The sequence below is a fragment of the Pelmatolapia mariae genome, linkage group LG1 (assembly GCF_036321145.2).
Source record: "Pelmatolapia mariae isolate MD_Pm_ZW linkage group LG1, Pm_UMD_F_2, whole genome shotgun sequence".
Lineage (NCBI taxonomy): Eukaryota > Metazoa > Chordata > Actinopteri > Cichliformes > Cichlidae > Pelmatolapia > Pelmatolapia mariae.
Window position 1 is genome coordinate 9496393 of NC_086227.1, and position 60948 is coordinate 9557340.

Genomic DNA, 60948 nt, shown 5'->3' on the forward strand with positions numbered 1-60948 from the left:
CAATACTCTTTTTCATTTTCAGAGACTCATTCCAAGAACTGTTTAAAAAGGTAAAATGATTCATCTGCCAGATTGATTTAGATCTGAACAAGAAATTTGACTCTAATTTGAGAATTGAAGAAGTTAATTCTGCTATAAGGAAAATTAGCTCTGGGAAATGCTTTTTGAAGCATTTGGTTTTTATTTAAATTTAAAAAAATGTGTGATTCTAACGATCCACGATAACAAGCTAAGCTTTATTCATAATGTTCTGCTTAAATACATGCTAAAATATTTAGGGGTAACTGTTTGTAAAATCATAGTGATATGGAAAGTAATAATGTTCATTCTGTTTTACAAAAGAATTTAAAAAATAAATAAATGGCTGGTTTCAGAAATGTATCTTAATTTCTGGAAGAATTTTGATAAAGATGGAAGGAATCCAAGGACTTGTTTACCTAGCATGCATTTTAGCTGTATCAAACAGAAACTTTAAAAAGATAAACCAAATTCTTTATAATTTAATTTGAAACGATAAGCAATATCTCATTGGCAAACGATATATGGTAAAATCTATAGAAAAAGGAGTTATGGATGCAATTAATTTTAAAATAATCAATGGTCTTACTAAGATTTAAAAAAAAAGGTTGCAGACATTTATCAAAAATGAACACCAGTTATATATTAGTATTCTGGCATGTCCTTTGGTGGAATCCAATTTCTGGTAAAGTAATTCCTGCACTTTTGTTTAAAAAAAAAATATTGAAACTGTCCAAAAATGGTTGGCTTTGAAGAATGTAATTCCTGTGTAAGAATATATAATGACCTGAAATGTGTTGGGTTTTTTAATGCAAAAAAACAAAAACACAGAATTTTTGTGTAATAACATTTTGATTATTAGAAAGTACTAGTGTATATATATGGAATAAGCCCCAGTTTAATAGAAAAAACAAACAAAAAAACAAACAAAAACAAAACAGGGACAAACTGGGCATATGTCTTTAAATTAAATAGAGGTCGTTCAAACGAGGAAGTCGTGGCGCTTAATGAGTCTTCCGGTTGGAGCTAAAGCCTTTCAAAGTAAAAGTAAAGCTTATAGAAATTTTTCACTTAATGAAAGAATACAATAATAACAATTTACAGTATTCACTTTTTAACAACAGAAGCCAAAGATTAGCAATTAGCCTGTTAAAGCAGAGTAAAAAAAAATCTGTTTGCAAAGTCTTTTTTAATGGGAATATGTCATGGGAATATTTTGATCTGAAAACATGGGTTAAAAAAGCAAGTATTTATTCAGTTATCTTAAGGTTTTACGTCTTGATATTAAATCTGACGCTCCTCACTCATCAGGACCTTTAATTGGTGAAAAATAACTACCGTAGTTGAGAACAATGCTTGATCAGAATGTCATTAACAATTCAGATTTGCAGTGGTTTGCCATATGAAGCTATTGAGATGGCTGTCAAATAGGTTTTTGAAGTGCTTCAACACTGAAATGCTATTAGAAGCGTTTGCTCAAATTGTGACCTTTAGCTTGTGTTAATTGTTCTTTACGAAGAAGAACAAAAGACCTTACACGGGTATTTAAATTAATTTTAGTCGCAGTAAACTCCGCTTACTGTATAGTTCGGAAAACGATTTCTGTCAGGCTTGAATTGGGCTTTTATGTTGAAAAAGTCAGATCGGAAATCTCTTTGTTGACGGCACTGACCAAACGGCAGTCATGTTTGGCTTTTTAATACAGTCAGTTTGCTGGTCTTGAGCGGCGTATTAGCTCATGTAAATGTCCCAGCTTTTACTCAGGTTCGTTTTCTTCATCTGCACTCATGAACAGGACACAGCTGAAGCGCTCCAGTATCTTGAGGATGGCTTTAAGCGGTTCTGAAACGATGGACCGGGACGAACCTGAAGAGACTTTCGTATTTCGAGCAGTGAGAATAGCAGCTGTGGTTGCGCTATACTGGTTTGTCTCGATAACGATGGTATTCCTCAATAATCACCTGCTGGACAACAAAGACTTGGACGCGCCGTTGTTCGTCACTTTTTATCAGTGTGTGGTCACTGTTGCACTTTGCTGGCTCATGCAGCTGCTATCAAAAATGTGCCCCCGACTCATCGACTTCCCCTCGGTCAGGTTTGACGTGAAGCTGTCCCGGGAGGTCCTTCCGCTGTCCATCGTGTTCATCGGCATGATCACCTTCAACAATTTGTGCCTGAAACATCTCGGGGTGGCTTTCTACACGGTCGGCCGCTCTCTGAGCACAGTTTTCAATGTGCTGTTATCGTACGTTATCCTGAAACAAACCACGTCTTTCAGGGCTCTGGCGTGCTGTGGGATCATATTAGGTGCGTTTACTCTGACATGTTCCTTATAACGATTTGCATGTGATAATTGGTCACTGGCTGTAAATAAGTCTGCACTCAGTTCCTCCTTTCAGAAAGCTAAATGACACCAACAGTGGTGCAAACGATCACAGTTGTAACACTCGGTTCTGCCTAATAATAATAATGACAATATATATATATTTTTAAACTAAAGCATTTTATCAGCTATAATTCGTTTACTCTGGTTTGAATCAGTTCATGAGTTTGTAAACTCCAAGCGAACCAAAATGCTTCCCTACAAATCACGTGACAATTTTCAGTCTGCAAATTGGTCAAACGTTTATGAGGCGGGAGCAACAAAAGTAAAAACAGGAAGACGGTGCTGTGAGTGGAGAACTTGAAAAGTTTACGTTCATTTCATGGATAACTGCTGGCCTGGACATACCTTTGTACGTCTATCGTACCTCGCCACATCTCAAAAGACAAAGCATTTGTTACTACTCACTAGCTGCTGACAGGGAGCTTTTTTTCGTTCCTCTCTAAAACTCACTGCCACACTATGATTAGACAGTGCAGGCCTGCCATGGTGACTCATGTGCAAATCTTTGCAGATTTTCTGCACCTACTTACATTTCGCTTGCAAAATGTGAACAAATGAAGGGTTGTTTGAGACTTTTGCACAGAACTGTATGAAACGAAGAAAATATGAAATATAACACTCAGAAGGTTTGCTGGCCAATAGAAAATTTTAGTTTGCTGTGCTGTAAATACAGCCTGGATAATACTCAATTTTAGAGAACTGCATCAAATTTTAGGGAGGGAAAAGTTATAGTGTTAATAATGTACTATTCAAAATGTTTCCATACTGGGATAGCCTAGAAATGGGCATTGTCATGGAGTTTTCACCTTGTCAGATTACACTTTTTTTTTTTTTCCTCTCTCTCTTTTTTCTTTTTTTTTTTTCATGCACCTAAGAAGTAGGCCAGGTTGTCACAGAAACTCAGTTTTTACAATAACCTGGAAGTGGGAAATAAACTCCCTGGTGTGTCCCTGTTTCCTGACACAATCTGCGTGCGTGTGCAGAGCTGTACCACATGTGACAGCCACAGGGCTCACTTTCCATGTTGGCTTTCTCTTTCTAATCACTTCCAGGAAACTGGTGGGTGGAGTTGACCTAGTTTATGTAGCACACCTGAGCAGGCTGGACTTAAGGCACCATGAAACAGCCTTACCAGAACCTCTCATTGGCTCTTCTCTGCTCTGCTCACCCTCCCAATTCACGCTGACCACATGCATAAACTCGTACCTCGTGTATGTTAACATTCATAAACATTGCAACACTTCATATCACCCTAAGACTGTGCAGTTTCCATCCTTTGTCACATTGTTTTGAGCTGGGGTTTTTTTGCCACATGCAGTGTTACAGTGACTGGATAGCATTACACTGAATGGGTGTAGATTAAAAATGAAATACTAGATATTTAAGTGTTTAAAATATTTGATTGTATATTGTGCTTTCCAGGTGGTTTCTGGCTTGGTGTGGACCAGGAAGGCATCACAGGGTCCCTCTCCTGGACAGGCGTATTTTTTGGGGTGCTGGCTAGCGCCTGCGTCTCCCTCAATGCCATCTATACTAAGAAGGTAATGCCTGCCCTGGATGGAAACATCTGGAAACTGTCCTACTATAACAACATTAACGCCTGCGTCCTCTTCCTCCCTCTCATCCTTGTGTTCGGAGAGTTGGGCCAGCTCGTCAAGTTCAGCCGTCTCACTGACATCAGCTTTTGGGGAATGATGACTCTGGGAGGAGTGTTTGGTTTCGCCATAGGCTATGTTACAGGGCTCCAGATCAAATATACAAGCCCGCTCACACATAATGTCTCAGGGACTGCAAAGGCCTGTGCACAGACCGTCATTGCAGTAGTGTACAACTCTTCCACTAAAACCCTGCTGTGGTGGACCAGTAACATGATGGTTCTTGGTGGTTCGTCTGCTTATACTTGGGTAAAAAGTCTAGAAATGAAGAAGAGTCCCAACACAGTCCCTCAGGACTCAGCAAAGGAAAAATTGCTTTCAGGGGATAAAGAAAACCAAGGGGTGTAAGTTAATAAACTTTGGCGTTTTATCTATGTGGGCTGAGAATGTTGTGACAGTACAAATGGAGTAACTTTTATTCCAGAGGAAAAAGGAAAGTAAGTTAATTATAATATTCGTGGAACCTGTCTTTTTGTTTTGGGGTTTTTTTTGTTTTTGGTTTTTTTTTTTTATGTGACAAATGTCGAGAGGTGAGGGGAATTGGTAATTTGTTGAAGTTTATTGAAGATGTGAGGGACAAAGTAATCAGAAACCTTGTGTAACTGTGATTGATCTACTATAGGCCTTTTTTATCCTTAAGGAAAGCAGTCCATGAATGTTTTAGTCTGTTACAGTTTTGAACTGTACTCCATTTACTACTTGCTTTTGAACTAAATAATACTGGAAATTAAAAGTAAATATTGTCATGAGATATATTCATTTCATAATCACATTTCCAAACAAATGTGAAGCAGATCAGGAAAAGGACCTGTTTGAATATGTGCATATGTATTTTCATATGCCACAGTTTACTTCTATAACTGAACCTGGTTTATTCAAAAGAAGCTACTTGAAAAGGTTTTTAGTGAGGTATAATTTGTAATCTCGCTTTTTAAGGCGTCATGAAATCATCGCAGCATTTAAGTTTAACAGAATGAGCCATTTTTCTTATGAAAAATTGTAATTTATGGTGTCTTTGCTAATGAAATGATAGTTTTCACATGTACTCTTTTGATTTACAGTTGACAAATAAAATGTATAGTTTTTATACAGACATTTTCCATCACTCCACATTATACAGCTTAACGGACGCAATGTGCACAGTCTGTGTTTCAGTTAGAAACACATCATAGATCAAAAGTCCAGAGCGAATGTAGTAAAGTTTGAGTTTTGACATCATTTCCTGTGTGACACTTGTTAAGAAAATGTTAAAGGCCAGCCTCATTTTCCTCATTTCCCTTTCACTTCCCTGTGGGGATAAATGAACCTGGTTGTCATGTCAGTAGCTCATTTGGGACATGGGAAAGAAGATCAGTCATTGTGACAATTGTTAATGTGGCTGATTCTTGGCACATGGAGAAGTTTCCCTGAAACATAAAGCTATTTGATATGAATGAATAAAAGCTAAGAAATGACTCTTGTAAAACAATGTTTCTTTATTAAATGTATATGATGAACTTTAGTCATTTTCAGTATATTTATTTATCTACATAGTTCTCTAGTATCTCTCAATAACCTTTTTTCAGTACTTTACTCATTTTAAAATAACAAATTTATGTTTTTTTTCTTACAAAATTAGTCAATATTTTCTGATTGAAAATTCTTTAAACACAACACCAAAGATGTGTGCTATAAAGCTATGTAGAGCTTAAAGTCAGTTTTCTTCTACCTTCTATCAAAGTGGCTCTTTTCACCAGGAAAAATCACCATGGTAACTTATGCTGAATACATAAACTAGATGGGAGCAAGTCATGTTTAGAGTTTTGAGCTTTCACTGATTCTTTTATTTACAGCATGTTGCGTTATACAGACTCTCTGCTGGGCCAGTATGCTTTATATGTGAAAGTTGTTACCAACATCGTGGATGAAGTCCAGCTGTAACGCTGTAGCCGCTAAGACTGCATCACATTAGCACTGAAACTTACATGCATTCAGCTGATGATGCAAAAAATGCTGATTTTGTTTTTGTACTTGGCCCTAACCCTCTACTGCGTAGTGTTGCCCTGAGGCAACAAACCACATTTTCATGCCTCACAGATAAAGATCACTGGCCCTTCAAAAAAAAAAAAAAGTTTGTTTTTTTTCTCAAATAATGCTACCAGGTACATCTCTTTCCAATAAAATGATGAGTTGAAGGTGGTGTGACTTTCATTTGGGCGGGGTGGGGGGGGGGGGGGGGGGTGGGGGGTGTCCCTTTCTGCAAGCTGCATTACATGACAGACATCTCCATTAGGAGGTAAGATAAAGATCACTATTTTACATGTTTATAGTGAAATAAATGTATATAAAAAATACTTGTATGTGCATGAATATGTTAAGAAGCATATTTGATTGTTTGTTCTACTTTTTAAAATTGTTATGAAAAAAACTGAAAATGAAAATTAACAGTAAAACTTAATTTTCATTTGTTGCCTCAAGGCAACACTGTGCAGTTAGCCTAGTTTTTTTCAGGCAATATAATGCATTAGCATATGTGTGTAGAGATGTGTTTGTGTGCATTTATATGATCATAGTCAATGTTTTTTACTTTACAATCTACTGATAATTACAGGACACGGACGTAAAAACCTTTTATGGAAGGAAACCAAGGGAATGTGCACTTTCTGTCCTCAGAAAGTGAGGACAGTGAGCTTTCAGGGAGTGACAGTGAAGTAGTGGATCCCTGAATCAGGTTTCAGGGACACTTAGGAGCTCAGGGGTCAGTTGGTAAAGTAATTATGTGTGTGTGTGTGTGTGTGTGGACGTGTATTATTTATTGTTGTGGGGACACAAATCTGTTTACAAACATTGTGAGGTCTCGCCTACTTTATGGGGACAAATTGCAAGGTAAATCATTAAATTTTAGGGTGAAGGCTTGAGTCAGGGTAAGGTTAGGTTTAGGATAAGGTTAGGGTTAGGTTCAGGCAGGGACTTGTGATGGGTTAGGGTTAGGTTCAGGCAGGGACTTGTGATGGGTAGGGTCAGGATAAGTCTCCAGGAAATGAATGTAAGTTAATGTAATGTCCCCAAAAGTGATGGAAACACAACGTTTGTGTGTGTGTGTGTGTGTGTGTGTGTGTGTGTGTGTGCATGCGCATGGGGTTAGGGTCAAATGTTGGATGTATTTTGGTGTTTTATTGTTCTGTGAAATGTTTACAATGTTTATTTGTTGTTTATTTATTTGTTCATCCTTGTTGTACTAATAAAGCTTATTATAGAATAACTTGGTGTTTGACTACCCTTGTCGCACAGTGTTGCCTTGAAGCAACAAACCAATATCTGTTTGGGGGGGGCAGGGTGCCAAATTTTATGATTGATATATTAATAGGGACCCTAAAGCTCCCCCAAAATTAAAAAGTCATGCAGTAGAATATCTGTTCACCTAAAACACATTTTCCTTTGATCTGCTGAGAAACTAAAGCGATTTTCACAGCGCCTTTGTTAGACTATGGGACAGTCAGAGCTGAACACAATGAGTAGTCATTAATGTTTAAATGTACCCACTTTAAAGATTCAGAACTCTAAAGTGCAGCTATCATGTTAAAAATAAACAGCATCACCAACAGTGCACTCAGCATTAAAATAAATATATTAGCTTGAATTAAAATGTTAATTTCATCACTCTGCGTGGCAAATCTCAAGATTAACAATTTTATGCAGCATTAATCTCTTAGTTACAGCAGAGTTGGATTTACTTTTTTATTTGTTCTATTCTTTATAAATTTTTATCACAATTTTATCATCATCAAAACATCTGATAGTAAAAGGAGTCACTGGCGGGTGCAGGGTTATTTTGACAAAGAGTAATGTGACACATGAAACACCCCTTTTTATGTGGGCACACACAGATCCTAAAGCAGAAGGCCCAGTTTAATGGAGAAAGTTGATAATCACCATCACAATATCGCCGGCTGTGGATTTAGGTTTTGTCGAGCCAAAGAAAGCCTGGCTGTGTTGAACCTTCCATGTAGCATACCCCTCAGCTGCCTTGGTCACTCTCTGACAATACCTGTCATGTTGAAATCACAGTCATAGTGTTTGCATAGTGCAGTATTAAAAAGTAATGTACTATCATTGGTTACTTTTTGTCAGGCCTGCATTGCTTGTTTGCTTTGCTAAGGTATTAAAACACAGACATGTGAGTTAGTCTACAATGTTATTCTTTTTATCACTACTACATATTACTGTGTTTAGTCAGATGGAAAAATGTTTGTTCACAAACACCCAAAAATGAATAATAAAAATATTTATTCTTCTTTTTAAACTGCAATTCCCTAAAGATATATAGATGCTGATAATCATGGTACCCCAGGCAGTTTATATAGTAATTTCATCCAGATTGATTAATGCGTTTAAGAGGAGTGACACATGAATTATACTTTGCGTCAAATATACGTTATAACTTACGGCATAACTGGAACCCAAATTTAATCCTATGCCTCAACGTTCTATGTAACCACGTCGGATCAACAAATGCCACAATGACTTCAACGCCGTGGAAGATTGCGGTGTAGGGATAAAAAGAGTTTCCATTTACTATGTACGTAGGTCTAAGTCAAGCTTTAGGGTAAAGACATTCATTCGTACACTACAATCATTATAGTAAGATGGTTACACACTAACAGACTATCCTAACTAATGTGTTTGTTTATTTTGAATGGCGTGCTTATAATAAATTTGGTGAAATGGTAAATGGACTGGTTCTTAATTAGCGCTTTTCTACTTGTAGGACTTAAAGAAACTTTATACAGCTTGCCTCATTCACCCATTCATGCAAACACTTTTTTCCTGTGCTTTCCCTATGTAAGTGCTTTCATCAACTAGCAAAGTGGAAAAAGTTCAGTTTCTTTTAGCTTAGCTTAGTTTAGCTAAGCTCAATTAGCTGAAAGAGATTTCTCAGTAAACTTTTGTTATCGTTCCATCTGTTCAACTTGCTTTACGTCTGACAGACATGCTGAAGTTAGCTGGAAGTCACTGAATTTGATTTTCAGGCTATCGAATACGTTAAACTCCTCAGCTTTCAGATGCATTTTGTCTGACCAGGTGTTTCCTTAGATTAGATGCGTTGTGGCCAGCTTTGCATTTTGCATTACAAATGTTGCAGAGATTTTTGTCTGTGCTGAATTTTAAAAAGCATTACCACAGATGAGACTGCTTTTGGCCCACAGCTGCCGCCATTGCCATGTGTGTTTGTAGTTCTTAGCCTAGATGTCCTTATACTGAAATTTGGCACTGAATGACTTCATATGAATTAGTACTCCGTAGGACCCATCTCATTCAGTCCCCAACCCTAGCATTCAATGCTCCAAATGAATAACTCTTTAAATATGTGAGGCGTACTGATCAATATGTCTCATGTATTTAAGGAATTTTCTTCAAAAAACATTTTTTAAATGTATTATTGCCATTTTAATTTTGTTGTAACTTTAAGTCTTGTGGTAAAGACATTAACAGCAAGGTTCATGTAACTGGTGTATCGCTATCATATGTCTTCCACAATCCTTTTTAGAATAGAATAGAATAGAATAGAATAGAATAGAATAGAATAGCCTTTATTGTCATTGTACAGGGTACAACGAAATTGGAGTGCCACTCCCTTGGTGCAAAATGCAATAATAAATATAATAAAAAAATAGTAAGATATAAAAGGTACAATAAAACAAACATAAGTACTCAAACAAAAGTAAGTATGATATTTACAGGATAGCAGCATTAATATAATGACAGTATGAATAGCAGCATAATAATAATAGCATAATATAATGGCAGTGACAATATGGTATGGCTGAGCAGGTTCAATTGTTTTTGTGCTTATTTGCAATGGTGATAGCTCTGGGAAAGAAGCTATCCCTGAATCTGTTTGTTCTGGTTTTATGTGACCTGTACCGTCTGCCTGACGGTAAAAGTTCAAACAGTTGATTGCTGGGGTGAGAGTAGTCCTTGATGATATTGCCAGCTCTGCTGAGGTATCGAGAGTTTGCAATGACCTCCAGGCTGGGCAGAGAGCAGCCAGTGATCTTCTGGGCTGTGTTGATGACCCTCTGCAGTGCTTTCCTGTCTGCAGCTGAGCACCCTGCATACCATGTTGTTATGCTGTACGTTAGGATGCTCTCTATGGTGGCTCTGTAGAATGTCACCAGCAGCCTCTCCTCCAGGTTGTTCCTCCTGAGCACTCTCAGAAAGTGGAGACGCTGCTGGGCCTTTTTTACCACCGCCGTGGTATTTGCAGTCCAGGAGAGATCATCAGAGATCTGCACGCCCAGAAACCTCATGGAGTGTACCCTCTCCACACAGTTCCCGTGAATGTAAAGTGGGGCCGGGTCTGCTCTTCCCTGCCTAAAGTCCAAGATGAGTTCTTTAGTTTTTGTGGTGTTCAGTTGGAGGTTGTTAACTGAACACCACTCAGTCAGTCTGTTGACCTCATCTCTGTAGTCTGACTCATCCCCCCTTGAGATGAGTCCAACCACAGTGGTGTCATCCGCAAACTTTATGATGGTGTTTGAGAGATGGGTAGGGGAGCAGTCGGATGTGTAGAGCGTAAACAGGAGGGGACTCAGAACACATCCTTGTGGAGACCCGGTGCTGAGTGTGATGGTGCTGGACAGGTGGGGGCCGAGTCTGACAGACTGAGGTCTGTTTGTCAGGAAGTCCTTGATCCAGAGGCAGATGGGGGTGGAGAGTCCCAGGTGAGACAGTTTCTGGACCAGGATCTCCGGGATGATATGATTGAATGCTGAGCTGAAGTCCAGAAAGAGCATTCTTACATAGCTTCCTCTGTGCTCCAGGTGACTCAGCGCAGTGTGGAGCGCTATGGTGATAGCGTCCTCGGTGGATCGATTAGTCCTGTAGGCAAATTGGTGGGGGTCCAAAGTGGGAGGCAGACTGGCCCTGATGTGCTGACAGATCAGTCTCTCAAAGCACTTCATCACTACAGGCGTAAGTGCAACAGGCCTGTAGTCATTTGGGCTGTCCACAGCTGTCTTCTTGGCGATGGGGATGATGGTGGAGGTTTTGAGGTTTTACTGTGTATGGTGAGAGGTCCCTGTGTTTCACTGGGTAGTTTGGTTATTGTCACAAGATGGAGGCCAGTGGATGTCGGAGCGGGGTTGGATGAGACAGTCTTTGACGTCCAAATGAAATGTTTCTCTGAGCAACAGAGGGCTAAAAATAGCTGAAAGAGCACTGTGCGTAATTACATGAGCTAAAAAACACTGGTCTCTGATGTCAAGAACTCATTTCAACAGTGAGTTTGGCCTTGTGGCACTGATGAAAGTTTTATAACTGTGCCATAATGCGGAATACATAATCCCCTACTCCTCATCTCTTTCTCTCTAGGTCAGATTTGACATGACAGAATGAGGAAAAAATCTTCAGCCATGACTGCCACTTCAAAGGCTGCACGTATCATAAGAAATCACTCAGGCCTCTTCATGTCTGTCTGCTCAAAGTGGTGGTCAAATAGTGGTTGTCACTTCACTGATGGCAGAGTTAATTGCTACTTTGATGTTTTCAGTCAAAAATCATGACGTGTAGAAACAGGTTCTCATCATGCAATAAAAGCTAACACAGCTCCTTCACTTTTAATTCCGTAAGGAGTCGGAGTATTATGTAAGTGAGGTCCCATTTGTTTTCCTAAAATGAGATGGGTCATTAGAACCATTGAGATTTTCGTACTTGTTGCCTACAAAAAGCTGTAAAGACAGAGTGACGGATAGCCAAGGATTTAGCAAGCTAATGACCAGGCTCAGTTGAAACTGTAGCAGAGGGTGGGGTAGGGGATCATTTTTCAGGTTCAGTTAAATTAGGTTCAATTCAGTTTTTAAAAAAAATATATTTGGTATATATCAAATACCAAATCACGCCAACAGTCGCCTCAAGGCTCTCTTTGGTGACACACGACTGCACTGCCAAATTCTTGGCACAAATCAGCTCATCTAGTTTGATGCAGCAGTATAAAACCCATCATCAGCCAGGATGAAACGTCTGACAGAGCAGTGGTGGGAGCTGGTGTGGAGACAACAATCTGTCTCTTAGTGTCAACAAAACCCAAGAGCTGATTGTGGACTTCACAACAAAAGCTGAGCATGCTCCACTTCAAATCAAGAGCTTGACTGTGGAAAGGGTCAGCAGCACAAAATTCATGGTTGTCTACATCAGAGAGGCTCTCTTGTGGAACTCAACACCACACGCCTGGCCAAGGAGACTTGGTAGAGGATGCACGTACTTAAGATGCTGAAGTCACACACACACGCAGCCACACACACATATATATACACAATCCTCACCATCTTTTACTGACGTACTATTGAGAGCATCCTGATGAGTTGCATGGTGACTGACACGAAGATTTTGCAGTGTGTGGTGAGGATGGTTGAAGGGGTCATCAGGATCTCACTCCCCTACTTGGAAACCAGTTTCAAGGATCAATGCAAGAAGAAAGCTCTCTGCATCATGAGAGACTCCTCAAAGTCCGCTCAAGGACCATTTAATCTCCTGCCATCCGGTAGGACATATTCCTCCATTAAATCACAAACAGCCAACATGTGCAATAGCTTCTTTCCGCTCCCTATAACATACACAGTAAAATCTACATCTTAACATTTAATCATAGTGTTTAATCTTTTGATTGTTTTAATATCCCTACATGGCATATATTTTATTCTAGCCATAGCATTTTTTTTTTTTTTATGTCATTTTCTGTTTTAATCATTTTTAAAATTTGGGTATTGACTGCACTTTATGACCTCAACACTGTCTCTGTATTATATTGTTCACTTTGTCCTGTGTGGTTTTTCAATTTTTGCACCGACTGTAAGAAGCATAAATTTATCCCAGTGTATTTTAAGATGGCTGGAATGAGAATTAAAATTACCTTGAACTTAAAGGTGCTGTATACTGCACAGTAAAGACCCTACACCAGGAGTGTACAACATTAGAAGCAGGGGACAAAGCAGAGACTCCAGTTTGGCTCACAGGACGACTTTGGATAATTGGAAGGAGTTTTAATGGTGTTTTAAATTTTTAGATATTTAGATTCAAGTTATCTAAAAAAAAAAAGTCAAAACAAAGACCTACTTGAGCTTGACCAGTCAACTTTAGATTCTTCATCAGTGTTTTTTTTCTGCACAGTTTTAGCTGTTGTCCTCACAGTAACACGTGCCTAATTAAAAAGACAGGCACCTAGCAAACACAGAATGAATTTTGTGGTGTCATTTTAAAATTTGAGTCAATGTACCAGTCAAGATGTTGAGTCACGGACAGAGAACAGAAGCTTCAGAAAGTCAAATGGCATGTAACCACAGGATAATATAATATAAGAGACGGAGCTGTAAAGGCCAGTTTCACTGCCAGAAAACCTGGGATGTACTTTACAGGTGCACTACTGATTCAATTCTTTCTTTTAAATGAAACTGCCTACACGGCTGTTGAGATGTCAGGCTCAGTAACAGGCTAGGTAAGACTGGAAATATGTTCAAGAATAAAAATAAAGATTCATTACATTGCTTTTGCAACAAGATGAACTGGATTTTATCGAATGACTCCTACTGTCAGGAAATTTAAGCTTGTCAAACTTGTTGTGAGTTGGCTGTGTGGCAGTCTTCTCGTAGAACTAAAATAAGAATCAGCATGAGTTTAATTCACTAAATGTTAATGTTGAAAAACTTTTTGCTGACTGGACCAAACTGTGCTCAAGTGCATCAAGTCATGCAAATGTATCTATAAGAGAAAGTCCTGATTCATTAAGCTAAATATAATCACATTTATAGAGACAATAGCCCTGTGTAGCTTATTTGGATATACGTGTATTTCCAGCTCATTCTCTTTTTAAACTCTTCTATGAAAATTAATATAATACATTAACGATATATACAACCTGCAACTTTAAATATTGGATGTGTCATCCATGATAACCTTGACACCACAGAGTCTCAGACATTTCAAATCTCAGTTTAACCCTTTTTATTCAACATATACTGTATGTGAAGCCAACCCAGTTGTTAAAGCCTTAGATCTTCAAAAATAACTGATATACATGGAGCTGCTTGAAATGGACTTTGACACATTTCAGCCAATTTAAAGTTATTTATTCACCAGCCTGCCAGCATCCCTGACTGGCTGCAAGTTTGAGGTTAGACATAATGTGTGGGAAACAGAAATGCTTATATTTTTGAGTAAGTTATCTAACTTTAGTTGATATATTGCAGTTGAAAGGCAAATCATCACAGCTCCAAGTATTTAAGCTGATATTTACAGTTTAAAGCTTCCCATGTCTGCCTTATACACAGATATGCTGATGAACGATAGAAAACAGTGACAACAGGGAGCAGCAGCCTTTCAAACTTTCAAATTAAAAGCCACCAGTTTATTTTAAAATGAGTGGGGTTTTAAAAACAAAAGCCTTCAGTTTAATGCAGGAAGTTTTCCTTTGGAGCTCAGGAAGCAGAGCTGGTCGGCTACCAATTGAAAGTTTGGTGTTTGGATCTCCGGCTCCTCTGTTCTGCATGTCTTGGTCAAGATGTTCCTGTTTGATTTTCTGTCTCTGTACCAGTAATTTCTTCTGTCAATCTCACTTTGTATTTAGTTCTACTTCCTTGCCTCATCCTCTGTGATTAGTGTTAGCTCTTCTCTCACCTGTTTCCTGTACTCGGTATCTGGTGTGTATTTATTGTCTGAATCGTGCATTTCCCTTTGTTGTGTCCTCCCTCATGGTTATGTGACATGGTTTCAGGTTTTCAGTTTGTTCTGCTAATTTCCTGCTCTGTGTATGTTTTGGGTTGTTTCCTGTGATTTTCCAGGACTATAGCTGAGTTTGAAGTTAATTCCTTGTCTCAGGGGTCCTGAGTCTGGGTCCAAATCTGCCTGCCGCGCAGCCATTTTACGACTTACGACTGTGTATTTGTGTATCTGTGTGTGAATGTTAGATAAAATTGCTTGGGCATAGAAAAGAAAATTATGAATGTAAGCGATTCGGTGAATCATGTTTGAAGTACAACGCACTTTGAACACTGATTTAGAGCAGAAAAGTCCTGTGTAAGTACGTGTCAATTTACCACATTTCTAATTTTAAGACTAAAAGCTGATTTTCAAAATAAAACCCCTCAGTGAGTTAGATTTTCAAAAATAAAAGCGTAGTTTACTTAATTTTAATTTTAAAAGTTTCAAATGCTATCTCTCCTGAGCTTTTTTTAGGCCAGTCTATTTAACGTTTTAACAAAAAATAATAGAAAAGTCCCACAGACAACTATACAAAAACCATTACAGCGACTAAAAGGAACATAAAACATTCAAACATGACATGTAAAATCTATGCAAAGTACTGTAGATCAACTTAATATCAACATATGTGATGAAACCATTTTTTTGTTATTTATAAAATAAAAGAAGTGAAAGGCAACGTCATCCACATCTTCAAGATGAATAATTTGAATGCTCTAACTCATTTAGAAAAAAAAGAAAGAAGAACAAAAATATTTTAATAGCAATGTTAAATTTGTTGTAATATCTAGAATATTAGGTATCACAACAAGTTTACCTCATGTCTTTTAAAGTCTCAAATTGTCTGTTCATGCCCTGCTTGTAAGGGAAAGCATGAAAACAGATACTTAAATATGGAAATACTAAAAACTTAGGCGATGGAAAAGAAACCTTGGACATAAAGTAGGCGGTGATGAGCTGTCAGCCTCATAGCTCCAGGCACATATCTATCGAAACCGACATAAACATTTCATAACAACTTTAGAGAGTACATCTGTTATTCGTTTTCCAAGATGTTGTGAAACTGTCACGTCTAGTATGACAGCTGGTGCATGATGAACTATCAGTAAACGCATTTGGCTCGATGCACATGAAAATCTGCAATTGTACCATGAAGTGTTTCTGTGCAAAAACAACTGGTTCTGAGTGTCTAACTTGCAGCTTCAGAAAGATTCCCTTAAAAACCTTCCTCGCTGGACTTGATGGATATTTTTTGCCTGCACTTTCTTCATCACTTTCCGCTGTTCTTCTCATTATCGTCTTTTTATTCCTACTAAATGCACTTTCCACTACCTTTGCCAATATTTTTCCATTGTTACTCAGCACACATACCGGACTCATAACAAGAGGAGAGGAACAGGAACTGCTTGCAGACCCAGTACAGTTGTGCACAACTTCAGACCAAATGCAATCTTTCACAAGATGAGAGCACAACGGAAGGAATGGGTTAAAGATTTCCGTCCACCGTGCTGACACAGGAAAATGAATCGTCTATAGCCAGTTACACTTCAGGCAGACCAGGATACTGTGGATATCATCAAGCTTTTGCTCCTTTCTTGGAGTTTCTCGGGAGGTTTCTTGCTGTTTGGCAGCCACCATGCTTCCTTTCCTCACAAAGAGCGTCCCCCTAATCTTCCACCTCTTCCTAAATGTCAGTTTGTGTCTAATGGGCTGGACACACGGTAAGTAAAATACATTATATTCTGATTCTGAAATTCCAATGAGACCGTCTTTGTGAATTTTTGTGTCTTTATGGGAAAAAAAAAGTTTTAACAAGAAATAAGCCAGCTGACTGAGTTGCTGACTAATTGTGGAGTTATTTTATAACTATGAGTCACTTCTTCTGCTCATCTGAGACTTCAGTCACTTCATGCTATGCACTCAGTGTGGCTTACTGAAACAAGAGTAAAACGTACACAGATACAGATATCAGGCAAGTGACTAAAGCTGGGATACTTTTACAGTTGAATTCATTTGCCTTTGTGAGTAGAATTAAACCTGGGAAAGCTGTAATTGTTTGTAGCCCTTTGGGAGCTATAACCTGAGAAACATGTTCACTGATTGACTGCAGTTTTCTGTTTGAGAGAAAACTACCATTATACAGCAGGTATATTCATTAGTGTTCCAAATGAAGCATCGTAAGTTGGATTTTGGGATGTATTTGGATCGTTCTCAAGCTGCTCAATATGATCAGCATCAATGTGACACTAGGTTTAACCTCCTAAGATCCAGACTCTTCCACGGCATGCATTTTTAATTTCTCTTTGATCTTTGGGCATATTGGGACCCGATGAATGTAAAAACAAAGAATTACCAGATTTTTTTTTTACCTAATTTTTGTTTCTAAGAAAAATGAGAGCCACATATGAGGATATTCGTTTAAAATTTCGATAGAACAGTAGCAGTATAGTGTCCTTGTAAGTGGATATCAGGCCCTTGTAGAGCAAAATTTAGTATTTTGGTCTAAATAACCCAAAATGTGATGGCTACATATGTGGACGCCAGGTCCTAGGAGGTTAAACAAGGGCAAACTGAGATTTGGTGTACACACACTGTATACTCGTATAGCCCTGTTTGATTCTGATGTTTTTTACCTGCTGTGAAAGATCAATATGGTGCCATTCCGTCATGTGATATGTTCTTGGAAGTTTGATCTGCCTCATCAGACAATATTTGAAAGGGACTTGTTGGTACTGTTGACTATTTTTCTACAATCACAAACACATAATTTACGATTAGTTATTTTACTTATGCTGAGGTTTCCACTGGCAGCTCTTAGATTTAAAATCTGAATATTTTACTTTTCCTTCACAGCCCTGAGGGGAGACAACTGCCCGAGCTCTCAGTGGAACGTGATGTGTCGCCCGTGTTGTGAGTACCACCTGATCCAGTGTCGGTGTCCATCAAAAGGCACAAGGGTAGGCTACACTGTTCCCTGCTGCCGCAATGTCCTGGATGAATGTGACCCCTGTATTGTTCATCCAGGTAAATTCTTGTCCTTTTCTGTTTTTTCTAAACAAAACGTATTACATGATATATTGTTGTGAAAAAATATCAGAGCTGTTGTGGTACTGCAAATGACTAGGAGTTCCAATTTATCTTAAAAATGTTTTCGATTATTACTTTTTGCTCTGCCGTTGTCTCTCTCCAGGCTGCAGTCTATTTGAGAATTGTAAAACCTGCAACAATGGAACATGGAGAGCTAATGATGACTTCTTCGTGAATGGGAAGTATTGTACTGAGTGCCGTCAAGGCTGGAGTGGAGGGGATTGTAAAAGTGAGTAAGTGCTTTAATGAAGTATTCCTGTGAGGCCTGACCAAGCTACAGAAATGTCTAATATTATGAATCATATTCTTAAATGCGATTGCTGATAGGAAAACAGAGATCATACAAAGCTTACATTATGAAGTGAAAATGAACAGATAAGTCCAGTGCTGATCTTTTTTTTAATAGCATCTTTACAATCCCAGGTTGTTTTTCTCTAAGGGATTTTCATTTTATGTCACATTTGCCAGTGTAGTGTCTTATATTTAGTCAAAAATATTGGGATGCTATGTAAAATGTAAATCAAAACAGAATGCAATAATGTGTCCTCTCATGAATCCACACTTTATTCACGATAGAAGACATCAAATATTTAAACTTTGATGAGTTATTATTTCACAAAAGTGATTAGCACATTTTGAAATGTTGGGATGGGGCCACAAAAGGCTGGAAAAGTAACTGGTTCTAAAAAGAAATACTTGGAGACATGCTGTATAATTAGTTAGTTTAATTGTCTACAGGTCAGTAACATGACTCTGTATGAAGACAGCATCCCTGACAGAGTCTGTACTCTCACGTTTTATACTTATCTGTATAAAAAGGGCATCTTAAAGAGGCAGAGTTTCTCAGAAGTTGAAATGGGCAGAGGTTCACCAGTCTGCAAAAACTTTAATCTGCAAATTTTGGAACAATTTCAAAATAATGTTGCTCAATGTAAAATTGTAAAGAGTCAGAAGATCCCATTCAAAGATTCAGGGAATCTGGAAAAATCTTTGTGCATAAGATACAAGGTTAAGAAGTTAATATTGCATGCCTGTGATCTTCTGGCCCCAGCAGTAGTGTATTAAAAACACACAACAGGAACACTTCCAGAAATCAAAGTTCACTGTGCCATCTGCAAATACAGGTTAAAGACATGTGTGAAGATGATCCCAGCTTCTCTGAATCAAAGCACATTTAAAATAGACCATGGAAAACTGTTCTGTGGTCAGATGAATCTAAATTTGAGATTCTTTTAGGAAAACATGGACACTGTTATCCTCTGGGTTAAAGAAGAGTGGGACCATCCGGCTTGTTAGCAGTGCTCAGTAGAATACACTGCATACAAACTGTATACATACCTGAAGACTTTACATAAATTCATTCAAATAACTCTAAAAATACTAAAAAGAACTATCACAACCAATAAAGAAATAACTAAGACACAAACTGACTTAATTATTTTCTTTATTGGCCAAAGGGCTCTATTCTCTGTGACTGTGATAAGATGTGCACCAGGATACCAGTTATGAGCACTAACCCAGTAAATCATATTCATGATCTGACATTTACATGGAACAGTGAGGCAGAGAAGTCTTATTATTCATCCCCCTACATACATGATAAGTAGCTAACACTATTTACTACAACAGAAGTACAAATACATGCAATCATATTAAGAGACAGACAGCTGCTCGCGAATAATGTCAAGCAGAAACATGTGCATAATGATATTTCATCTCACTGCTTCTATTTCTTCTTTGGACTAAGATGAAAACAATCCTCAATTCTCCTTTTTTGTTACTCAGAGCCCAGTTTTTGTGGAAGAAGCTGTGTACAGGATGCTGAATAGCACTGTGCAGCACACACACACACACACACACACGCACACACACACACACAGACCCTGGCCTTAGTTACAATTCATTAGAGTTGATGCTGACAGTGCTCGTTGCCACAAATGCAACAATTCTGCTGAAAGGAAGGTAGAACAAAAATTGTCTGAATTCATTTATGTAAAAGTGACTTATGACTGAATAACAGGCGTCCATCCATCCATCCATGCATCCATTCTTATCCGCTTATCCTTATCAGGGTTGTGGTGAGGGGGCGTTAGGGTGCTGCAGTCTATCCCAGTTGTCATAGGACGAGAGGCGGGGTACACCCTGGACAGGTCGCCAGTCTGTCGCAGGGCTAATAACCTTGAGACCTTGTCCTTTTAGTAAACTACTTTATTAAATTAATTAAATTACTTAATACATGTCTCCAAGGAACATAAGAACCTTTGTTTTTGTCTGAGATGCTGGTACCCTATGACATCCTGTGGCTCAGAGTGTTGTGTAAAGGGAAGAAAACATCAAGAGGAAAAATCACCACCATTTAATGTAAAATAAATATCTTTAGCATCTCCAAAGTATGTACAGTTCATGTATGCAGCAAAGGATATACGGGCAAAGCTGTTTAATAATCAGATCTATGGTTAAGAATTTTCAAAATGACACAACCTTCGTTGCAATACACGTTATGGACATTTGGTGGCGACAGTGCTTTTTGTTGGTTTGCCTACAACTGTATGCAGCCGAGTGTCTACTTAGAGCTCAAGTTCACAAAAAGAAAAAAAAGATGGATGAATACTACTTTAAAAAAAAAAAAAGAATATACACAACTACAGATACAGATACAACAACCACTACGTAATAATTTAGACCAACTATAGTGTCAGGCTCAGTGTAACATGAAGCTGATATTAGTGCAAAGTAAAAAGGCTTACTTAGTTGCTACTCCTTCTATTCACTCACATGGTACTTTTCCATTCTCTACATTTAATGGCGTTGGGGAAATTGCCACTTAGGTGTTATTCTATCATGTTCTAACACTAAGAGTTACACAAAAGAAGGCATTTGGACATTGGGCGATCTCTCTCTTACACAGGCTTTTTACAGAATGTTCTACACAGTCTGACCAACTCCTTGAATAGACTGAATGATCTTATTCTGGGATATTTTTTTAAAATTCTAAACATTTCAACACCATTCCCTTAGCGAAGACTGGTCAACATCAATTCAAAAAGGCTTTAGTATCTCGTCTTGCTTTTTCTTAACAGCATTAATAGCAGCATGATGATGATAATCAGAACCATCAGAATTTCCCCCACCCCCCACCCCCCGCACGCACATATATGTATATTTCTTTTTTTTCTTTTTTTCTTTTTTAGATATTATCTGCCCTCTTACACAGCATGTCAAATTACGGGGCTTAGCTTGCAACAGTCAAAATGCTCAGTGCCACTGAGATAAGTACACATTTAATGGGTATAAGTATAAGTAATTATAGTTCTCTTGTTGGTAGCATGTGGAGGCATCATTCAGCGAGCTCAGGGTCACATAGCCCTGGAGAGTTACCCAACAAATGCTCGATGTGAATGGATAGTGCAAATGGAGAGGGGGAGCAGTATCCAGCTCAGGTAGGTAACTTTTCCAAAGATCTGATATGAAAATCATTCAACACTGAAGGCACATGATTTGATCAAAGAGAAAAGATTTAGTTAAGTCTCTATTTGAAAGGCTCAGAAGGGATCAATGTGACCTCAGGTAATAAAGAACTGCTGAGCTGCAGATGATACAGGAGAGAGTCAAGCAATCTGGCGGTTGCAATTGACTGTGTTGGAATAATAAAAGAGCTGGAGATGAGCGTACTTTAGAGTGAGGACATTCTTAGGTTCAAAGCAGGGTAACAGTTACAAAACAAATGGTATCATTTTGTTTGTTTGGAAAAATAATGTACTTTTCAGTAAAAATACATAGTAGAACATTAACATAAGATATAGAAATTTCTTTCAAATCTATACTTTGGATTGCAGTAACTAGTATAACTCATCCATCCCGCTTTATATCTGTCCTGTTAACGTGCTATACATCAGACTTGGCATGGGGATTAACTCACATCAGGTGACAAACATCATTTCTGTATTGTTTTGCTGCAGATTTTCACTGATGAGTTTGGAGTCTGACCACAGCTGTCGTTACGATTACGTCGAGGTCCGTGATGGTGACAGTCTGACTTTTCCTGTGATTGGTCGGTTTTGTGGGGATCAGCTACCTCCTCCAATAAAAAGCTCCGGGAACTTCCTACACATTCTCTTCACCTCTGATGGCTATAATAACTTTGATGGTTTTGTTCTTACATTTCAGGAAATTTCAGGTAGGTATTAATTATAAGCAATGTGAATGCATACACACTGCCGCAGGACAGACAATATAACACAAACACTTAACATTATAATGCAGCGTAATACAATTGGTCACAATAATGTTTTAAAGCCTGTCCTGTTTTTGAGACCATGGAGGCAGACTGGATTTATATTGGATTACATTACATTACGATACGTGGCATTCCTTTTATTTTGTTATCACGGTATATGAGTCAGCGTATGCTCTGTGTAAAGGGTTTTTTTCCTCTATGTAATCCACATACAAAACAAACAATACAAACAATACAAATGTGTTAGGCTCAGTGTGCACACAGGCAGTTAACAAATTAGAGAAAAAGCATTTTTTATTATAATTAGAGGGAAGAGTTACTGCAGACCTGTACAAAGCTGTTAGGACTGATAGCGTTTATTTTATGATATACATATAACAAATACATGGCACTATTCCTCCTTGCAAAGTGCATGTATTTTGTTTCTATGCAGCACATTTAGTCCACGTACCTTTACTTTCACTCTTCATCTGTGTCTGTGCAGCCTCCTTCATAGGGCAGTGATGTGAGACGGACAGTCAATGACACAGATTTATCATACCTGCTCCTCTCTGCCCCATTTACTGCCTTTAAAGTAAATCATGCATCTAACTTCAGTCCCATTTATACAGTCTTTTCCCTCATTGGGCATCAACTGTGGTTTCCTAATCCCAACATATCAAAGCACCATGGCATGAATGAGAGTTATGGCAGTCTTCAGTAATATTTCTGTTGGAAAAAAATAGAGGGAAGTATCCAGAGAATGATTTAAGATTTTTTTTCATGTATGCAGAAGATGCCCTATTATTAGTAATAATCTCTAGTGCAACATTGAGCTTCATAGTCCTACAAGATCTATCTATCTATCTATCTATCTATCTATCTATCTATCTATCTATCCTAGAGATTTACACAGATAGATACAATCTATCGATAGATATAAGTTACTTTAGGTGTTTATATTATGTCAATTTAATAATGTACACCCTTATAAATGTTATGTTTATTGGTTATTCAGTGTTATCTTTCATTTATCACAGTCAGAAAATTTCTTCACAGTGTCAGCCATCAAGAATGTAGCATGCGCAGCACCAGACAAACCAGTGAATGGATACCTGCTGCCTGTATATGGTCCAGAAGAGGAGCTCATATTGGTAAACTACCGGTGCCATCCACCTTTCAGGCTGACTGGCATGCAGCAGAGGACCTGTCTACCTAATGGCACATGGAGTGGCACTGCTCCCTCGTGTGTAAAAGGTTTTTTTTTGTGTATTTTAACTCCTCCCATGGTGCTTGTTGTGTTCTATTATGGTGTTTGCACACTATTATTGACAGTTAAGAAAGGCATTTTTCTCTCTTTTGTCTCAACTGCATACAGGTCAAACAAGCCTGGTCCGGTGTGCTCCTCCACCCAAACTGCTCCACGGATATCACAGACCTGCTCTTGACTCAGCTGGAGGTGCTGAGACAATTGAGTTTTTCTGTAAAACCTCCTACATTTTAAGTGGAAACCACCAGAGTACCTGTCTCTCTAATGGATCCTGGAGTAGCAGGTCACCAAAATGTGTTAGAGGTAACAGTTTTCAAAAAAAAAAAAAAAAGGAAGAAACATTTAGGTTATAGCTGCTTTTCCTCCTTGTTGTTACATGAGGAAAACAAAAATATATAGAGTATAGAGTATTACGTTGTAGTACATTGTAAACTGGGAAGTTTATAAAGACAGATTAGACATTCTTATGTGTTTGTCGCTACAGTATTTAAGTCCCTGATATTTTTAAGCAGAATCATTTACATACACATCTACTTATCGTTGTCACCTGCTTGATTTGCCTTCACAGTCTGTCGAGAACCCAGAGTGTCTGAACTTGTACGGCAAAGTGTTGTGAAGCCACACCTATTGCTAAGGTAAATTTTGCGATACTGCGTTATGTTATATGTGTGTATGTATGAGTTTTGCACACTTAAAGTCATTATTTTGGATTTTTCTTATGTTACTTTGTCATTATACAAATTGCTGTGATGGTTTTACTTTGTGAGGAAAAAAACTGAACAATCCGACAGACTTTCCTCTTCCGTGTTCTTTGATTTGATAGCAGTAACAGCAGTTTACGTAGCTATCTGGTGTATTGCCCTGACACATCTTTGAATTTTGCTCATATTCATGCCATGGGTGCTTCAAAGACCAGAGATTGCAGGTTTTCAGTTGTACCAAACTAGTTATACCCTTTTGTAAAACAAGTCGCCCACTTAAGTGCAGCATATTCAAAAAAAGCAATGTAGCATGCATGTGAGAGAAGAAGTCATTTATGCCCCTTATTGTGTCCCAGATGCTAAGCACTAGTAGAACTTGAAGCAAACATAGGTTATTCTCTTCTTAGTTTTATGATTGAGGAAATCCACACATTGAAAATGAAATGTTATTTAGCTCTAAAACAAAATAAGAAAGGACATGAGTGGGAGCACATTGGTAGAATTTGGAGGCTCAAAAAATATTGGAAATATCAGTTTGAAACAATGAATAAGCAAATCTGTATATGGGTAAATAAGAGATAAACAAGATGTATGTATATGTATAAAAACACACAAGGCTTATCACACTGAAAAGATGAGCTTTAAAGGCAAACTATCTCTTTCTTTTAGAGAGCGTTCAGACCAGACTCACCTCTCATCCAGATACAGCGTGGATGATTTGTTGTCCGCTGGCTTTATTCCACTAACATCCGGTGGATTGTCCAGAGAGAAAAATGATGACACCTCTTTGGCCGAGATACCTCGAGGTTTTCACCCAGTCTACACTAGCATCGACTACAAGTGTGCTTCACCTCTCTATCGAAACAAAGGAAGCTCTCGACGCACCTGTCTGAAGACTGGAAGGTGGAGTGGGCACTATGTTTCCTGCTCACCAGGTGAGATCAGCAAAAGTTTACGCCTGGCTTGTTAAGTGAAATCTCTCTTAAAAAACAGAGAAATATAAACAACCATATTGGTACATTGCACAGACACAAATACCAGCTAACTCGTGCTTATGGAGATGATACTTTTAGCTGCAAAGGGTCACCAAGCAGGTGGAGCCACATGTTTGATTTTGCACATGCTTTTATGCTGAGTGCCCTTCCTGAAGCAACAATCTGTTTTATCCTGGCTTTACGCTGGTACAGTACTAGGAGTATGCTAGCCTGTGACCCTGTGTCTCCTCCTGGTCTTGAACCAGGGATCTTTTGCATGCAAGACAAATGTGTACTTAACAACATACAGAAAAAGTATTAGTTTCACTGACTACAAGTGAGGAATAGACTCATCTGACAGGCTGTTAGTTACATACAGTTAACCAGTTTTAACCACACATTACCCGTTAGCCTTTCCTCATAATATCAAGTTTTTTTGCAACAAAGATGGTGATGGTGGAAACGCTCATCTTGAGGCTTCATAACATGATTCCAGAAACAAATGGTAGGAATTTGTTTGTTTTTTTTTAAAGCCAACCTAAAGTGGTCATTTGAGGAACTGCACTTTTTGGCTTTATTTTTCTTCTTGACCAATACATTCCAGCGTTGTTAGCAAATTTCAGAAGTATATTCTTAAGTAAGCTAAATTGATGTGTGAACTTAGCTCTTACATCTGAAAGATTGTAGTTTGACTAAAATGAAATAATGATGATCTGTTTGAGTTCAGAAGCAACCTACCGCAGGTATTAGATTCATTCTGTAACATTTATATTGCAATTTTGTGACTCTTCTGCAGTTACACGACACTTTTAAATGAATCATCTTGGTCACAGTGACATCTTATTGAGAAAAAAAGTTACGCAGACTCATTTTGAAGTAATTCTTTGACATTTCTGGAAGTCAACTGATCATCTTTCTTACCTGTCTGTCTGTTTTTTAAGGGCTAGATTCTAATTTTAAAGCCACTTTCACATCTGCACTGTAAAATTTAATACGTTTCTTTTCTTTGTTCTCTCTGATGTCACAGTTTGTGGCAAATTTGACGCTTTCAGCAGACACAACCTCTCCGACACTCAGTGGCCGTGGCACGCAGCCATTTATATCCGCTCACCACCTGATCACACTGTGAGCACCTACACGTCCCCTGGAAGGATCATAACAGACCAGCAGGGGGCCTCAGAGGAGTCCACATTCTGGTTCCTGGCCTGCAGTGGAGCTCTTGTCGCCCAGCATAGAGTCCTGGTGGTGGCTCAGTGTGTGGTAGACAAGAACAAGCAGCAGCCCATTCAGCCTGAACATGTGAAGGTTGTCATAGGCAAGCAATACCATACACCCAGGGATGTGTTGAAAAGCCAGCACCACCTGAGGGTAAAGTCCCATATGCATGACAACTTTTTACTGTTTAAACTTGCCTAAACAATGCAGTCTAAATGGATGAGCATGTAATATGCAAATAAAAAATATTCATTAATGCCTTTTTATATCAGTAAATCCTTTGCAGGTCAGGTTATATGGCAAATTTAAAATAAGACCAAAGTTGTTTAAGCCGAGCGAATTTAAATGCTTTTTTTAAATCATCCAAACTACCAGCTGAAATGGTCATCTCACTTTCACCCCACATTAAACCTAGAAGCCACCATTTGGCCTGAAAATGACCAAACAGTGCTCATAAATATGTGGTCTTACATTAGTTTTTTCTTTTTTTGTAAGTCATAAAGTCCAGAAATGCTTATAAATTCTGCAGCACAACAGTTGATTAAAAAAAAAGAAAAATCAGTCTTAATTAAATTGAAGTTATTTTCTGGATATGTTTTTGTTTGTAAATGTATAAGCTGGATAAGGTGCATATTTGATATGCACTTAAAGCTTACATGGAATGCAGCTATATTTTCTTTGGTTCTGCACATCTTGCATGCATATAATCTAATCTTGATGTGTATTCCAAAAACAACAAAACTTGGCATGCAACTCAGTAGTCTAACTTCCAATTCTCCCTCATCTTCTCTTTCTGCCCCAGCAGGTTTCAGAGATAGTAGTCCATCCAAATTTTTTCTCCTCACCAGACTCTGATGTGGCTGTGCTTAAGCTAAAAGACAAGGCCAAGATCAGAGAACGCGTGTTGCCTGTGTGTCTACCCAAAACGCAAGGAGGGGAGGTGACTGCGCAGGAGGCTTACACCGCGAGGTGGATTTTACCAAACAATCCGAGGCACCTGGGCCACTCTGCAACCTTGAGCCTGACAAAACTTGTTGAGCTGACTGATGTTACTCATTGTGAAAGAGAATTTGCTCAAGGAGGGGCACATACCACAGCGATCAGTGACAATTCATTGTGTGTCATTAGCAAACCGTCCAGTCCTCAGAGCGCCTGCCCAATTGTTATTCCAGGCATCACAACCATGCCAGCTGTGTTTTCATCCACAAGGGCTGTCTTGTCAGGTCATGAGGATACTCACCGAGCCTCTAGTGCAGGCTGGCAGCTGCTTGGTTTAGAGAGAGCAACATCTTTTGAGAAAAACAACTGCAACCAACCGAGTTACACAGTTCACACACAAATTGCAAACTTTCAAGCCTGGATAGAGCAACATGTGAAATAGGTGCTTTTGGTACAATCTTATAAAAGGCAGAATTTCAGCCATGTTAATAATTAAATCTGAGTTCTGTATATTTTAGTGCTGCTGATTATGCAAAACAAACTAATCTGGTTTTAAGCACCTAATGCATACCTACTTCCTATACTACCATGTGATCGTTAGAACTCTATTATGTGTTTGCACCTGCAGCGATCCCTCCCATATAAAACACATCCTCATGCTTCCAAGAATAAATTGCTGTAAAAAAAAAGACAGACAACTGTTGACCTATTTATTCTCAAAACATGGGTGGTTATGTAATTATTGACATCTAAAACATTAGTTCCAAGCAGTTATTGTTTTGTTTTTTTGGAAAGCTAGTTGATTTATAAAGTATATTGTGTGAAACATGTAACATATGCTTTTCTACAATATAAATTGCACAATATGCATTAAAAATGTGTATTTCTGCATCATTTAACTTTTTGCCATTTCAAGTAAACTTTAATTGTGTTATATTTACAATCTATTATCAACTTGGAAATGAATTGTGTTTAAATAAATTGTGAGCACCACAAACCAAAGGTAATTGTATCACACAATTTGACACAGAAATCATCTGCAAAGAACCTTGTGAGTATTTTTGACCAGCATTTAAATTTTGAATCTCACATCTCAAAGCTCATCCAGTGCTTTCTTGACTACTTTCACTTACTTTTCACATGCATCGTGCATTTGGCAGTCCTCCCATCTTCATCTGGTCCAGAACATACCAAGTAGGCTGCTAACAAAAACTAACATCACTGTCTTCCAGTGAAATTCAAAATTCATTTTATTTTTCATTAATTACAAACAAATATACAGTAAACCTGCTGAGACCCAATTCCACCTATCAGCCTCTCTGAATATGGGTCTTTTAACTGTTCCATGCTCTTATTTTATAACCACTGGCCACCACATTTTTAAGGTTGTAGCTGCATCTGCACACAGATTCAGCCTTCCTACCCTATCACGTTGGCTGAATCTGTGTTTTGTTTGCTGATAACTCTTTTTTTCTAGGTTTTTCTTAATCTTTCTAATGTGTGGAAGTGTGTGACAGGAAGGAGTGTATGATATATGCTCGTGTTTTTGTACGTTTGGACACTTATGAGCACTTTTTCAAACACACTGCTCCACAAATAAAGTTATTATCATTATTATTATTATTATTATTATTATTTTATTATTATTATTATCATTATTATTATTATTATTGCACATTGTTTCAGTCATTATAAAGTACTTTAGAATTATTTCAATTGCAAATGAAATAGTTAGCCTATATTAACTTATCAGGAACAAACTGACTGGCAGGTAGGGCTGGGTCATATACCGTTCACGGTAATACCAGTATAATGTTGGGCGACGATAAGAAAATGAAATATCGCGATAGAATATGGGTAAAGCGCGCATGCGCAGTGCCTTTGTTTTCATACGCACATGGCGGAAAAAGCATGTAGACTGAGGCTACGTCCACACGTACCCGGGTATTTTTGAAAACGCAGATTTTTCTATGCGTTTGCACCTCTCGTCCACACGTAAACGGCGTTTTCGGTCACTGAAAACGGAGATTTCTAAAAACGCCTGCCAGGGTGGATATTTTCGAAAACTCCATTTTTGCGTTTACGTGTGGACGAGAAAAACGGAGAAAACGCAGTGTCAAAGGTGTGCGCCTTTTTTGACGTCACACTGTGCGCCACGTTATTGTTTCGGTGAAATGAATTTCTACAATACTGTTACTGTTAATTGTACTCTCTGCAGTGTTTAAATGCTTACATATACACACACAGTTACTGTCCCTCCACACATACGACTGGATTCTGCTTCTAAGCCCCAGCTTTGTTTACTATTTCCCGCCGAGGCTTCTAGACTTCTGATTGGCCAACATTTCTACAGGTTAGGATTATATCGCCACCTATTGCTTTGGCATGTTCCTAGCAGCGTTTTCCTTCATTTCTGCGTTTACGTGTGGACGGGATTATTTTTTAAAACGAAAACGGAAAATCTCCGTTTTCAAAAATACCCGTGTACGTGTGGACGTAGCCGGAGAATGAGAAGGGCGAAAGCGGATCGTTGAATGAAACTAATGAACCAGAATTGGTTTGTAAAAATGCTGCAACTTCAGTGGTGTGGAACTGGTTTAGCTTTCGTCCGTCAGATACACAACAAAGCACTATTTTTTGTAGAGCATGCTAGTGGGCATCATTATTACCGTGTTTTTTGGAAAATACGACACACTTAAAATCAATCCTTCGATTTTTCTGAAAATCGACAGTGCCCCTTATAATCCCGTGTGCCTTATGTATGAATTCTGGTTGTGTTTACTGACCTCGAAATGATTTTATGTGGTACACGGCGCTCGAAAATCTGTCAAATGTTTTAGTACAACTTTGCTAAGCTACGAACCCGCACCGCTTGATTGATTGTCGGAGCATTACGACTATCGTAGTCAGGAGCCTCGCGGAGTGATACGTACTGTGCTTCAACATAATATTACCGTATTGTGTGTGTATAACCTCTTTTTAAGTTTTGTGGATATTATACATGGTTATGCTGAGGATATGTCGGCCAATTTCCACTGGAAATGCCTTTTGGTTAAACTGTCAGCAAGGAATTTGCATTTGCACTGTCAAATTTTTATATAACTTTAATGCACATAAAAACAGCTGCTTGTTTAAGTGAAAATACATTGATTTTTTTTTTTTGCACTAATAAAGTTGTGGAGTTATATTGTGATAAATATTTTTGGTCATATCACCCTGCTCCACTGGCAGGCATAAAAAATTGAATAATAGAATGATGTACTTGGGAGAAATGACAAAAGGCATACCTTCAGGCTGTGTTGATACCAGAGGCAGAGAGGGTTAAGATACTTTCTGATGTTTAAATAGTATTATTTGACTGTCACAGGTAAGAATATTGGCACCTTTGGTTATAGTGTAGCGTATAATCATGCTAATGGCATTATCACAGACAAAAAAGAAATTGCTATTATTGTTATTTTTTTGTAATTCACAGATCATCTTAAGGAAATGTTTCTCTCTATCAAACTCTAGAGTCTGTCTCAAAACTCAAATGGACTTGACCGTCACAAATCAGGAGTTTGAAATAAGAGCTACTTCAATATGTCTCTCAAAGCAAAAGAGCCCAGTTACAATCTCCACCCTGTTGTTCGCTCTCTTCACCCAAGTAAAGTTTGACAAGTTACTGAATCTCTGCCACCTTAAGGCTCGATACCTCTGACCATCTTAAAGATGAGTGTAGCTGTGCAAATAGGCGTTTGTTTGCTTTTTCTCGTAGCTGAAATTTAGTAACGTCATCATTATCAGTACTTGAAAATGCACTGAGAAACAATTCCCTGTATTTGCACTTATTTACAATCTGTGCATGTGTCCAGATGCATGGAAGCACACTGTGTGCGCATGTATCTGTCACAGCACATACACTATGAGCAGTGCCTGTGTGTCTGCAGCATGTTGGCATGTAAGGTTATGCATTCGTGAGTTTCTCTGCAAGACCGTCCAACATGTGCTGTCATTGAGAAACACACTGAGAGGATTTGCTAAACTTAGCTCTTACTCCTGAGACACAGACACCCGCTGTGCTCTCTACGGCTTTGTGCAGGACGCCTTTCAGGCCGGCCAATTAAACAGTGAGCAGCACAGTAGTTGGTCTCTGCAACTTACAGGGAGAACTGCAAGAATTAAAGCAACTGCTGGCTATCTTTTTTATGGTTGCAGTTCTGATCTTGAGATACCAGAGAAAATGCAACATTCATATTTATAATGCATTAGACTGTAACGCATAAAAGAATCTACTGCTCATTCAGAAATTGTCGAGAAACCCACCCTACTCAACAACAAATATTGCAAATGCACTCATAGCCCCTTCTCTTAATATTTACATTTGACTGGAAACCTTGAAGTTTTGCAATGTCACAGGTCTCCCAAGGTTTCCATTTTACTGTATGATGTCATGAGGCTAAAAATGGGTGGAAAGTCTGCTCATCTGTTACTCTTTAGCAGAGAGAACACCACAACCACACCTGAGAGGAGGTACTGACCTCTAATCTCAAATCCACAGCCCTCTGTGCGTGCATCAGTGCGCTCACTGTGCATGTGCAGGGTGTTTGTTTAGCTTGCTTGGATTTCCATACCTTAGAGTAGGTGGATCCCGCTGAAGCAGCTACTTTTTCTCCAAAGAATCTTGATGCTGCTTCAGTTTTAAAGAAATTTACAAGGAAGCTGAGCAGGAAAGGTGATAAATGTATCAAGGAGAAGACTTCCACAGGTGAGCACTTTACATCTAAGGAAGAGGAGCGGTGAATAATAACACCCTCCTTTGTTTTACAGGAAATTTTCATAGGCCTATAACTGGAAAGCAGGTTTGTGTACAAGTCACTACATATGGAGTCCACTCAAGGTCAGGAAAAGTTCTTTTTGGTCACAGTGAGGTAAGCTGTCTGTAACTATTTGGCAAGAAAAATCTGCAAACAGTGGTTTTTTTAGTGCTGTGACAGAGTCCTAGGTATACTTTAAATGTAATGTTTGGTGCTTGGTTGTATTCCCACATCTGCTCTTAGGGCAATTGTTTGTTGTAGGTCAGCAGTGGATACTGACAAGGTGCCTAGCCAGTGAAAATAATCCATCCACAAAGACTTGAATTAAGCCACAAACAAATATCCCTTTAAAAGACAAAATGAATCACTTGCATCTCACATCTCAAGAGAGGGACAAATCATAATGCATTTTATGTAGCTGACAGTTTCGTAGAGGAATGCAAAACTGCTTGCTTTTGGCCACATGTGCATTATTAAAGATTTGTTGCTCTGTGCGATTGACTCCCACCACATTCTTCAACTCAAGACAGGGCTGCAAGGGGATGACGTTCAGAAGGATATCCCAAAGGGCTACACTGCAAATCCCACTTCTGTTTTTAGTTTAATTTTAAAAAAAAAAATTTTTTTACTCTTCTGTCAGGGAGTGTAAGCTAATAAGGGTGACGAAGCAGTAGTGGGCCCTGGTCAAAAGTGCTGTAGAATAGTCTGGTTTAAAATATTTATCAACTTTTTTTTTTTAGTATATTACCATTGGAGGGAGGGAAATGTGGCTGCTGTTACACCTTTAACTAAACTCTTCTTCATTCAGGTTAAGTTTAAGAAAATTCTAGTGGTTTAGGTTTAAATGTGCCCTTTTTCTTCTGCACTTAAGGCCACAAAGTGTGTTTAAACATGATGCCAGGGGTTGCTCAACAAGCATCCAAATGTGATGAGTTTGGAGTCAGACCCATCTCACTATTGCCAAGACCTGGTTTACTGCACCAACGCCTACGCAGAATATGCTGAAATATCTTGGGCACATCTCTGAGATGCCAGTGCCTTTAAAGTGGCAGTATTTGATTAAATATGAAAATAGGCTGAAATACATAAAAATCCTCCAACTGGTACAACAGAAGAGTTGGACGCAGTCATGCAAATACATTAAATTCTGCACACAGTGCCCATTTATGTTGGCTCCTGGCAGACTGGAGCCTTCATATATGCAGCTTAAAATGTCCCCCTGTCCTGGGTTTGGTTTATCCAGTTTCTTCTAGTTTTCTGCCATAGTTAAAAGACATGGAAGTCTGGCTGGCAGCTTTAAATTGCAAAGGTAGGTCTAAATGTGAGCATGAATGGTTGTCTGTCTCTATAAATCAGCCCTGTGACTGACTGCCAAACCTGTCCAGGGTGGCTTCAGTAGTTTTGAATGCTGTTATACATTAGTTTCTATTAGTTTTTAATATTCATTTGTTTTATTATTATTAAAGGACTCTCTATTGGCTGGCAGCCCTTGCAAATGCCATGACATTTACAGGTAAAAGATCAAGCCGAAGATACAACTGTCAGGATTTCCTGTCTGGGACTACATGTCCAAGCACATTCGAGCTGAAGCAGATTGCAAAATACTCTACATTATTAAAACCATTCAGAGTAGCGACTTCCTTTTTCTTAACGCTGTGTGTGAAATTTTCAAGAAAGATTTAAGTAGCCTTTGATTAAAAGTAGTATTATCATAATCACTGAGAACTTCATCATCTTTTTCCTATAGGTGACGCTCAGCTACTGTATATTTAAACCTAACTAAAATTCCATAGATGCAAAAGGATCAGAGCTTCATCTCTCATCTCTTTGCTACGATATGGGCACGCTTCAGATGAGCGTCTGCAGAAGTTACTGACTTACTAAAAAACAATAGCAAAGAAAAGCGAGCTGGTTATGAAACAATAATCTGTTTTAATCATTTCATAAATGGGTAGAATTACCTTCTCTACTGTACAATTAAATCAATACCTCCTCTAAGTCTTTCGCCTAGTTAAAATCTTTTTGGTGGTTTAAAATTCCACCTCTTCCATTTGTCTATTCAGGGCCCCAGGCATAAGGGAAACTGTTAACCTTTAAAAGTGCAATTACTCTCAGTAGGCACAGAGAGTACAGGAAGGCTGAAAAGCACCAAGAGGAACTTTGACATGTGCCATACTATAATTTACAGATGCAAACACTCGTGTTAGATTTTTTTCCCAGTTTTCTTTAAGTGAACTTCAGTTGTGCACTTGGTAACAGATGTTGAAATGATTTTAAAAGACCAGATGCGATACTGAAAATGTCATCACTGTCTATAAAACACGTCACACCGGTCCAGCGTGGGAAGAGGTGTAAGTCATTTTCATCAGCTCCTAAATTCATGATGCCTCCTTATTAAAAAAAAAGCACAAAACAAAACCTGACACATGGTATGCTTATGATTTTGGAGCTAATGAATGGGTTGTTTATTATCAGTGCCAGTTGCAGCTAGTGCCAGACTACACACTTTCAGCATCTGAATGCAAAGTGACAAAAAAAAAAATAATATCAGTCTTCTTGTCCAACGCCTGGTAGAACAGGAAAGAAGCGCATGTGCAAAATTTAGCTTTATTTTGCCTGAGTTTGTGCGATGAGGGAAAAGAGGACTTTGTGAAATGAGTCTGAGTAGAAACAGCATTTCCTCCTCTGCTTCTCATTCTGAAGTGGAGGGCATGATGGCAGAGCCAGTCAAGAGCCGCTTATCCGATCTGAAATGTTTTAATTGTACATCTCCTGCATAAGTAAGAGCAATTAACTCTCATAATCAGGAGCTGGAGTAAAGCCCTGGCTCAGATCCAACTGAAATCCTGCTCTTACGAGACACGTGTCATTAAAATCATCACTGAAATATGATCATCAGTCGCAGTGGTACATCATGATTGCAATCCATGCTTATGCAAAGCATGATGGGCTGCTGTTAGCCAGTGACAACACTCACTCTATATGACATTTAGCATGTTGCAGTTTGAATGCATATGACATGTCTTTTGTTAAAAAAAACAACAAATAATAAATAAATCAGTAAGTCCATCAGTCATGACTTACAATTGAGGATGTCACAGTAGTAAACTATCATGAACTGATTTAAATTATTATTTTTATTTATTTATTTATTTACAACACATATTTTAAACAAGATGGATATCTCAGATGTCATGTTTTGGGATATTAAGTGAAAATTTTGCATAGACTATCTCTGGTTTGCTCTCTACACAGAATCTCTTGATAAAAGTATTTGCAGGATGTGAGCAGACGTGACTGATTGGCGGTCTCTATACACTAAAGTCTCGTGCTGCTGTTATATCTTTGAAGTGTCAAAGCTATTTTTCAGAACACCATGGTGACTGTTTTGTGTGTGTTATTAGTTTGAAAATGCTCAGAATACAAATGAGTGGTCATGGCAAGTTTTATATAGAAAGAAAATTTAAACAAAAACCACACACAATAGTAAAGGAAAATTCAAAGGACAAATACAAAACATAACTTACCTCATTACTTCTTCTTGGTGCATAAAAGAAATAAAGTGCTTTGATTTAGTATTCCTCTGACTCTCTGAATAGAACAGATTCTGCATATCTATCTCGGACATTGCAATGTGATTCAGTAAAAATACCATCTGTCTTGATGAGACATTTAGTCTTTCGCTATTTGTACAGGACTTTATTTTCTTCCAAGAAGAAAAAAGAAAAAAAAATTCCTACTGAAATTACTCATTTTCACTTAATGTGTGTTTTGTAGAAATAAGCACTACAGTAAAGCTTACACTTGTTAACAATCTTGGAACAGTACTCTTTAAGACAGATGAAACTGTATTTTTTTCTCACTTGTGAGAAAAAAATGAAGATTAAAAAAAAAAATTAGTTAAATTGCTCTCTTGCTGCATGCCTACTGTATGTAATAGGCCTCAGTGCGTGTGGGGAGTTGTATTCCTTTGACCTTGTAGCATTTACAAAGAAAAAAAGAGGCAATTATGCCTCCTTTCTTCATTTGCTTAAAATATGTCCCGTAAATATGAGAACATACTAGCAGGGGTCCTATTATAAGTTGTGAAGGACTGACTTTGGTTTTAGTTAAAAGCATATTTTATTCACATCCATCCTCTTCCACCTATCCTCATCAGGGTCGCAGGAACCTATCCCAGTTACTATAGGGTGAGAGGTGGGGTACACCCTGGACAGGTCACCAATCTGACGCAGGGCTAACCCAGAAAGATAGACAACCATTCAAACCTATGGGCATGTTTAGAATCCTCAATTAACCTAATGCCACTAACTGCATGTCTTTGGACTGTGGGAGTTAAGTACCCAGAGAGGACCACGCAAACATGGGGAGAACATGCAAGCTCTACACAAAAACGCCCTGGCCAGGTGGTGGAGTTGAACTCAGGACCTTCTTGCTTTGAGGCAACAGTGCTAATCACTGCAACCACCAGCCACCGTGCTGCCACCATGCTTTATCCATAATACTCATTCAACCAAACCTTAAAAGTGATTGGGGTAAAAAATAAATAAATACAGACTGTGTTTGCTGATGTAATTGTCTACTTTTTGATCAGATCTGCTACTGTTAGCCTGACTGAACAGTGAAATTGGGATCCATGACAATGTATATACCCATGATCTCACACTGAGATCATGGGCATGGTGTTCTGCTCACTTGGTGAGCAGAACACCAAGTCTGAGCAGAACTTGGTGTTCTGCTCAGACCTTAAACTTCAATTCACAACCTAAGCCTGCATTTTCCATGCAGACTCCAGAAAAAAATATAAAAAGAGCATTTATGCATCTTGTGTTGCACATTTGCAACTGAATATAAATACTCCTAAGCTCATTGTGCCATTCGTTCTCTGGCCCATTAGCGACAACAACAATTGCTGCTAAACCCTAACCCGCAGTTCCTGGGCTTTGATTTATCCTCTTCAGTTATATGCACAATAGCTACCTGATCAACTAATGAACATTAAACCAATAATAAACCATTTGATAGTAATTCTCTTACAAGCTGTGTTTTTATGAAACATTACATTCTATTGCTTTATTTTCATCAGATTAAAAGAAACAGTTGTTCTAAATTTTACGCACTTGATGTTATTGCTCATCAAACAATAAGTTGTTCAATTAAACATTTATTCAACTATAAAATGGCCATTTGGTTTACTGAATTTGTCTTTAGATAGCTGAGGTCAGCACAAATATAGTTAGCACATCTGAATGCAAAAAGTAGACACTTGGAATTGCTTGAATTTTAACGTGCATGTTATTAAACTGCAAAACCAAATATTACAATTAAAAATAAAATCAGACTTGTGGTTATTTGCGGTGAAATTCAGCGTCTGCACTGCAAACTGCAGTCAGGAGTGATTGCAAATGTAAGAATGGCTGGTATTTGTGTAGATTGGAAGGGGCAGTAGTAGTTGTGATAAGGGTGGGGCTTGGTGTTCTTAGCTTGCTCTTTTTTTATAATTAGTGAGTGTTACTATTATTATTTTTTCTAAATCTTCTGATAATATTACCATATAGCTGTGGAATTCAAAGAAAATCTCTTAATGATTTTATGAAATTTATTCTATGACAGCCTAAGACTTGCTCTCCAAGTGTGCCTGATCCATTTCGGTGTGTATGTGCACTGGATTAGGGCGGCTCAGGACAGATTAGTTAATTATAGACACCTGCAGTCTAAGCGTGGCTTGTGTTGTCAGGTGTTGCGGCATGAGGCGGGCTTGTTGCTGAGAGGAGAAAAAGGCGGGGCTAAGTTCGGAGTTGCACGAACAAATGCTTTGCCATGTGCTCTGACTCCATCTCTTCTCCTGGCTCATGCTCTGAGAGCAGCTCCGTAATTGGAATCCTCACTCTGTCTTATAACCAGCAACTCTGCAAACTGCGCGGAAAATAGGCCAACTTCTTAGAACAGCTATGTAGCCTTTGAATAAAAATCTCCTTTGATTCTCGCCAGCGTGACGACTATCAAAATTGTTAAAATGCTCCTCTGATATCATGCACATCTCTGTAATCATCTTTTCCACCTAAAGTCAATCACTCCAACAGTTTTGTTCTATCTTTCTTTTTAATGTGTTAAAATAAATGCTGGAGTCCTGCTACCAATGAGTGCATGTAACATGTCCATGTCACCCTGTTAGACTAAAAGAACTTTCAGCAAGAGAACAATCAGACTGGGGCCAGAAGCTGTGTTAAACACACGAGCTTCTGCAGATACCTCAAATAAACGCATAACCCGCTGCTGCTGTTGCTATGCTAAGTTTGCTTGATTTAAACACGGTAGCATTAGAGAAACATTCAGTGTTATGTTATTGGATTATAACAGACATACATAGGGTTTAATTTACTTTGATTTACTTTTTCCTTCAACAAAGTCATAAAATCATCTCAGTCTTGTTGTTTTTAAGCTGTGTATCCGACAGACGCTCCCTGCATGCTAAAACCGCCTTTAAAATTGACGAGAGACACAAAATCTTACTCAAACACGAGTGTTAATTTGTGTCTGATTAAATATTCCAAAATGAAAATGACACGAAAGCTGCAATCAGTTTTTCCGTTATGCTCTAATAAACCAGCTTTATTCTGCTAAATGACTTCTCCTTCAAGCTTTTTTGCTGACTAATTTGGAAGTTTTTGTTTACTCTAAACTTCTTGCTTAATATTAATTGAGAATGTGACATGAACCCTTCAATTTATTGAACAAATGTACTAATGAAGCATGCGATTAACATTCAAGCGAAATCATGTTACAAATAAATCAGTTTGCAACAAGCCATAAGGCAGTACTAATAAGCGGGCCACATTTGATTAGCTATTATTAAATGCAGCACCTGATATAAATACATAGCAGCATGAGCCATATGAAGCTGAAAATTTCAAGGGGAAAAGACGGTAGCAGCACTGCTTACGTAAAACGTCCATGCTTATGATTTTACCTAATCTCCACCAAAATGTACATTTACATTTAAAAAAACTGGTTAATAGAGCTTGTGAAGTACTCCTATTATGAAAGGTGTCAGCCATGAAAAGCAGGCTTTGAATGATGACATCTACAGTACTGTCATTATGAGTAAAAGGGGTTGTACAGAATGGCATTTGTGCAGCCCCTGAATCTGAAATGTATTAATTATATACTCTCGAATAGACTTTGCATATTTGCATTGCCCTAAGGACTTATACATGCAACCTTTCTGTCTCAAATACAAAGTAAACAAAAACAAAAAAATGCAGAAATAGAAGGGACAAAATAAAGATGGCGACGAGGATTTCCACTCTCTGGCTAATCTTAGCAGGGTGACTCCACCCCTCCTGTCTGGGAGGCTTCTGTCAGACCTCCAGGTTAGTCACTTTACCTTTATGCACCTTCCTGCAGCTGAATGAACGGGCATCTGTGATTGTGGATGTACATCAATTGCTAAAGAGGAAGTCATTTGCAGAATTTTAAGCACTGAAGGTGCTTTTGTGTAAAGGGAGAAAAAAAGACTTTTGGGGGGGCTTTGATTGGAGGATTTACCAATGCATGAGCCATGATTTTGTTAATTTTTTCACTGAAGTCAGTAGTTGTGTAGTACCTCTCTACAAGTACAATTCCAACTTCAAGCAGCATACAAACCAACTGGTAAGCACGATTCGCAGGATGTAGTGATGTGGTGGTAGTTCATGAGATGAGTAATGGCAGTGAACGGTGTGCCTTCAAAATACTTTTTCATATGTTTTTTAGCAATTTATGTGAAACTTTCCAAAGGATCATGCAACTTTATGCATGGGCTTGATGCATTATACAGTAAGTGCATTTAAGAAACAAAAGCTATAAGGACAATCTTTTGTCTGTTGTACAGCTACAGTAGTCCTGCTGTCCTTGGTGATGTTTTAGTAGATAACGTCGTTTTTCATTGTTGCTGTTCTATTCTTCAGTTCGCTCTGAATCAACCTCACATTGAAGGGGTGTGTTCCTTTTAATGCTAAAAGCATAAAATTATTACCTAGCCTGCACTTTCCAGAAGACCTTTCACTTGTGAGGTCACTGTCCAACCCTGCTTACTCATTTTTCACATCCAGTTATTTGTCCAGTGCTTTTGATTTTCTCCTTCTGCAGAAAAGAAGAAATTCGCTTTGAATACCAAGCTTTAAATTAAGTTAGCATTCACATGCATGCATAACAGTTTTAGGTAGGTAGTGGTGACACTTTGACTTTTCCTGGGAAGCCCTTGTCTGTTGCATAACTCAATCACTTGAATGCCTGAAGTGCTAAATTTATCCTCTTTAAAAGGCTTACATGTCATTAATGCCAGAGCACAGTGTATCAGACAGGCATGATTGACTTGGCAGTTGTTCTGTCCTTACCTTGCATGTTCCCTGCCCACTTACATGTCTTAGACAGAAGGGTTTTTTTTTTTTTAAATAATGAATCATCAAATATACTATTGATTTAGCAGATATACATATATGACACATTACTGAAGCTTTGTCTTTCCTGTTACCCGTGAATTTTCATCTGCAGGATATTTAAAATACTTTAACTACTAGGTGAAAAGGGATTTTTCTAGTGTTTATTGCTTTAAAACATCATTCCAGTTGTTCGTGTCATCAAGGTCATGGTTGCCCAAATGACACAGGCACGCGCTGTTGCATAACTGTGTACGTCTGTGCTCTACAGGATTTAAAGGCTGTACAGCTGAGAGTTGATCTTTAAGTCAAAGAGGCTTTACTCCAGACCACAACAAACCTGAGATACTTGTTGCTTCAGAGGCATCAAAAGGTAGTAAAATAAAGAAGTACATAGTCAGATGGATGAGCTCATTATCTGAAATTAACACAAAGCACCATGTCCAAGAAAATATCCTCAAAACTAAAAATGAATCAGTGAAACAAATATATACATTTTGTATTTTTTACAACAGCTGCAGAAAACTCCAGCACTTAGCTAGCCACTCGTTCTTTTCTAGACTTGCTGACCACTCAAACACCTTTAAACCTCAAGCCAAAGTTACTCATATATTTAAACAGAGCATTGCTCTCTGTTTAAATATAGAGGTAGTATTTTACCCAGTTTAGAATCACCAGTTAACTCAGCATGTATGTCTTCCAACTGTGAAAGGAAACTAGAATATTCCCACACAGCCACAGGGAGCACATTCAAACTCCTGGAGACAAGAGACTGACCAGCAGAGCCGAACCAAGAAACATGTCAGAAGCATAGAAGCATCAATCCATCCAGCCATCTGTTCTTTTATCAGATAGTATTTCAGCATACTCTCTATGGACAAAAATACTGGGTCACCCTTGGGCTTAGTCCTTGAATTCAGGTGTTTTCAGTCCTCTTGCTACCATTTGATAAAACCAACCCTCTTGCCATGTTGTCTGCCCTTACAAATTTTGTAAAAGAATGAGTCATTTTAAAGAGCTCACTGAATTTGAGTGAGGTACCATAAGAGGATGCTACCATTGCAACCAGTCAGTTTGTGAAATTTCTTCCCTGCTAGATACTCTCTGTTAACTGTGAGTGGTCTTATTGCAAAGCAGGAGAACACACAGAGTGCTGAGTTGCATAGTGGGCAGTGAAGTCGCCACAGCTCTGGTGACTCATTAACTGCAGACTCATAAAACCTCCTATGGTATTAGCATCAGCACAAAAACCGTGCATCAGGTGCTTTCTGGTATGGGTTTCCATGACTGAGCAACTCCTGTGGGTGTTGTGTGTCGGTGACCCAGTGCTTTTGTCCAGAAGTGTAATATCAATTACAAGCACAATTTCTTCCTTATTTTGCCATCTTTTCCTCGCAGATTTTGAACCTGCAACACACTGGGTTGTATTCATGTTACTTCTTCTAACTGCAACTTCCTCTGACTGTTGAAACTTGAGTGTATACAGTAGATGGGCATGAGCCCCCTCTACGGTGTCAATCATTTGCAATGAGGAGCTACTGGATGTGGGGGGACAGTGAGTTTCATAGAGCCCATCGTCATCTGTGCTGACATCTTCCTTCTTTACCTGTTCCAGTGCCAACAAAATGCAGAAGCAAGTTGAGGTCAGGATGGATGAGAGCCATCTGGGTCCAGGGGTAGACCCACCTGAGAATCCATGTGGAACCCTCTGTGATAAGATTATGAAGAACATGGTTCTCACTCTCACCATCCTTGGTAAGTTAAAAGTCCCTTTATTTACATTCATTCCTCCACAATATGCTTTTATTAATGGTTACATTTACAATGTGCAGTTTTAGGCTGTCCAAGACCTTAGCTTACAGCTTATTTTGAGCTTTATTTTAAAACAGAGTGAGACAAATTGTGTTCTAGATGAACGGCAGGTTTCCAAGTGCAGATGGAGAAGAGCAGGTGTTGCCAGCAGGAGGGCAAAGATAAAAATCTGCAATGAAGACTGAGTTTCCAGCAGTTGTTATAGCCTGTGAAGTGACCCAATAAATAAATAAATTAATAAATTAAAAAAGCAAATAAAGCCTCACATCCTGTAAGGTATGATGCCAGGTTAATAAAATGTTATCAGATCGTTCTGTTTTTCCTCTCTGTTTTATTGGGCTCTTCTATGACAGGGAACTTATTAAAATATATATAGGTAGTGTAATCATCATGATGACATTTACACAAACTTAGATTCATCTGGATCATCATGCAAGGTATGTCGACATACCAATCCATCACTCTGTGTCAACTGCCAAACGCTGCCCAGGGAGTACAGAAGGAACTTCTTCCTTCCATTTTTCTTATGAGACCAATGTTTTGGTGCGTGATGAAAGAATATTAAAAAAAAAAAAAGCTATAGGTTATTTCGACTGTCATAGCCATCACTGTTCTCCTCATGCTGCAAAAGCTTTGTGTTGTGTAAGTGGAACTATCGTAGACTGTACTGTGCACTTTTTGAGAACTATCTGTAAAGGAAATTTTAGGCAAAAAGAAAATATTGACAAACAACTAAACAAACAAGAGACGCTGCAAGCACGGTGCCATGTTAACGCCATTCACAGATATTTTCTGATTAGCAGAAGTCCCCATTAAAGTACACAGAGTCTATTGACCTTCTTAGTACAAAATCCAACTAAACAAATCAATACCTTTCCTATTAAATAAATAAATACAATTCTATTCAGTGGAACCTCCTGTTGTTGATCCCACATCTGATCAGTTGTTAGAGCACATAAGAGGCAGGTGTTTCTCATCGTGTGCCCCGAGGTTATGCAGTCAGGGGAGAATGGCAACACCTGGCTCCGACCAGTGAAGCAGCTGCAGTTGACCTTTACTGTATTTCTAGAAGAAAATCACCTTTGGGGAAAAAGAGGGAAAAAAAATCCCCTCCACTGAATTTAAAAAAGCAGCCAATACTTTTTTTTTTCTTTTTAATTCTTGCTCTATCAGTGCTCTCACTGTGCGCTCCTGAGTGCCATTTAAATGCATAAATGTTCACAGCTTCTTTCTTGATGTTAAACTAGCAGGCAGCCATGACAGCCTAGGTTGTATTGCATTTAGACTGCAGTGCAAAACGCTAAAGTAGGACCCAACTTTGAAACGTAATTTCAGTGTATAAGAAGAAAAGTTTACAAGCTTCAGTAACTTATATGTCATCCTTTGGAGCTTTTTGTCCCTGCAAACTGTTTACAGATGTACGGTAATTGGAAAAATATTTAGACTGAAGTCAAGGTGATAACATTTTTGGTGTCATTACTTTATTAGCTGCTGTAAGGTGAAAAATAAGCAACCTTATTAAGTCTGATTTTTCACACTTTGTCACACTTTATCACCTTTCTACAAGTAATACTATGACACAGTGACTGTGGGAGGACAGGTGATGTTAAACAAATGAGAAAAATCATCAGCAAATATATATTTAATACTGAGCCACACATGAGGACTGGCTCTGTGTTTGATTTTTTCTTTTTTATTTGTTGTCTCAGGTGTGTTTCTGGGTTCCATCGCCGGAATGCTTCTGCGGCACATATCACCTCTCCCTCCTGATGTTATAATGATCATTGCTTTTCCTGGAGAGATCCTAATGAGGATGCTGAAGATGCTTATTTTGCCTCTTGTTGTTTCCAGTCTGGTCACAGGTGGGTGAGGCACAGTAACTCGAACATACGATGTTCTGCTGAATTTGCTGACAACTGTCGTGAAATGAGGTCATACGGTGCTACTTGTTACCTTGGAGTTGAGTCGCAAAAGCAGAGATGTGAGAGTGGGTGTATTTTTTTTCCTGGTAAACTGGGGAAAAATGATCTTAAAATTGCTTTTTTTACATTTTGGCAAAAAAAAAAAAAAAAAAGAAGAAGAAGAAGAAAAGGGGGGGGGGAGCAGTGGGAGGAAAAAGAGCCACAGAACCAGATTTTGTTGATTGCATACTGCACAAGTACACAGGTGTTACTGTTTTTCTACACTGGGACCTATTTTTAGTGAATGCATGAGCCGCAGTCTGTTACTGTACAAAGAAAAAAAATAGAGCTGAAAGTTGCATTGGTGTGAAACATATAGACATAGTTACAGTAAGTTCCCTGTGAGCCAGGTGTTTTTTTTAACAAGCTGAGCAGAATGACTGTAATATAGGATTGTGTTTGACCTTTTTATGCCTTATAGTTGTGTTATAGCTTTATATTTATTCATTTCAAAAATATCCAAGGTTACAATATGAGATATCAAATTACTTTTAAGAAAACTAAATATTGCTGACCAATATATTAGCAAATAATACTAGCAAACTGATACTGTATCAGTATCTAGTTAAAAGATTCAGTTCTGTGGCACAATGTCTGCTTTTGTACATCATGATTTCTTAGTTTTATGATACTTGGTTTAATAAATTTGTTAAGCACTGTACGTTTGCTCATACTTAAATGGCAGTTTTACAGTAAGAACATTAACCCTTTATTCCTACATTCACTCCTCCTGATTTTGCCACCGCAGTCGCATCCATCAGTAAAAAGTTACTTAGTCCTCACCTTTATCTTATGATGAAAACATGTCATGCTAGATGGCACTCTTTACTGCACTCATTTAAACATCAGTCATTGGCAAGTTCAGAGTTTGAGACTGTCACAGTGCAGCTGAGCTGTTCTAATGGCACTCTGTGACCTAACTCCTTGCTGGACTTCATACTTAATATTTTTAAATCACTTGATTTATTTCCCATCTGTATGTTATCCTAATGTAGCTGAAAGTGGACTTTAGAGCTCACATGCCACATGCTGCTCTTATTGGAAGGACTTTAGCAATTTGGTTACAGTAGCTGATTAACTTAAACAGATTAATTTAATGACATCTTAGTGCCTATTTCGATTCATTATTGTCATTCTGAGTAAATATTATTATATCCTGTAAAACATACTTTGCCAACAGGACTAGCTGGTTTGGATGCCAAATCCAGTGGGCGACTAGGCACCAGGGCCATGGTGTACTATATGTCGACAACGGTGATTGCGGCTGTCCTAGGAGTGGTCCTGGTGCTGGCCATCCATCCCGGGAACCCCAAGCTTAGGGCCAATCTTGGACAGGGAAAGAAGAACGACGAGGTGTCCAGTGTGGATGCTTTATTTGATCTCATCCGAAATCTTTTCCCAGAGAACTTAGTGCAGGCCTGTTTCCAGCAGGTAGGAGTTTCACAGATGGTCTTCGTCCACCGCATAAATCTGATTCATATGTCAGTTCCTCCAACTGATTCTTATTTTCTTTGCTTGCTGTCCAGATCCAGACAGTAACCACCAAAGTACCAGTACCCACTAACAGGACCAGAGCACCTCCGCAGTTCACAATCAAAAGGTCACTTCAGTTCAAGAGTGGGATGAATGTCCTGGGTAGGTAAAACGTTTGAAAGCACGCCCAGTGCATAAATGGAATCACTTAGCAGGGTTACTGATGAAAAACAAAAGTTCTGTTTTAAAAAAAAAAAGTTCCATCATCAAAGGGAAACATTCAGATAACACAAAGGCATTGATTGGCGTCTGTGTCTGCAAACACAGATTTTTGAGCTCCTCACCAGGGGCGCCTCCATAATTTTTTCATATGAGGGTCACTAAAAATATTGGTGTGGCACACCAAAAACAGAACACGTGGGGCAGGGGTGTCCAACTTCAGTCCTCAAGAGCTACTGTCCTGCAGCTTTTAGACACATCTTTGTTCCGACACACCTGAATCAAAGGAATGGCTTGTTATCAGGCCTTTGCCAAACTTGATGGCATGCTGAAGAGGTAATCCAACCATCTGATTCAGCTGTGTCGGAGTAGGGATGCATCTAAAAGCTGCAGGACAGTATCTCTCGAGGACTGGAGTTGGACATGCCTGATGTAGGGTGTCTCCCTCTCCATTGTGCTCATGTTTATTAACATTATTACCAACTTAGGACAGTCTTATCAGGGTTGTATACAACTTACCCCCCCCCCCCTCCCCCCTTGGTGGCATCCCTGCTGCTATAACTTTACATTGGCTGAATTTTCTTTACACACTTCAATTTGTATTTAGTTTGCATTTCATTTCATTAGTGCTATAACTAAATGCTCTAGTTTGGTATTTTTGAACATTCCCAACACCTAGGACAGCCTTTCTTTCTGTACAGTACTTAAAATGAATGATTGGTTGCCTGTCACTTTAGATTTAGTCTACAATACATACAAATGTACTTTATATATTCTAAAATTACGTATTGTACATAGCAGAATGTTGCTTTGCTGTCTAGTAATATGTCTGAATAATTCTTCCTGCGAGCAAGTAAAATGATTAACTTTCTATTAATTTATACAAAATTATCATATTCCGTGTCTTACAGGTTTAATTGGATTCTTTGTTGCTTTTGGAGTTATTATGGGGAAAATGGGCGAAAAGGCCAAGCTAATGTTGGAGTTTTTCAACGTACTCAATGAGATTGTTATGAGGCTCGTTGGTGCAATTATGTGGTAAGTTCAGTTCATCACAAGCACTGTTCCACACAAGGTTAAAACAGCTGTAGGCCCCAATTTTTAAAAGGTAGAAAAAAAGCTATCAGAACTTGATAGTAGATGCCCCCCACCTGCAGTTCACCCCACTCCATTTTAAGCCCCTAACACTAAAACACCACTCCCTGAAGGGATATTCCTAATGCATTTCAACAGGTTGCGTTGGTTTCCATAATAAGTATTTTTGCTCTTTAATACTTTCATTATCTGGATTGAAAAGCCCAGTGATTGGCCTAAAGCTTCTATTGTGGGGAACATTAAAGCTTGAAAAGAGACTCTCGAGTAAATACAGGAGCCTTGTACACAATCAAACCACTTGAATAACAACATGCTGCTAAATCAAAGCAAAACTGTGTTGCCTATTCATAACAATTTATTCTCTTCAAATACACACGTATATATACATATATATATATATATATATATATATATATATATATATATATATATATATATATATATTTCTGTACAGCATGAAGCAACTTGTTGTAGGATCTAAGCTGAATACTATATACATTTTTCCTGTGCCTGACATATTTATAACCAAAATACACACTCTGTCTTCAGGTATTCCCCTGTTGGTATTGCTTGCCTCATCTGTGGAAAAATCATCTCTATTGCTGACTTGGAGGTGGTTGCAAGACAACTGGGAATGTACATGGTTACTGTGATAGTGGGCCTTATCATCCATGGAGGAATTTTTCTTCCACTGATATATTTTATAATAGTAAAAGAAGACCCCTTCAAGTTCTTCATGGGAATATTCCAGGCTTGGGTCACGGCACTCGGAACAGCGTCCAGGTATGAGGGAATTTTGCATCTGTTTGTGTTGAACATTGTAGAATTCAGACTCTCTACCCCTCAGAGGACCACAGTATCCCTGTCTAGAAATCAGGCTTTGTTTTTCAATGTGATATATGCTTTTATAAATACTTTTATAAATACTCCATCATAGATGCTAAATAATCAGGGCAACCGTTTTTTGGGGTTTTTTGGAGTGATAACTATGGAATTAGCTTGCTAGCAACACTTTCTCACTTTGCCTCCACATGGAATATCTCCATGTTTTATTAATGGCACCAGATACACTCTTCCCTCTACAGAGGTGAACTCAGATTTTTCCCAGTTCCTTCCAGCTCACCATTCTACAACCTTGGAAGAAAGAAGCCAAGCAAGTTTGGAGTCACAGCTGTGGTTATCTCTATGATATTCTGTCTTAAAAATGAATTCAAACAAGTTAAAGTTTTTGATTGTTTTCAAAAGTAAAACGCCTGAAAGCCCTTATATGAATCAAATTACCATAGTTTGGAGTAAATTATTTTCATTTTGAATGGAAGAATGGTGCAATTAAATTTAAAAATTAATGGAATATAAAGAGTGATTCAGGCAAATTAATTCTCAACAGACAGTCTATAATTTGTTGCAGAGTTCTTTATTCCTGCACGTTTTTAGTGCCAAATTGGGTGCACAATTTGCAAGCTGAATCTCATTCCATGCTGTTCGTGACTGTCATATTAACAAGCTTCTTCTTGTTTTATTTGCTACAGTGCTGGTACCTTGCCTGTTACGTTCAGATGCTTAGAGGAAAACCTGGGCATCGACAAGAGAGTGACACGCTTTGTCCTCCCGGTGGGAGCTACAATCAATATGGATGGCACAGCACTTTATGAGGCTGTTGCTGCCATCTTCATCGCTCAGATGAATGGCATCAGCCTCGACTGGGGCCAGATTGTTACCGTAAGGTAAGCCTACAGTCCTCCTATCCATAGGACACAAGGAGTCCCTCTGTTCTTTGATTAGTATAAAAGCAATGTCAGTCATGCTGTAGCCTACACAGTCACCATTTCTCAACCCAAAGTGGGGAGACAGGGGAGAATGTCCACAGACTTGTAAAAGCTTGTCCTATGGACATGGTGTCCAAACTTACTAAAACACATTATTTCTTTTATTGCATTATCCCCCTGCACTTTACAGGCAAAGTCATTGTGTAGAATAAGGTTGTGGTTTAAATTTACTTAGACAGTGTACACTCTTACAGTTCCCAGTTTCAATACTTAGTTATCAAAATACTTTTGTCATCATAAAACCTTTTGTAGAGATAGTATAGGGTGTTAGCTGTGTACAGATAGTAAGGATGTGTGTGTATTAAAACCTTACACTTGAAAATTTCTCCTATCTAGCATGACAGCTACCTTGGCCAGTGTTGGAGCAGCTAGTATCCCGAGTGCTGGACTTGTGACCATGCTTCTGATCCTAACAGCAGTAGGGCTGCCCACTCAGGACATCAGCCTCCTGGTTGCTGTCGACTGGCTTCTGTGAGCGCCACATCAACACTGCTATCATGACAAAAGCATGCAGACATATTCTAATACCATTCAATGATCTTACTTTTGGAATTTTATGTAAGCAGTTTTAGATGTTACAATAATAAGGACAAATCCTTCCCGCTATATATTATCATGTATAGTGAAATAAGTAATCTTTTTTTTGTAAATTTCCCGAGCATATATGCTAAAGTATTTAATTTGTATGTACACGTTTTTGCTAATATTAAAAGAGTAGAGTGCTTGTTTTACTGGCCTCTAACATGTGTAATCACTGTTATAACTCTGGTTGTTATGGTTTTAAGTTTTTTAATGAAAAACCATTTAATTGAGTCATTCCCACACAGTGAAATATTTGTATTGTTTCAGAAAACACATAACCACAATAAGCCACAGTAAATGTCAAAAGTTCTAGCACCTACACATTTGCTCCATGGAAAAGTATTTTCCCCTTCCCTTAGATCTTTTTTTTTTTTTTTTTGGGGTGGGGGGGTGGGGGGATTTATCACACTTCAGCATTTCAAATCTTTAACAACTTTAAACAAAAACAAAGATAACTGGAGTAAAAGTGTAGTTTTAAAATGATCTTTGATTTATTAAGAAGAAAAAAGCTATCCAAATCTACCTACCTACCTAAATCTAATAACTGGCTTTGCCACCCTTGACAGCAAGAGCTGCATTCAAGCATTTGCAGTAACTGGTAGTGAGTCTTTCACATTGCCTTGGAGGAACTTTGGCCCTCTCTTCTCTGTAGAATTATTTTAATTCAGCTATAGTGGATGGTTTTTGAGCATAAACAGCCTGTTTAAGATCATTTCAAAGCATCTAAATACATCTAAAGAGTCTAGACTTTGACTAGGCCACTCCAGAGCCTTCATTTTGCATTCAGAGGTTGTTTTGTTTTTTGGAGCTATTCAGAGGTGCTGCTCAAGGTAGCTTGAGCTTCAGGGCATGAGCTGATGGACCATAGGTTCTCCTCCTGTTTTTTCTGGTAGAGAACAGAATTCATGGTTCAGTTATGACATGTTGTCCAGGTCCTGAAGCAACAAAGCTGCCCCAGGCCATCAAACTACCACCTCCACCACCAAACTGTTGGTATGATGTTCTCTTTATGAAATGCTGTGTTAGTTTTATTATCAGATGCAATGGGATTCAAAGCTTCCAAAGACTTTCATCTCATCAGTCCACAGAATATTTTCCCTAAAGTCTTCATCAAGATGATTTTTATGTTGTCTTTGGTCAGCAGGCGTTTTTCGCCTTGGAACTCTCCCATGTATGGCATTTTTGCCTTTTTCTCACTGTTGCATGTTGAACTATGTCCTTAACTGAGGCATATGAAGACTCTAGTCCTTTAGCTGTTGCTCTGGGTTCTTTTATGACCTCCTGAGAGAGTGGTTGATGCACTCTTGGGGTAATTATGGTCAGCCGGCCACTCCTGGGAAGCTTCAGCACTGTTCCAAGTCTTCTCCATTTGTGGATAATGACTCTGACTGTGGTTTACTGAAGTCCCAAAGCCTTAAAAGATGGCTTTGGAACTCTTGATAGGCGTCAGTGACTTTGTTTCTCAGTTGCTTCTTTATATCATGGCTTTTATTTATGAGATTTCTTGATTTATCAGGAGTGGCAGGAATGAGGCCTCGGTTTGACTAGTGAAACTGAACCCTGCTTTACCAAAAATGTGGTTAATCACATTTAATTCATGATTTAACAAGGGGAATTGTTATGTTTTCATACAGGCCAAATTAGGTTTAGGTTTAGCTTTTTTCCCTTGATAAAAGGAATCATCATTTAAAATTTCCTAAAAACAAAATAAAGTGATTTTATGCAAGGAATGGAGTATTTTAAGAATCTTAGAGTATTGTTCACAAGTGGTGGGAGAGAGGAGCAAAAAATTGATTGACTAATTGGTCCTGCTGTAACAGTCCATTGTTGTGAAGCGAGAGCTGAGCATAAAAGCAAAACTATTGACTTATCATTTGCTCTACGTCTCAACTTTCACCTGTGGTCACAAGCTCTGGGTTGCCACAAAAAACTGAGATCACAAATGCAAGTAAGGAAATGAGCTTTCTATGAAGGCTGGCTGGTTCAGTTATTCAGGAGGGGCTCGGAGTAGAGCTGCTACTCCTCGAGAATGAGCCAGCTGAGGTGATTTGAGCTGACAAGGATACCTCCTGGGCATCTCCTGGGTGAGGAGTTCCGAGGGAGGCACCAGGGTAGACCCAGGCCTGTGAATGCCTCGGTGTTCCCCCAGACGAACTGAAGGAGGTAGCTGGGGAGAGGGAGATATGAGTGTCACTGCTTAGATTGCTGTCCCCACAACCTGGCCCCAAATAAGCAGTAGACAATTGATGGATGGATGGATGTGCGGATGGTGTTTTTATTCATCTAGTGCTTTTTCCTTTTTGTTTTTTTTAACATGTAGGGATCGTTTCCGTACCTCTGTTAATGTGGTTGGGGACTCCTATGGAGCAGGCATCGTGTACCACCTTTCCAAAGATGAGCTTGACACCTTTGACGCCCAGCAGGTCCGGATGGACGACTTTGAGATGGCAAAGACACAATCGTTCTTTGAAAATAACACCAACCAGAATGTGTACGCTCACCACAACTCAGTGTTGATAGACGACTGCAAGGTACATTTCACGTTAACGGACATAGAGACCTGTATGTAGCGCATCCTTCCCAGCTGTGTGTTTGTCTTTCTTTTTGTGTCTGTTACTCTTTTCTCTGTGGCTTCCCATGTTGGCGTATTGGTGTCTGTGTGAATAGTACAAGTCATTCTTGACTGAAAAATGTCGTCTTTAAAGTGGTGAAAAGCTAAATAAATATTTTTTTTATATTTATTTATTCACCTGTTGATCATATGAAAAAGCAGTTTTTGTGATACCAGGTTTATCAAAATTTGTTCACTTCTACAGCATACATTGTTCTTATTGTTTATAAAAACTGAATCAGTTTATTTTAAAGGCTCAACACTAATCTAATTCATTGTCTCGTACATGTGGCATGTTTTTTTCTGTTTTATTTCATTTGCTTACTTAATTGGACATGTATTTATGGTAGCCCTGACCAAATTATTAGTTTTTAATTTTTTAACCATATTTTCAAAGTGATTTTAGCCTGTGGTATACATAAAGACTGCTGTTTTTTCCATATCATCATCAATCATCCAAAGTGATGCATTCATTTAAGAAATGCCTATTTCATGCCTCCTGTCTATACTGTAGCTAGATTTCTAAACAAACAACAGAAAAAAATATATATTTATTTACATTCATTGCCTGTATAGTGATGAATATCATTATTGTAATTTGGTTGGGGAGAGAATCCATTAAATACATGGCCAACTCTGGAAAAATGACTTAATGTACTTGTCTATCCCTGTATGACAACGTGTTTTTGTCTGTCGGGGACTAACTAAACTCAGCCCCAAGGTCAATGGCCAACATGTAATGAAGCAATGGTTTCTCTGCTCCCAACCACTGACAGTCTGTCAGTAACAGTGCCTTGGTCACAACAGTTAGTTGTTCTTGATAATTGCTTACAGGTCACCATGGGCAAAAATGGCAACACTGCAGAGTTCTCTCTTGTTGAGGAAGACCCATGGAAATGCGGGTAAAGCAGATTCAGATGCCGCTGCACCTTACATGAGTATTACTTTTACTTTCTGCCGACACAACTGCAAAAATACAAGCAACGACAAAAAGCAATCATATTAAGAAGAAGACATAAAAGAAAAGAAAAGAAAGCATTAAGGGGAGGTTAACAGGAGTCGGACAGATTTTGAAAATTCCTTTATCCATCTGGGTAACTGGATGGATCAAATCTTCACCCTAGATCAGATCTTGTGTTTGTATAACTTCTGCACAAACTGTAATAAACTTCCATGCACTTGTAGAGACAACATTCAGTTGACAACACTCAGGGCCTTACTTGGTGCTGCTGCAAGCTACCTGTCCTGTCAACGCAAACAAATTCTTCTACTCTGTGCAACATGTCATGTTTCTTTTGTACCAAACCATTTTCTTTGTAGCTTAAAGGAGGGTGTGTGACTGATGGCCTTGCTGCTTAACTTATATACAAGGAGCATGTGATATAAAAGGCATCAGAATCTGACAGATTTTATTGCTGAATTGTTGATACCATCAGCGGTTTCACAATTTGTAAGCTTATGGCAAAAAAAAAGAAAAGAAACCAAAGCAAAGAGTGTCTTGTTGTTGAATTGCAAAGAAAGGTCAGGGCAGTTAAACCTTGCATCACCTTTGACTGTTCAGCTCATGGGATTATTCCCTGATGTCACACACAAGGTCAGAGCTGATAAGTGAAGATTAGGATTTAAAAGCAGAGAGTGTGGCCTCTAAATGTAGCAACACAAAGTACAGAATGTGTTGCTGAGAGTAAAGCTCAAATAGATTACATAAGGGGTGTCCTCCCAGTTATTTATCCATATGTTTGGTTCTTTGTTTTTTGTATGTATGTCCTTAATGTATGGATAACTGAGTTTCTGTTAATAATCAAAAGTCTGCTGTGTCCTAGAAATCATGTGTGTACGAGTGTGTTTCTGACAGAGAGTGGGGGAGATTAACGAAAAGAAAAGGAACAAAAAACTGGAGGTTTAATGAGAAGAAGTGGGGATGTCTCTCAAACTCTCAACAGACCAGTGCATTGTCCAGTGTTTTATTTCAAACCGTTTATTTCTTTACTATATGACAACCTTGCCTTGAAGATGTCACCTGCAGAGTGCAGTTAGTATGATCATGATCACTGAAGCATTTCTGGATGAAAGCTAGTATGGATTGTCGCGCTAGAATAGAAAAGAGTAACAGAAGTTTTGTGAGTGAGGATGGCTGGGCCTTCTTCACAAGGTTTTGTAGCATCTACAAAACAGATTTAGATAGAAATAACAAGCTTGTAATTACACCTAGAGTTAATTAGCTATGGTCACGTCTGTTTAGCAAGTGCACACTAAATTCTGCCTCCAGCACTCGCATAAATCTGACGCTGTAACAACAAGGTCATTGGATGTTGGCTCAGTATGTACATGTTTGTGAGTTTCACTCTGGTGTTCAAAACTAGATGAAACTGGATTATTCATTTCTTTTTCATATAAGCAGAAGCTTATATAAATATATATATATATAAATAAAAGTGCCTGCTTGCACTTTGTGTATATACTCTCTTTAGGTAAAAAGTGTACATGTCAAATGTATAGACTTGATATTTTTGTCATCATAATGGTTTTTGCTATGTAAAAAATTTCTATAATGACTATAACGATATACAACTATGCAATTATGCTAGAACAATGCTAATTTATTTATTTAATGGGCCATTAGTTATCTCAATAGGTTGTGACCTTAGGGTTATTCATTAACAAGGAATCCATTACAAGTGTTTGTTTTTAAAAAAGATTGCAAATTGTTTTCTGGGAAAAAAGTCCACTATTTATTTGTGTGGGTACAAATTGTTACTGGCCCACTGCATATTTGGTTGCTTAAGGATTCTGAGCAAGTTTATGGGGGTTTTTCAGTATGTGAGAATATGGGTAATGCCATATAGAGTATATCTAAAGGGAAAGACTGCTGTAGGCCATTCATTTGTCATTGATTCCCTTCATGCTTTTCCATTTCTTTAATTTATTATTGGTCATTGTTTTAGTTTATGATATGTTATTAGTCAACTGGCCTACCATAGCAAATGTTTTCTATAAACATGTAAGACTTGTACCATCTTTAGATGATTAAACTCCTATTTTGTATCTTTGTTTTGGATTCTGTACACATATCTGTCTGAGAATGCAATAAATATTTTCTTGTGTCCGACATTCATCATCATGCTAAACTCTGACTGACTAAATGCAAGTAAGAATGAAGGGATTCATGTTTCACCATCACATCACAAGAGCAAAATTATTTGTCTGGAAAATGGACCGAAAGTGTAAAAATGTTTTAATGCATGTGTGTAAAGATTATTGGAAGCAAATAAATCTTTATTGATGAGCTACCATTGTGATTATTCCTCATAGGAGGCAGGATGCAGTACAGCATATGAATGTTCAGTAAGTGCATGTTACCACTGCTGAAGTGCTGTGCAGGCTCTCAAGAGGAACTAGACTCAGTGAGCTGAGTACCATTCAGTACTCCAAGATTCCACAACAAAAACAACAGAGCAGCTTAATATAAGTTACAGTCCACAACACAGTCTTCAATAAGATTATTACGGAAACATTACAATAACTTTGTAACAAATGACACTTTTAACAAAAAAAAAAAGAAAAGGCCAGCTGGAAAAAAGGAAACTACATGAATTACAAAGAAAAACAGGGAAAAAAAACACTGTAGAGAGTTTAGCTCCATTTGAAATAAATGACATTACCACACTTTACCTGACCAACACATAATTTAAAAATTAAAAAAGAAAGAAAAAAAACTTAATAATGCAATAAATAGACTAATCAAGATTTACTGCAACTAAAGGTGTCATCAAAGTTTTTCAAAGTCAGTGGGGAAAAAAAGAAAAGACATATTGTTGTCATTCAGACAAGAATCAGAGGTGTGAGAGTCCACAAATCCCCTTTTGCTCCGCAGTTTGGACAGTTTTGTTCCTCTTTTAAATTATTGTGCTTGAAACACAGTCTCATGGTTCTGTTCTCCAGAGGGTTTGTTTCTGGATCTCAGTATGAGGGACCATTTTCTGGAACATCTTCCAGGGGAATGACAGTGTACTCCCCTGAATGTCCATTCTCCTTGGGTTTCTCATTAGGCAGGAAAATCTCCATCTCTCGCTCCCTCTGCTGGTTCGAGAGGTTATTTGTAGCCACTGTCAGATTTGCCTGGTTTGGTCCATTCCACCTGCAACATAAAAAAAACATTAATTAAAATTCTGTGCTTTGAGAAGATCTAGTCAGATATGTTGTTCATTTCTCTGACATCTGAGTCTTACTTGTGTCTGGTAGCGATGGCAACGCAGAGTATTACAAGTGCTGCAACACCAACGATAAAGCCAAGGATGATGATCCAATCTGGTCATATGGGAGAGGTGTGTTATAAAGGTGGAATGAGTGTTATTCGTGTATTAATCGTGCAGAAGTGTGGTTTTTGTGTGACTCACCGGGTGTAACATGTCCTTTGTGTGTCGGTTCAGTGTTCGTCGTCTGCGTCTGTGTCTGTGGTGCTAATTGCACATAAAAATAGAATTGTAAACCCCTCCATATACACCATAACAATTTAACATACAGGTACTTATTGTTAATTACACAATATTTACCTTTAATATTGTACTGATTATTCTCCCGATGCAGAATAATTCGATTTTGTCTTGATAGTTCTGATGATACAGTGCTAGTTTCTACACTCGAGCCAGATGTCACAGTGGTGCTTTTAGAAACCAGTTCAGACCCTGAACCAGAATCCAGGTTTGTTGTGACGTCACTGGTAGAGACAGCAGGATCAGTAGTTTGCGAGAGGACGTTGTTGTTTGAAGTGTTGCTTGACTGGTCTTCACTTGGCACTGATGTTGTGGTGGTATGGCTAAAGAGGGAAGGTGAGGTATATCCTGAACCTCTCCCCTTTAACATGTAATGCTCTGTGAAGTCCGACATCGGAGCATGCGTTGCTGTTGTGGTATCAAGTGCGATGGGGATTGTTGATTCGACAGCACTCCCCTCAAACCGACTTCTAACTCCACTCTCTGTGGAGTTAGAAGTCGGCGCATTTGTGGCATTCGTTGTTGTGGTATCGAGTGTGAAGGGGATCGGTGATTCGTCACTGGTCTCTCCTAAACCACTGCCCTCAACCACGGGACTCTTTATGAATCCAGAGGTCTGAGCATTTAAAATACTCAGCGTTGTGGTTTCATGCGGTGAGATGGACGTTGTTAAGATCTCACTGATTTTTCCAGCAGCACTTCCTTCGGTCATATCTTCAGAGTTGTAAACTGGTGTCTGTGATGCTTGAACTGTGGCACTTATTTTGGGTGTTTCAGTTGTAAGCGTAGGCGATGGACCAACAATGAACCCCTCCGTCATGGCATCCTTGAGAAAGCCTGCATCAGGGTTGGCAGGGTTCTGGGTCACAGCTAGGACAAAGAAAAAGGAAAAAATCCATGTATCATCTTAAGTGTTTACCTCCCGGCTCTGACATGAGTAGGGAGGAAAGTTACCAAGCTTTGTTAAACACAAAAGGACCACACAGAGCTTATGTTGCTTCAGCCCAAAGTCTTGTGTTAGCTTGTTATGTGACCCGCTTTGATAAGGTGTGGTGAGAGACAGTAATAATTAACCTAGGTGACTAATCGTGTATTAGTGGGTTAACAAAAGAGAGACAGCTTCATCAAAGCATCAGTTTTAATACCACGCAAAATAAACCAGGGCCAACATAACTGTTTTCTGTCTTTCAAAAAGTATTAAGCCATTATTAGGATTTTGTGTCACAAAGGAAGGAAGTCTCATATATCTTTTGGTAAACCATTATAATCGCTGGTGAGTAGAAAACATTTAACTTTTTATTTAATTGCTTCTTTCCTCAAATATTTCTATTTTAAGATACTTTATAAATTAATTCATTCTTATATTTACCTGAGATCTACAACTACTTGGTATTTTTCAAGTAGACCTTACATTAGCAGTATCTTGGAGCATGAATTGAGTTGTTAGCAGTTCTACTAAAAAAGGTCCCCCTTAACCTTGTAGCCCATATTTAAAATGCTTTATGTTGTTAAATGCCACTTATACACTGATGGAATAGTGTAAGTAAACCAATGAAACTATGTATAGTTTAGATTTATATATTTAAGAAAGAAAGGAAGGATGAATGAAAGAAAGCGGCTCAGCTCAAATCACACATCTCCACTCTACATTTCTGCCGAGTCACATTCAGCTCTGGTGTTCCCTATGAGATTACATGTGTAACAGCTCTTCGCTGATCTTTGGTTTCAAGACAAATTCATTAATGCACCTCCTGGAACAGAACATTTCACAAAGACTTCTGTGTGTAATCGAGCTCTGCCAATGAGACCTGTGCACTAACAATGAAATGTGACTCGTTAAGGAAGCGCCATGCTTCAAATATAAAGAGAAATTTAGGTAGTAGCAGGAGAAGTGCTGACTCACGGGGTAAAGAAAAAGGCTCGACGGGAATTGGTGAACTTTCAGAAGTTGATATAAAGGAATTACTGTGTCTGAGACTGAACACCCCATACCCCTGGGCTCCTAAATCTTGCGATGGATTCTTTTTTATACAGCATCATTCATCATCAATTAATAAATAGCTTTGTTGTGGCTGTTTTTACAGTTTAACTGTCAAAGACAAATCCACATTGAAATAAAAAAAAGCTGAAAATTCTGCTAAAAACAATTTACTACAATACTTACTATTAACAGGTGTTGAATGAACAGCAGCAAGAAGTCCCAGAAGAACTCCCAAAAGAAGATTCCTCATCTTCATAATAGAGAAAGGTGCTAAAATCAAGGACTGAAAGTAACTATGAGCCAGCTGGAACTATACTGCACAGTGAACTGATACTTTGAGCCAGATAAATCATGCCTTTGCCTTTTTATACAGCAGCAGGTCATATCAGCACAAAAGCTAGCGTCACAGAAACACACAAGAGCTCAGACACACCTTTTGACACGCCTTCTTCCTTATCCACTTTCTCACGGTTTTTTTCTCCCTCAGGCACAGCACTCATGTCAAAATTACATCAATGCAAAGTTCCTGCTCAGGATTTTCCTTGCCTAGTGAAAGTTATAACAAATGCGTTGCATGATGGGATTCGGTTATCATTTATTGCAGGGCTGTATCACATCAACAAGAACATTTTTTAGTGTGTAGTACTCCATATGTTTCTCTTAGATTTGGTGGTGTTTTAAAGGGGCCAGAAAATGTATGCAGAAAATGCTGCACAAACATATGCACCAAATATCAAACAGTATCAGTATCCTAATCTATAAACCTACTAAGATTATATAAGAAATGGAAAAATACAGTTTGCATGAAATATTTGCAAGGACCTGAGCTTGTCACTAAAGGGGTAGGTGCAATTCTTTTCTCATTTACCTACATTTAAGTATGACATGTGGATTTTTTTTAACAAGAAAGATACACGCGAACTTAATCTGATACATTTGAATCTGTTAAAAGCCTAATAAAGCTAGCCATTGTTGCCTTTGTTTGAAAGGAGTGTATGAGTGTAAGATTACATCTCTCCATGTCGGGTAATGCAGGTTAGAAACATGCAAGAGAAAAGAAAAACATACAAGGGATCATTACTGATTGCTCGGGTGTTATGTAATGCAATCCAACCAGCAGTTGAATAATAGGGAAACTCAGGTGAAACTCTGGGTACCATGTAAAAAAGCCTTCACAGAAATGGAAAAATCTGTTGGCTGACAGAAGAGAGGCTTGGAAACTGCTCAAGACTCAGTTAGACAAATGATAAATTATGTGCAGTTCTAGAGATGCATGAAACAACACATCATCTTTTATCAGTACTTTCGTATCATTCTATCTTCCATTCCCATGTCACAGAAGAAGCCTGGCATTTTAACAAAACAAGACAATACATTGTTGGCCTGGTTTCATAGTTTTAATATCCAATTTTTGACTTCACTGGGAAGATTTTTGTTACAATCTCAGCTCAATATCACCTTCCTGCAGGCAGTGTGTGCTGTATATAATAGCACTTATGATATGCTGGTATCTGATGGAAATTGATGCATGCGTCACAGCAAGACTATTACCTCAGGTGTTCTGGCACATTCGTGAAGTTGTGACATTCGTCATGAATTACTCAGCATGTGTGGGTGAGCTCTTGTCCAGACTTGTATTCCACACCCAGTAGAGGCTTGTTTCTGTTACTGTTAAGAATGGAATTTCACAATTTATTAGCTATGATGCACAGTAGGAAGAATCACCAGGCTAAAACACAAACCCTGCTTTCATAAAGCAGCACTAGCCAGCTTTCACTGGCCAGACGGTGCAAGTGATTCAATAATAATGAGATACAATGCATGGAAGCCTTAGTCTTTCACATAGTTTGATAGAACTATAGTCCCGATTAAATTGTTTAGTTGAGCTTTTAAGAGTATTTTGAGCTTTCAGATTATAGCTATGGTAAATGGACTGGTTCTTATATAGCGCTTTTCTACTCTATCAGAGCACTCAAAGCACTTTACCTCATTCAGCCACTCACACCAGCACTTTTTTCTATGCTCTTTTTATGTTAGTACTTTCTGTCACACAAATATGTATCCATCTGAGTGCAACTTGGGGTTAGCATCTTGCCCAAGGATTCTGGAGAAGTTGAAGTAATGGCAAAATGTGGAAAACGTTGAAGCACACCTATGAAAGCCAACTATGGGTTTCATCATCCTTAAGACAATATTAAAGGAGCCCTTAATATTGGGGTGGGGATACATGAATGGACAAACAGTAGCACACTTACAAAACAGCATGGCTTTTTTCAAGTGGCATATTCACTGGGTTTGTGCAGACCAATTAGCAACCATTGTTTGTTCCCTCTGCCTTACTGCTATCATGTTTCATACCATTGTTCCCCTCTTCAAAATCCCAAGGCATTCAAACCCAGTGACCTACACACTGCAACTCTCAAATTCATTTCCATGAGCATTTTTGTTTAATTGAAATGGAATAACTATATTTACTGGATGTTT

General features: G+C 38.5%; 3 protein-coding genes across 4 annotated transcripts; all 3 read left to right on the forward strand.

Moving 5' to 3' along the window:
* The first annotated feature begins 1688 nt into the window (after positions 1–1688).
* On the forward strand, positions 1689–6221 carry slc35c1 (solute carrier family 35 member C1). The gene is made up of 2 exons (XM_063481559.1): positions 1689–2325; positions 3827–6221. Exons 1-2 carry the CDS (start codon positions 1806–1808, stop codon positions 4405–4407), a joined length of 1101 nt encoding a protein of 366 aa, XP_063337629.1. The 5' UTR covers positions 1689–1805; the 3' UTR covers positions 4408–6221.
* Positions 6222–16421: 10200 nt separating this feature from the next.
* On the forward strand, positions 16422–27637 carry LOC134633500 (inactive serine protease PAMR1-like). The gene is made up of 11 exons (XM_063482737.1): positions 16422–16514; positions 17647–17817; positions 17984–18109; positions 21206–21320; positions 21840–22057; positions 23162–23346; positions 23441–23669; positions 23935–23978; positions 24753–25002; positions 26069–26409; positions 27062–27637. Exons 1-11 carry the CDS (start codon positions 16430–16432, stop codon positions 27635–27637), a joined length of 2340 nt encoding a protein of 779 aa, XP_063338807.1. The 5' UTR covers positions 16422–16429.
* A 4112-nt stretch (positions 27638–31749) lies between these two features.
* On the forward strand, positions 31750–55276 carry slc1a2a (solute carrier family 1 member 2a). 2 transcript variants are annotated; one of them, XM_063471168.1, is made up of 11 exons: positions 31750–31942; positions 42027–42166; positions 43933–44085; positions 45365–45615; positions 45711–45819; positions 46788–46914; positions 47521–47754; positions 48501–48695; positions 49134–49268; positions 51700–51910; positions 52825–55276. In XM_063471168.1, exons 1-11 carry the CDS (start codon positions 31917–31919, stop codon positions 52894–52896), a joined length of 1653 nt encoding a protein of 550 aa, XP_063327238.1. In that variant the 5' UTR covers positions 31750–31916; the 3' UTR covers positions 52897–55276. The 2 variants fall into 2 exon arrangements, with proteins under 2 accessions (XP_063327238.1, XP_063327239.1); XM_063471169.1 differs by lacking the exon at positions 31750–31942 and adding an exon at positions 39358–39644.
* Positions 55277–60948: the final 5672 nt, after the last annotated feature.

Excerpts from the sequence above, each read along its gene's own strand:
- slc35c1 (XM_063481559.1), top strand. The coding sequence starts at position 1,806 with ATGAACAGGACACAGCTGAAGCGCTCCAGTATCTTGAGGATGGCTTTA. Across the intron at positions 2,326-3,826 it reads GTGCTGTGGGATCATATTAG|GTGGTTTCTGGCTTGGTGTG; the intron begins GTGCGTTTACTC and ends TGTGCTTTCCAG.
- LOC134633500 (XM_063482737.1), top strand. The coding sequence starts at position 16,430 with ATGCTTCCTTTCCTCACAAAGAGCGTCCCCCTAATCTTCCACCTCTTC. Across the intron at positions 18,110-21,205 it reads GAGTGGAGGGGATTGTAAAA|CATGTGGAGGCATCATTCAG; the intron begins GTGAGTAAGTGC and ends TCTTGTTGGTAG. Across the intron at positions 23,670-23,934 it reads GTCACCAAAATGTGTTAGAG|TCTGTCGAGAACCCAGAGTG; the intron begins GTAACAGTTTTC and ends TTGCCTTCACAG.
- slc1a2a (XM_063471168.1), top strand. The coding sequence starts at position 31,917 with ATGTATCAAGGAGAAGACTTCCACAG. Across the intron at positions 46,915-47,520 it reads CTCGTTGGTGCAATTATGTG|GTATTCCCCTGTTGGTATTG; the intron begins GTAAGTTCAGTT and ends CTCTGTCTTCAG. Across the intron at positions 51,911-52,824 it reads TGTTGATAGACGACTGCAAG|GTCACCATGGGCAAAAATGG; the intron begins GTACATTTCACG and ends AATTGCTTACAG.